At 38.0% G+C, this 72089-nt stretch overlaps 1 long non-coding RNA gene across 1 annotated transcript; it reads right to left on the bottom strand.

The window, feature by feature from the left end:
• Window positions 1–59600: 59600 nt before the first annotated feature.
• On the bottom strand, window positions 59601–65291 carry LOC129639094 (uncharacterized). Its single transcript, XR_008708169.1, has 2 exons — window positions 65204–65291; window positions 59601–63860 (listed from the first exon to the last, which is right to left on the bottom strand). It is a non-coding gene; the product is annotated as an uncharacterized LOC129639094 (long non-coding RNA).
• Between the last annotated feature and the right edge of the window lie 6798 nt (window positions 65292–72089).

Genomic DNA, 72089 nt, shown 5'->3' with positions numbered 1-72089 from the left:
CAACAACCTAGATAGCAAATGTTTTGTTTGACTACTGCATTACTAAAAGATCTATGAAAAATATTAAGAACAAGTACTTCTTTATACTCATAAAAGGGCAGTGAAAAAAACTGCAAAATCCCTTTTTATTTCTTGCCAAGGGCAAGAAAACATAAGTATAAAGAGCAAACCAACCACAAACAGCATGGCTATCACTACACATTCTTCAAGTTTATGCATTATGTAATGAAAAAGGCTTTCCAGAAAAACAAACTGTAAATACATCTCAGAGAAAAATGGAAATGAGGGGGGGAAAAACTAAGGTATTCTTTTATGTAGGAATCTCTTTTCCTTCTTGCCTTCCTATCAAAGGAGATAACCCATACAAGGGAAAGTAAATCTTTTTGAAGGGTTCTAGTTAATCTAAAGAGATGATATTTCTTAATGAAAATGTTGAACCAAAGATAACAAGCCAGGCAGCATGATGTACCAAAGCTCAGGGCTAGGTTCAACATTCCCAAGGCAAAAGAAATTCAGTGATAGGAGGGATATCATGACCTGACTGTGGCTCAGATCATGAACTCCTTATTGCCAAATTCAGACTTAAATTGAAGAAAGTAGGGGAAAACCATTAGACTATTCAGGTATGACCTAAATCAAATCCCTTATGATTATACAGTGGAAATGAGAAATAGATGTAAGGGACTAGATCTGATGAAAGAGTGCCTGATAAACTATGGACGGAGTTTCGTGACATTGTACAGGAGACAGGAATCAAGACCATCCCCAAGAAAAAGGAATGCAAAAAAGCAAAATGGCTGTCTGAGGAGACCTTACAAATAGCTATGAAAAGAAGAGAAGTGAAAAGCAAAGGAAAAAAGGAAAGATATACCCATTTGAATGCAGAGTTCCAAAGAATAGCAAGGAGAGATAAGAAAGCCTTCCTCAGTGATCAATGCAAAGAAATAGAGGAAAACGATAGAATAAGAAAGACTAGAGACATCTTCAGGAAAATTAGAGATGTCAACAGAATATTTCATGCAAAGACGGGCTCGATAAAGGACAGAAATGGTATGGACCTAACAAAAGCAGAAGATATTAAGAAGAGGTGGCAAGAAGACACAGAAGAACTGTACAAAAAAGATCTTCATGACCCAGATAATCACGATGGTGTGATCACTGACCTAGAGCCAGACATCCTGGGATGTGAAGTCCAGTGGGCCTTAGGAAGTATCACTACGAACAGAGCTAGTGGAGGTGATGGCATTCCAGTTGAGCTATTTCAAATCCTAAAAGATGATGCTGTGAAAGTGCTCTACTCGATATGCCAGCAAATTTGGAAAACTCAGCAATGGCCACAGGACTGGAAAAGGTCAGTTTTCATTCCAATCCCAAAGAAAGGCAATGCCAAAGAATGCTCATACTCCCGCACAATTGCACTAATCTCACATGCTAGTAAAGTAACGCTCAAAATTCTCCAAGCCAGGCTTCAGCAATACGTGAACCGTGAACTTCTAGATGTTCAAGCTGGTTTTAGAACAGGAAGATGAACCAGAGATCAAATTGCCAACATTCACTGGATCATGGAAAAAGCAAGAGAGTTACAGAAAACATCTATTTCTGTTTTATTGACTATGCCAAAGCCTTTGACTGTGTGGATCACAATAAACTGTGAAAAATTCTGAAAGTGATGGGAATACCAGACCACCTGACCTGCCTCTTGAGAAACTTATATGCAGGTCAGGAAGCAACATACAGAACTGGACATGGAACAACAGACTGGTTCCAAATAGGAAAAGGAGTATGTCAAGACTGTATATTGTCACCCTGCTTAATTAACTTATACGCAGAATACATCATGAGAAATGCTGTGCTGGATGAAGCACAAGCTGGAATCAAGACTGCCAGGAGAAACATCAATAACCTCAGATATGCAGATGACATCACCCTTATGGCAGAAATTGAAGAAGAACTAAAGAGCCTCTTTAAAGAGGAGAGTGAAAAAGTTGGCTTAAAGCTCAACATTCAGAAAACTAAGATCATGGCATCCAGTCCCATCACTTCATGGCAAATAGATGGGGAAACAGTGGAAACAGTGGCTGAATTTATTTTGGGGGGCTCCAAAATCACTGCATATGGTGGTTGCAGCCATGAAATTAAAATATGCTTACTCCTTGCAAGGAAAGTTATAACCAACATAGACAGCAGAATAAAAAGCAGAGACATTACTTTGTCAACAAAGGTCCATCTATCAAGGCTATGGTTTTTCCAGTAGTCATGTATGGATGTGAGAGTTGGATTATAAAGAAAACTGAGTGCCAAAGAATTGACGCTTTTCAACTTTGGTGTTGGAGAAGACTCTTGAGAGTCCCTTGGACTGCAAGGAGATCCAACCAGTCCATCCTAAAGGAGATCAGTCCTGGGTGTTCATTGGAAGGATTGATGTTGAAGCTGAAACTCTAATATTTTGGCCACCTGATGTGAAGAGCGGGCTCATTTGAAAAGATCCTGATGTTGGGAAAGATGGAAGGCCGGAGAAGAAGGGGACGACAGAGGATGAGATGGTTAGATGGCATCACCAACTCAATGGACATGAGTTTGGGTAAACTCTGGGAGTTGGTGATGGACAGGGAGGCCTGGAGTGCTGCGGTTCATGGGGTTGCAAAGACTGAGCAGCTGAACTGAACTGAATTTGTAAACCATGAAAGTAAGCATTCTGTCTCCTTTGAAGTGTAAGTACTACCAACTTTTATAAATTTAAAGTATGCCTTAATGAGCTAAGAAGCTTATTAAATCAAGAATAACATAATCCTTCTCCTAGATTCTGATACATTTGTGGAAGAAGGGAAAACATGCCTTTAAAATATCTGAATATTTTCTTAACCAAAGAAGCTGCCACTGAGTAGGAAAGTCCAAAATTGTGCTTGCTGTTGACATGCTACTCTTCACATTATCATGGCTATTTACACAAATTTTTATATTGATTTTGAGGAAAAAAAATGTGTTTTTTTTAAGTTTTGACATTTTAAAATTATTTTTTAAAATGTATTTATTTTTTCACTTTACAATATTGAATTAGTTTTGTCATACATCAACATGCATCCACCACGGGTGTACACGTGTTCCCCATCCTGTACCCCGCTCCCACCTCCCTCCCCATACCATCCCTCTGGGTCATCCAAGTGCACCAGCCCCAAGCTTCCTGTATCCTACCTTGAACCTGGACTGGCGATTCATTTCTTATATGATATTATACATGTTTTAATGACATTCTCCTAAATCATCCCCCCCCCACAGAGTCCAAAAGACTGTTCTATACATCTGTGTCTCTTTGCTGTCTCGCATACAAGGTTATCGTTACCATCTTTCTAAATTCCATATATATGTGTTAGTATACTGTATTGGTGTTTTTCTTTCTGGCTTACTTCACTCTGTATAATAGGCTCCAGTTTCATCCACCTCATTAGAACTGATTCAAATGTATTCTTCTTAACGGCTGAGTAATACTCCATTGTGTATATGTACCATGGCTTTCTTATCCATTCATCGGCTGATGGACATCTAGGTTGCTTCCATGTCCTGGCTATTATAAACAGTGCTGCGATGAACATTGGGGTACATGGGTCTCTTTCAATTCTGGTTTCCTCGGTGTGTATGCCCAGAAGTGGGATTGCTGGGTTGTATGGCAGTTCTATTTCCATTTTTTTAAGGAATCTCTACACTGTTCTCCATAGTGGCTGTACTCGTTTGCATTCCCACCAACAGTGTAAGAGGGTTCCCTTTTCTCCACACCCTCTCCAGCATTTATTGCTTGTAGACTTTTGGATTGCGGCCATTCTGACTGGCGTGAAATGGTACCTCATTGTGGTTTTGATTTGCATTTCTCTGATAATGAGTGATGTTGAGCATTTTTTTCGTGTGTTTGTTAGCCATCTGTATGTCTTCTTTGGAGAAATGTCTATTTAGTTCTTTGGCCCACTTTTTGATTGGGTCGTTTATTTTTCTGGAATTGAGCTGCAGGAGTTGCTTGTATATTTTTGAGATTAGCTGTTTGTCAGTTGCTTCATTTTATAAAATGTAGCTTTATTTCAAAATAGTCTCTTATCGTACTTTCTCCAACTCTTAAATGATAAATAAATGTAAAAAAGTATTTCAAAGATGGTTAGCTCTGCTATCTTCCCATTGCTTAACTCTTATCACCCTCCAGAGTGGAAGGGTAGAAAGTGGGAAAACAAGTGAAAATGAACTGACTCTCTAGAGACCAATATTGGACACTGGTGATACTGCTTTCTGTACTTCCCTTTATTCTACTGTAGCAATACTTCTATTTTCCTGTTCCACTTTAAAATGTCAGTTATTTATTATTATTATTTTGGTGACTGAGACTATCAAAATCCAAATGTGTTCACTGTAAAAAATACATACAGCTTTATATAGCTAAATCTTATTAACCACTTATCATGTGGTAGTCACTGACCTAAACTATGTACTCACTCACTTCTCATTTAACCCTTACAACAAATTTAAGAGGTATGGGCCCTTTTCCATTTTTTTTAATTTTATTTTTATTTTTTATTTGTGTGTTAATTTTATTTATTATTATTATTATTTACTTTACAATATTGTATTGGTTTTGCCATACATCAACATGCATCTGTCACGGGTGTACACGTGTTCCCCATTCTGAACCCCCCATAGGATAATTACTTTACAGTAAATATAGTGATGGTTTCTGCCATACATCAACATGAATCAGCCACAGGCATACACATGACCCCTTCCTCTTGAACCTCCTTACCGAACCCAAAGCTGGTGCCCTTTTCCATTTTATAGATGATAAAATTGAGGCAAAGGAAGATTAGGAAATTTATGGAAATAAAATTGGAAGAAAAAAGACCTTGGGCTATGTGCTGTGAAGGATTGACAAATGTTATAATCTATCAGATAAACCATGACAGGCTAAGTCAGGCTAAGTTGCTCCAGTCATGTCCAACTCTTTGCAACCCCATGGACTATGCAGTCCATGGAATTCTCCAGACAAGAATACTGGAGTGTGTTGCCATTTCCTTCTTCAGGGGATCTTCCCGACCCAGGGATTGAACCTGGGTCTCCTGCATTGCAGGCAGATTCTTTACTGTCTGAGCCACTAGGGAAGCCCAATCATGACAATTATATACAAGTCATGACACAAAAACCTATGTATAAAAGAATGAAATATAGCCATAGAGATATAAACTGAAAAATTCCAGTCCAACTTAAGCAACTGCTTAGTCAATCAGGTGCCTGCACAAACATATACAGCAACACACTCAGATCCTTTATATAAGGAGCTGGGGAAACAAATAATTGTGAATGAGGAGGAAAGGGGAATGGGAAAATATTACAGCAAGGAGACAGATTGGCACACATATTGTCAAATGACAAAAATAGTGCTAATGAGTAATAGATGTGATGTCCTTTATTCAAGGGAAAACAATCCCAGGATTGGGGGAGTAAAGTACCTCACAAGCAGTAGAATACTGTTTCAGGGGGGTTTGGGGCAAGAGCCATTTTCCCCTCCTAAAGTTTTGGCCACACTGTGTGGCATGTGAAATCCTGGTTCCCCGACCAGGCTTAAAACTTATGTCCCCTGCAGTGAAATCACAGAATCTTAACCACTGGACTGCCAGGGAATCATTTTAATTTTTTTTTAATACTTTGTTTTAAAGAACATTAGAAGATGCAATGGGCTTCCCAGGTGGCACTAGTTGTAATCAATCCACCCACGAGTGCAAGAGACATAAGAGATACAGGTTCAATTCCTGGATCAGGAAGATCCCCTGGAGAAGGAAATGGTAACCCACTCCAGTATTCTTGCCTGGAGAATCACATGGACAGAGGAGCCTGAGGGGCTACAGTCGATGAGGTTGTAAATAATCGGACACAACTGAAGCAGCCAAGCAAAGAAGTCACAATATGGAAACAGTGTGATTGGCTAGGAGGTTGGGATTTCCTTATAAGGCTAGCAAGTTGTATTTTCTAGGGTTAAAGTGAACTAGCTAATACTGAGTTGGAAGATTGGGATTGATATATGTTAGGTTTCCCTAGACAGGTGTTTCTAGTAAGTGCAGGTTGACTCGGCTTTAGATTTGTGGTGTGGACAGGACCACCTGGGTGGTGTCCATTTTGAGGTACTGATATATAAATTAACCTTATCACTATTTATAGATTATATGGCCCAGTGCAATTGCTAGAGCTGGGCTAAGATTTATCACTAACAATACAGAGACCAAAATGGGGTGCAAGCTAAACAGCAGAACTACTGACATTTTTGACATGACATTTTTGATATGACAGATCTGTGTTTTTCAAGACTATTCTGTGCACTTGCAGGACATTTAGCCACTGTCCTCTAAATCATAGACTGGTTGACTGTAGCAGACCCCAGCCTTTGTGACAACCACGATGTGTTGACACATTTCAAAATTCTCCCAGTTGAGGATCTCCAAATTACAGAATTTATGTCATTCACCATCTTCTATTTAGAAAACAGTAATCAATTACTACAGAGTAGATCTGATTCTCAGTGCTTTTTTCATTGGAATGTTACTTAAATGTATATAAATAAAACTAAGTACAAATTTATTTTGTTAATTCTCACAGTACTGTAAAACAAAGTAAACTTTATAATTAAATGATAAAATCATAATACTTATGAGAGCACTGTGTGAAACACATATAATGATATTGACTGCCATGGCCCACGACTTAGGGCTTTCTAAATACCTATAATACCAAGAATTGTGTTATGTCAAAATTCTTCCCATCATTTTTCTATTGTCAACCCATTTTCAACATCATTTTTCTATTGTCAAGTCATTTTAAACTTTTCATTTGTACAGTATTCCATTGCATAATTTGGTCTACATTGGTGAAAATGCATAACTTAGATACGAAAACCACACCTAGTGTCTCCTCAATAGTTCAAGTACTAAGTAGTAGTACTTGGTGCCAACACAATTACAAAACTGAACACAAGTACTGACATTATGTGGCAATATTCAATTAAAAGATGGTTCGTCAGGAAATTTGGAGGTCTCCAAAGGAAAAAAACTTTCACAGATTCACTTGCTTCATTAATGGAATTTTTCTAAGCGATTGTTAACTCTTTCTGTTATTTGTCCCTCATATGTGCAGCCTAAGATAAATTACACAGTTCTTTGTGGAGGTGTACACCAACTTTCCAATTTAAAGAATAAGGGATACTAATAAATACTAAAAACTTAAGTGAGCTATCATCAGTGTCACCAATCACACCATGTGGTAAGCATCCTTTGTATCTTTGCATATATACTGAAAACAGCCCTAAACATAAAAATTGGGTTTATGTTGTCATCTCCTCCTTGCATACAGAGTGACCTTATTCCTGCATTATTTTTATTTAAAGGATTCCAGTTGGCAAGAACATTCTTGATTCTAGAAGAGTTTAGACTCCAGCATATTTTATACATAATCCTCTGAGACTTTAGTAAAGTCTACACAAAGCTTACTTTGTGCTTTATTTCTATAGACTAGTAAGCACTTCCCAAAGTGTATTCCTCAGAATCCTAGCTTTGCTGTGAATCAGTTGGTATTTGCAATATTATGATTTATAAGAAGTACATACTTTGATCATATATTTCTCATGCATAGCTAGTCTTTGTCTACATTTCTTTTCTCACAGCTCCCTAAACCCTTGGAATTTCCTGAGTGATAAGAACAATGGCACCATCTTTTGTTATAATATCTAGTCTCTTGTTCTCCATTCCTGAAAATGCTTCAGGGCCATGAAAGTGAAATGCCTATCTTGTTATTTACAAGAAGCTCCTTCCCACCACTACTGGCTTTATGTTAATGAGGTGACTTCTGGAAAACACCTGAAGATGGGGGCTGCTTGCCAAGGGAAACTAACCAATGAATAGAGGGTGGAACTTTAAGTCCTACCCCCTGATTTTCAAGGAGGAGAGAGGGGCTGGAGGTTGAATCAGTCACCGATGGTCAATGATTTAATCAATTGTGCATAGATAAGGCAGTTGCTATTTAGCTGTTAAGTCCTGTCCAACTTTTTGCAACCCCATAGACTGTAGCCCACAGGCTCCTCTGTCCATGGGATTTCCCAGTCAAGAATACTGGAGTGGGTTGCCATTTCCTTCTAAAAACCCAAAAGGAGCTTATAGGTTTGTGCACATATAGAGGTGTGGGAGGGGGGTGCACCTAGGGAAGGCCAGCAAGCCCCACACCCCTTCCCCATGCCTTATCCCACACATCTCTTCTATCTGGCTGTTCCTGAGTTACATCTTTTTATAATCAACTGGTGATCTAGTAAGTAAAATTTTTCTGCGTTCTGTGAGCCACTGTAGGAAATTAATTTAAACCAAATAATGAACCTCTGATTTATAGCCAGTTGTTCAGAAACACAGATGATAACCTATACTTTCCACTGGCATCTGAAAGGGAGGTCAGTTTTGTAGGACTGAGCCCTTGAGGAATGTGAGAGAAAGTGATGCTATCTTTAGGTAGTGTCAGAATTAAGTTAAATTGTAAGACATCCCACTGGGGTCATAGAATGGGTTGTTGGATGTGTGGGTGATCCTCCTGTGGACTTGGTGACCAGAACCCCTTTTTAGTGTTCTCATGAAAAAAAATGTCATCAATTGAAACTGTGTAAGAAAGCAATATCAACAACCTCAGATATGCAGATGACAGCACTCTAAGGGCAGAAAGGGAAGAACTAAATGAGCCTTTTGGTCAGGGTGAAAGAGGAAAGTGAAAAAGTTGGCTAGAAACTCAGCATTAAAAAAACTAAGATCATGAATTCAGTCCTGGCACTTCATGGCAAATAGAAGGAGAAAAGTGGTAGCAGTGATATATTTTCTTTTCCTGGGCTCCAAAATCACTGTGGATGTTGACTGCAGACATGAAATTAAAAGACACTTGCTCCTTGAAAGGAAAGCTATGACCAACCAAGACAGAATGTTAAAAAGCAGACATCACCTTGCCAACAAAGGTCTGAATAGTCAAAGCCATGGTTTATCCAATAATCATGTGTGAATGTGAGAGTTGGATCATAAAGAAGACTGAGTACCAAAAAACTAATTCTTTTGAATTGTGGTGCTGGAGAAGACTCTTGAGAGTCCCTTGGACGGCAAGGAGATCAAACCAATTGATCCTAAAGGAAATCAGCCCTTAGTATTCATTGGAAGGACAGATGTTGAAGCTCTAATACTTTGACCATTTGATGCAAAGAACTAACTCATTGGAAAAGACCCTGATACTAGGAAAGATTGAAGGCAAAAGGAGAAGGGGACAGCAGAGTTAAGATGGTTAGATAGCATCACCAACTCAATGGACGTGAATTTAAGAATTCATGAATTTTCTATCTCCAGGAGATAGCAATGGACAGAGGACCCTGGCATGCTGCTGTCCATGAGTTCACAAATAGTCAGACAAACTTGGCAAATGAACAAGAAAACAATTAAGTCCTTTATTACAGGACATTTTAGAATTTTGAACGTGCTACAGTACATTGTACATCTCAAAATGAATATGTATTCTCCACTTTATTTGACCATAAAAACTTTAGTATTTCTATCATATTATCATAATACATTTCAAATATCATGATTCTAAAACAATGTTACTGTAGCTAGCTAAAGCTCAAATAGTGTAATAAAGCAAGAAATAATTTGGGAGCAATGTTTGGCTTGACCACTTACTGGCTTACTATCCAGAACAAAAGCTTAACTTCTTCAAGCCTCATTTTCCACTTCTGAAAACATGGATCATAATCAAAATTATCTAATAGGGTTGTTAAGCAGATTAAACATAGTATGTACAAGAAGCTAGCAATCAGCATTAGCTACTACTATTTCTCATAGGCAATTTGATTGCCTCCTTCTCTCTTTACTACAGTACTAATTCACCCACTCATCTGTGTAATTGCTGAAAGTTAACCAAAAACAGTTATGAAAAATACTAATTAAAATATCAATTTATTCACTCATTCATTCAACAGATAATTATTGAAAACCTATTATGCATTGTGAAGTAAAAGTCGCTAAGTTATTTCTGACTCTTTGAGACCCCCATGGATGGTAGCCACCAGGCTCCTCTGTCCATGGGATTCTCCAGGCAAGAATACTGGAGTGGGTAGCCATTTCCTTCTTCAGGGGATCTTCCAGATCCAGGGACCAAACCTTCATCTCCTGAATCTGACAGGCAGATTCTTTACTGTCTGAGCTACCACTATGCATTACTCACTGTGTTAAATTGTGAAGCTGGAGAGATGAGTGTGACATCGAGTTACCATCATTGAGATGCTTGTGACTTCATATGAGACAGGGCCATGGAAACAGATCAGAACACAGTGCTGGTTCACAGAATTCCACTCTCTGTAATGTGCAGATCTTATACAGAAGAAGGTGTAATTGACTACATAGAGGGAAAGAGAGGCAGATATGGCTTCCTGGAGAGGTACTAGATGAACCTGAATTTGAAAGAAAACTCATGGGGTTGAAGGTAAGACAAATGGGGCAAGGAAGTCACTCTAGGCTCAGGAAATACCACAGAGGCTTGAAACAGCATTGTGTGTCCTAGACATTTTAGTTCATTATTCTATAGAAAAAAGCATGAGGAAAATGGTAAACAGGACTGCAGAAACCACCATCCTTATACAATAAACACATGCAGCCTCTCTCAAATTTTGCCTTGCTTTGCATTTCATTGTACAATTTCCTTCTTGGTGATTCATATAATCAAATCTCAATTATAATAAGTAAAGCTGAGTTACTGGATACTTACTATGTGCCAGGCAGCATCTTAAGCTCTTTATATTTGGAAACATTTAATTCTCATGAATCTGTGGGACTTCCCTGATGGCTCAGCACTAAAGAATCTGCCTTCCAAACAGGAGATGTCAGTTAGATCCCTGGGTCAGGAAGATCCCCTATAGAAGGAAATGGCAACCCACTCAAGTATTCTTGCCTGGAAAATCCCATGGACAGAGGAACCTGGCACGCTACAGTCCATGGGGTCGCAAAGAGTCAGACAGAACTGAGCATGCATGCAAGAGTCTCTGAGGTATACACTGGTAATACTACTTTACAAATAAGAGAATCAGCCAGGAAGCTGTTAAAGCTTGTTCAAGTTCATGAAGCCAGTCAATGATGTCAGTCAGAATTGACATGGGCTCCAGAGCCTATGCTGGGAAAGACTGAAGGCAAAAGGAGAAGACAGCGACAGAGGATGAGATAATTGGATGGCATCACCAAATAAATGGACACAAACTTGAGCAAACTCTGGGATATACTGAAGGACAAGAAAGCCTGGATTACTGTAGTCCATGTGACTTCAGAGAGTTGGACACAACTTAGTGACTGAACAACCACCACCAGAACTTATGTTCTTATTCCAAGCCATTCTCTGTCTTCCTGGCATTTTATGTGCTCTGCCTATCTTCCCTAGCAAATGTGGCACGCTAACTTTTCAATGTTGTTTCTCAATGTTTTGCCTATTTCCTTCATGACACCTATTCCAACTTGTAATTACTTTTATTCTCTTGTTGTGATTTTTTTTTTAATGTCTCCCTCTAGATATACCCTGATCCCTGGGTCAGGAAGATCCCCTGGAGAAGGAAATGGCAATCCACTCCTGTACTATTGCCTGGAAAATCCCATGGACAGAGGAGCTTGGTAGGCTACAGTCCATGGGGTGGCAAAGAGTCGGACACGACTGAGCGACTTTCCTTTCCTTTCCTTTTTCTATATATACACTGGCTTCCCAGGTGGCACTGGTGGTAAAGAATCCACCTGCCAATGGAGGAGACATAAGAAATGAGAGTTTGATCCATGGGTCGGGAAGATCCTCTGGAGAAGGGCATGGCAACCCACTATAGTAGTCTTGCCTGGAGAACCCCATGGACACAGGAGCCTGGTGGGCTATAGTCCATGGGGTTGCAAAGAGTTGGACATGACTGAAGCAACTTAGCATGCATTCTATATACAGGGTCTTTGCCTCTAGTTCACCACTGAACTCCAAGTCTTGGCACAGTATTTAATATATAGTAAGCATTCAGTGAGTGTGGTAAGTGACTTTCCATTTTAAAAAGACAATCGGGAGGGTTAGCAGAAAAGCTCTGTTTCTAGCACAGAATTTTCTAATCCAAGACTGCTCATGGCATAATTTGAATGCCTTTAAACAAAGCATCTGTTCTACCATAACATGTATCTGCTTCATAGATTTGGAAGAAAACTTTTTTTAAAATAAAATACTGGTTGTTCATAAGATCAACACTCTCCAATCTCTAATCCTGCCCCAAATAAAAACCAGCATCACAAGTAACTGTGTGAATCATTCTTGCTCTCCCTTGTTGTGAAATAGGAAAAGTCTCCATTCACTTGGCTAGGCAGTTTTTTGTTCCATGATAAATATTCCTTTTAAACCAGGGAAGTCAGCTCTAGCTGCTATAGATGTTTTATTTGGCCAACATAGTAGCCTTTTAAGGACTGAACTTCAAGATCTTTATATTGAGCGTGCATTCCCCAATCTAACAAAGGTTAGGAAATTCCCTGCTGCCTTATACCTGACTCTGTGAAACAGTTAACTGAAATACTGGCAGCAGAGCAAGATAATGCAAGCCACATACCTGTTTGAGAAACCAATCTGGCATCATCTTTTAAATACAAAGACACTTACTCTTTGACCCAGCAATCTTCCATAATTTGGGGTCATTTAAAAAAAAAAACTGGCTTCCAGCCAATTGACTATTGACTAATTGGCCTCCTAGCATTCAGTAAATGTTAAGCATTATTTGAGTTTTTAATTATTGGCCATAGGAAATGCTGTGGTGCCCTGCCTATATAACCTTACAGGACAAAGGCACTATGTTCCCAGCTTCCAGGAGCATTAGCTGTGGATGGCTCACAGCTGCAGTCCCTTCTGAGCATTGGTCTTGGTCTAAAAGGATTGCCTCCCTGAAGGTTATGTCTCTCCCCCAAGGGCAGTCAACATCCAATAACAGATCAGTACAGGACTACAAAGGCCCAGGTCCCCAGCCTCACTTCTGGACCACTGTGAAAGGCCAGCCCAGCAACAGAGCTGCTTGTTGGGTCAGAAGAGAATCTGGTATAACTCCATCATGACTTGCCTTCTCCCTCTGCTCAGTCCTGTCCCCCTACCCCCACCTCCCTCGCAGGTGTTGTTTTCTATTGTGTATCCTCCCCAGTCAATCTCCCAAAATGCAAATTTCCTTCCTGGAGTCTGTTTCTCAGGAACCCAATCTAACACACTAGTGATGCAGAGTAACATTTTAAAATAAAAACTTATCTTTTTAGGTGTTTTGCAAACTGCAAAAGAAATACATACTTGCATCTCCTGAAACAACAAAGATGTCTCTCACCATGTTCCATAGAAGTAAAGGTTCTATCGCCTAAAAACACAAAGCCATTTATTAGAACTATTCTCATGGGATCACAAACCTGGGAATGACCCTCCACTCTCTAAGTGAGAGAAAAAAATAAATGACTCTGCTGCACTAATACCATGGACCACTATGCATAATTTTGAAAACTTGACTTGGAGGGATTTTGTGAAGTTTTGCTAAGCAAGATAAAACAAAGATGGAAAGAAACATGTTATTTTATGATCCCATGTTTAAAGCAGAGAATGATAAACTAGATGTCTATGAGTGTTGTGGGTGTACAAGTACACGTGTGTATACCCATGTGAACATGGAGAAAAGTAGAGGAGCTACCATGGGTTTGTGGGTGGGACCATATAGATGGAGTACGTTGTTTCACATGTTATAAGAAGCACAATCATTTGTAATTTGAAAAACATCTGACCAAGAGAAATTATAATTGAAGTTTAAATTTCCACATCTCTAAATGCAAAGTTAAGCACAAATAGTTTACAGTCATTGAGTCCTGGGAGCAGGTCCATTTGTTCGAGAGCAATTTACTGAAATTCAGCCTACCAGATGGAAAATTTGCCAAATTATTGTTTAAGTTCTAGATGGATATTGTTTAATTTCTTTTTATTTTGTACCTGATTCCATGTGGCTCTTTTTTACAATTTTGGTTGTACAGGAGTCTGACAATTTCCAGTTGGTTTTCAGTGAAAAGTATTCTACATATAGATATATTTTTAATGTCTTTGTGGGAGGAGGTGAGTTACATGCCCTGCTATTCTACCATCTTTGATGTTCTCCTCAAAATGTAATTTACATATTTAAAAAATGTACAGGTCTTACATGAAGTTTTATATCTTTTGTCAATTATATCTGCCTACATAACCAACACCCAAGACAGGATACAGAGCATTCAATTACTCCCACAAATCCTTGGCACTCCTTTCAGTTTGATTCTCATCTCTACTTAGTCAGGCAAAAAGTAGTCAGGCAACTACTTTTTGATTTCTTGTACTTCATACAGATAGAAACTTACAATATTATCTTGGCATGTTTAGATTCTCTAGTCAAGTTAAATTTCTGAGGTTTATCATCATTATTCCAGGTGTCAATTGTTAACTTTTTTTTTTTGGAAATAGCATACTTTTGTGTGAATTTACCAAAATGTATCCATTCTCCTGCTGAGGACCATTTTTTTTTGTATTATGAATAATGATATGAATATTGTGTACAAGTTTTTATGTGACTATATACATTTCCTTTTGATAAATACTTAGGAGAGGAATTCTGGGGTCATAGGTAGATGTAGGTTAACCTTATAAGAACTTGCCAATCTATTCTCCAAAACAGTTGCACAATTTTTTCCCTAAGATTGTTAACTTGAGCAAGCTCCTTTCTGGTGTTTTCAGTCTATCAACTTTAGACGTTCAAGTAGATGTGAAATTGCATCTCATGGCATTTATAAGTTTTGTTTCAATGGTGATATTCAGCATCCTTTCATGTGTTTATTTGCCATGCATATATATTCTTTTGTCAAGGATTTGTTAATGTTTTTGTCCTAATACCAACTTCTAATAATTATTTTTATATCTCTTACACAACTTCTAAACTATTAAAAGAAAAAAGCATTATACAGAAGTTAATCCCAAGTTAATAAGGCTTTACACAAAGCCTATACTTATAATTAAAATAGTAGTTGCCTGGCATACTACCTTACCACTCACAGGGCTTTATCAGCTCTTAGCTCCTTCTTGTATTATTTTCCTCATATATCTAAATGATATGCATATACTGTTATTGTTTCTCACCAAATGTAAACATTTTCTATTTTCTGTCCTATTAGGGAAAAAATGAGGATTTTTATTTCTTCTACCATGATCATACACTGAAATTTTCCTGTGATAAACATAAATATGTCACAATTTTATTAAATTGATATTCAGCATTTATATTACAACTATGTAAGTTGTTTATGACACACTCATATTCAGTACACTGATTGCTTTTTGTTATAGTTTTCTTTTAGAATTTATAACTGCTTTATTTTTTTTACTTTGCAATTTTCTATGAAACTATCCCTATCAACCCCCCTCCCTAGTTTTTAACTATACTATATAAATTCTTCAATGAGAGTAAATATATCAGGTAATCACTTTTTTATTATTTTTTTTGGACAGTACAACATGTGAGATCTTAGTTCCCCAACCAGGGATCAAACCATACCCCTTGCAGTCTAAGTGTGGGGTCTTAACCACTGGACCATCAGAGATGTTCTTATCAGATGATCAATTAACTCAACTTTGTGGGGGAGGGGAGCTGTCCCTCCCCTAGAGAATGACATTCATTTGCTCCACTCTGAGCTGCTTTTTCTGAGGCCTAATACACAGATCTCAACATACGATTCTCATTCAACATCACCCATACTCTCTCATGTTGTCTCTGATGTGTTATTCTTTTAAGCAATTTTTTGATATATTCTTTATTTTTGGTTTAATCTCTACTTTTGGTTTCCTTGGTGGCTCTACTTTCAGAGGAGTACGTTTCAGAAATTCCGGACAAAGAGGCTGTGAAAGGAAATTATTTGAGATGTGTACTTTTGAAAATATATTAATTCTATCTTCATATTTGTATGAGAGTTTGGCTAATATACAATTCTAAGTTAGAAGTATTTAACCTTGGGAAGTATTAGGGCATTTTCAGTTGTCTTGTATATCACAGTACTGTCACAGAAAATTCTGATGGCATTATGATCACAAGGTACAAGTACTTTAGAGAGCTATTTTTCATTATTGACTAAGGATAACCACTAAGTCCAGACAAATGCACACACTCTGACCCAGCAGTATACACCATAAAACATGTTAATGAAAATATATTTGTACATGGATATTCATAACAGTATTTTAAACAGCCAAAGATTTCAACTTACTCAAATGCATTTGAATAGTTCAACATATAAATTGTGCTATAATTATACAGTGGAACACTATACATCAAATTGCCAACATCCGCTGGATCATGGAAAAAGCAAGAGAGTTCCAGAAAAGCATCTACTTCTGCTTTACTGACTATGCCAAAGCCTTTGACTGTGGGAATCACAATAAACTGTGGAAAATTCTGAAAGAGATGGGAATACCAGACCACCTCACCTGCCTCTTGAGAAATTTGTATGCATGTCAGGAAGCAACAGTTAGAACTGGACATGGAACAACAGACTGGTTCCAAATAGGAAAAGGAGTACGTCAAGGCTGTATATTGTCACCTTGTTTATTTAACTTATATGCAGAGTACATCATGAGAAACGCTGGACTGGAAGAAGCACAACGTGGAATCAAGATTGCCAGGAGAAATATTAATAACCTCAGATATGCAGATGACACCACCCTTATGGCAGAAAGTGAAGAGGAACTCAAAAGCCTCTTGATGAAAGTGAAAGTGGAGAGTGAAAAAGTTGGCTTAAAGCTCAACATTCAGAAAACGAAGATCGTGGCATCCGGTCCCATCACTTCATGGGAAATAGATGGGGAAACAGTGTCAGACTTTATTTTTCTGGGCTCCAAAATCACTACAGATGGTTACTTCAGCCATGAAATTAAAAGACTCTTACTCCTTGGAAGGAAAGTTATGACCAACCTAGATAGCATATTCAAAAGCAGAGACATTACTTTGCCAACAAAGGTCCATCTAGTCAAGGCTATGGTTTTTCCTGTGGTCATGTATGGATGTGAGAGTTGGACTGCGAAGAAGGCTGAGCGCGGAAGAATTGATGCTTTTGAACTGTGTTGTTGGAGAAGACTCTTGAGAGTCCCTTGGACTGCAAGGAGATCCAACCAGTCCATGCTGGAGGAGATCAGCCCTGGGATTTCTTTGGAAGGAATGATGCTGAAGCTGAAACTCCAGTACTTTGGCCACCTCATGCGAAGGGTTGACTCATTGGAAAAGACTCTGATGCTGGGAGGGATTGGGGGCAAGAGGAGAAGGGGACGACAGAGGATGAGATGGCTGGATGGCATCACTGACTCGATGGACATGAGTCTGGGTGAGCTCCGGGAGTTGGCGATGGACAGGGAGGCCTGGCATACTGCGATTCATGGGGTCGCAAAGAGTCGGACACGACTGAGTGACTGATCTGATCTGATACAGCAATAAGAATGAACAAACTATAACACAATGACACAGAGAAGTTTCAAAATGTTAAGCAAAAGATTTCAGACATGAAAAGATATATGCTACCTGATGCCATTGTAAAAACTGCAAAAGCTTGTGAATTTGATATTTTCAGTTAAAAATAAGGATAGTGTTAGCATTAGCCATGGGCAGTGATTGGGAGGGCACCGTGGGGGGGCTTTTGTGAAACTGCTGAAGTTCCGCTTCTTGATCTGGGTGGTAGTTACATGCAAGTGTTAAATTTTTGAAAATCAAGCTATACATATATGATTTGTTCACTTTCTTATATAGAAGTTATACTTCATTCAAATTTCTCCCCAAGGTTGACAACTTTGACCAAGGTTTTTAAGTTTTATATTTTAGAGTAATTTTAGCTTTACAGATGAGTTTTTGAGATAGCACAGAGATCCTCTTCACCATGGTTCCTATAAAATTTACTTCTGATATAATCATATTTTTCAAACCTAAAAGATTATTAAAGGTACAGCACTATTAGCTAAATTATAGATTTTCTATTTCAGTTTTTCTGCTAATATCCATTTTTTAGGATGTGACTGAGGATACCACATTGCATTTGACTAAGTAATTTTTAATACATTTGATAAAAGTTTCCTATATAAAATTTTAAACACAGTTTGTAAAAAAACAAAGAAATCACTTCAATACCAAACACGAACAGAATTGTTACATTTTATGATGGAAGAGGATCCAGCAATTATACTTGAAGAGTGTCTCAGTTCAGTTCAGTCACTCAGTCATGTCCGACTCTTTGTGATCCCATGAATTGCAGCATGCCAGGTGTCCCTGTCCATCACCAAATCCCAGAGCTTATCCAAATTCATGACCATAGAGTTGGTGATGCCATTCAACCATCTGATCTTCTGTCGTCCTCTTCTCCTCCTGCCCCCAATCCCTCCCAGCATCAGGGTCTTTTCCAATGAGTTAATTCTTCACATCAGGTGGCCAAAGGATTGAAGTTTCAGCCTCAGCATCAGTCCTTCCAATGAACACCCAGGACTGGTCTCCTTTAGGATGGACTGGTTGAACTCGCAAGAGTTTTCTCCAGCACCACAGTTCAAAAGCATCAATTCTTCAGTGCTCAGCCTTCTTCACAGTCCAACTCTCACATCCGTACATGACCACTGGAAAAACCATAGTCCTGACTAGAGGGACCTTCATTAGCAAAGTAACGCCTCTGCTTTTGAATATGCTATCTAGGTTGGTCATAACTTTCCTTCAATCTTTTAATTTCATGGCTGCAAAAACCATCTGTAGTTATTTTGGAGCAAAAATAAATAAATAAATAAATAAATACAGTCTGACACTGTTTCCACTGTTTCCCCATTTATTTCCCATAAAGTGCTGGGACCAGATGCCATGATCTTAGTTTTCTGAATGTTGAGCTTTAAGCGAACATTTTCACTCTCCACTTTCACTTTCATCAAGAGGCTTTTTAGTTCCTCTTCACTTTCTGCCATAAGGGTGGTGTCATCTGCATATCTGAGGTTATTGATATTTCTCCCGGCAATCTTGATTCAGGCTTGTGCTTCTTCCAGCCCAGCATTTCTCATGATGTGCTCGGCATATAAGTTAAATAAGCAGGGTGACAATATACAGCCTTGATGTACTCCTTTCCCAATTTGGAACCAGTCTGTTATTCCATGTTCAGTTCTAACTGTTGCTTCCTGACCTGCATATAGGTTTCTCAAGAGGCAGGTGAGGTGGTCTGGTATTCCCATCTCTTTCAGAATTTTCCACAGTTTATTGTGATCCCCACAGTCAAAGGCTTTGGCATAGTCAATAAAGCAGAAATAGATGTTTTTCTGGAACTCGCTTTCCCTTTTGATGATCTAGCAGATGTTGGCAATTTGATCACCAGTTCCTCTGCCTTTTCTAAAACCAGCTTGAACATCTGCAAGTTCATGGTTCATGTATTGTTGAAGCCTGGCTTGGAGAATTTTGAGCATTACTTTACTAGCGTGTGAGATGAGTGCAATTGTGTGGTAGTTTGAGCATTCTTTGGCATTGCCTTTCTTTGGGATTGGAATGAAAACTGACCTTTTCCAGTCCTGTGGCCACTGCTGAGTTCTCCAAATTTGCTGGCATATTGAGTGCAGCACTGAGCGAACTAAAATGGACTGGAATGGGTGAATTTAACTCAGATGACCATTATACCTACTACTGTGGGCAGGAATCCCTTAGAAGAAATGGAGTAGCCATCATGGTCAACAAAAGAGTCCAAAATGCAGTACTTGGATGCAATCTCAAAAATGACAGAATGATCTCTGTTCATTTCCAAGGCAAACCATTCAATATCATGGTAATCCAAGCCTATGCCCCAAACTGTAATGCTGAAGAAGCTGAAGTTGAATGGTTCTATGAAGACCTACAAGACCTTTTAGAACTAACACACCAAAAAGATGTCCTTTTCATTATAGGGGACTGGAATGCAAAAGTAGGAAGTCAAGAAACACCTGGAGTAACAGAGAAATTTGGCCTTGGAATATGGAATGAGGCAGTGCAAAGGCTAATAGAGTTTTGCCAAGAAAACACACTGGTCGTAGCAAACACCCTCTTCCAACAACACAAGAGAAGACTCTACACATGGACATTACCAGATGGTCAACACTGAAATCATATTGATATTATTCTTTGCAGCCAAAAATGGAGAAGCTCTATACAGTCCGGAAAAACAAGACTGGAAGCTGACTGTGGCTCAGATCATGAACTCCTTATTGCCAAATTCAGACTGAAATTGAAGAAAGTAGGGAAAACCTTTAGACCATTCAGGTATGACCTCAATTAAATCCCTTATGATTATACAGTGGAAGTGAGAAATAGATTTAAGGGACTAGATCTGATAGAGTACTTGATGAACTATGGACAGAGGTTCATGACATTGTACAGGAGACAGGGATCAAGACCATCCCCATGGAAAAGAAATGAAAAAAAAAAAAAAGAAAAAAAAGAAAAGAAAGAAAAGATAAATGGCTGTCTGAGGAGGCCTTACAAATAGCTGTGAAAAGAAGAGAAGCCAAAAGCAAAGGAGAAAAGGAAAGATATTCCCATTTGAATGCAGAGTTCCAAAGAATAGCAAGGAGAGATAAGAAAACCTTCATCAGTGATCAATGCAAGAAATAGAGGGAAAAAAAAAAAAAAAACAGAATGGGAAAGACTAGAGATCTCTTCAAGAAAATTAGAGATACCAAGGGAACATTTCATGCAAAGATGGGCTCAATAAAGGACAGAAATTGTATGGACCTAACAGAAGCAGAAGCTATTAAGAAGAGGTGGGAAGAATACACAGAAGAGCTGTTCAAAAAAAGATCTTCAACGACCCAGATAATTACGATGGTGTGATCACTCACCTAGCACCATACATCCTGGAATGTGAAGTCAAGTGGGCCTTAGAAAGCATCACTATGAACAAAGCTAGTGGAGGTGATGGAATTCCAGTTGTACTATTTCAAGTCCTGAAGAATGTGTAATTACATAGTTATATGTGCTATGATTGCCAATGTTATATGATAAATATTATTTATTTGATAAAATTGGATGAATACTTTTATCTCAATGGTATTAATGTTACATATATGTAAGCATATAAAAACACTTTTGTGCAAGTGTATTAAGATGACAGTGGTGGTTATATTTGGGTTGCATGAATATGTGAGATTTTTATATTCCCTTTATGGTTTCTTGAGTGGTGACTCCTCTCAACAAGATCACTAAAGAGTATTCATATTTAATGTTCCAATGTGGGAGTTAGCCACCATTTTCTGTAAAGGGCCAGATAGTAATTATTGTAATAGATTTTGCAGACTGTATGGTCTCTGTCACAATGACTGCTCAACTCTGCCATTGTGTGAAAGCAGCCGCAAACAATGGCATAAAGACTCATAAAAGTAATGGGAATGACTTTGAAAGGTTGTTGCTGACCCACAAAAAGATGCCAGGATTCTTGGCCTCTAGAAGAATTTAATCTGGGGCCAGAGACGAGGCTTGATCACTCAGAGCTTTTGTGCAGTAGAATTTTATTAAAGTATAAAAAGGATAGAGAAAACTTCTGACATAGACATCAGAAGGGGGCAGAAAGAGTACCCCCTTGCTAGTGTTAGCAATGGAGTTATATACCTTTTAATTAGTTATTATAATGAATCAAAAGAATGTCTCAAGTTTGTGAAAAATTTACCAGACCTACTCTAGTAATTTACATTTTAGGATAACAAGATTAGAATTTAACAATACAAAGATCCTCCAGACCCACTCCCATAATATCAGTTCAGTTCAGTCACTCAGTCGTGTCCAACACTTTGCGACCCCATGAATCGCAGCACACCAGGCCTCCCTGTCCATCACCAACTCCCGGAGTTTACCCAAACTCATGGATATACATTCTCAGATATCAGGATTAGTCAGAAGGTTTTCAGGAAGGAGAAACTGTCCTCCAGCTGGATACATTGTTGTATAATCCCTAGTACAGAGTTTCAAGTGAGTTGTGTAATTGACTGAACCTAAGGAATGCAGAGAAAAAAAAAATTTGTCTTTTTCTCCTTGAGAATTCCAGACCCCCAATCTCCACTTCGATAGCCCCAGACCCCTTTCTCCTCCTTGGGGAACCTGAATTTATCAATCTGCCTAGGAACTGACTCTCTCAACTTGTTCTAACAAAACTTTATTTACAAATATTTGGCCTGCAGGCTGCAATTGCCCAGCTTTTTTCTAAAGCATTTCTCCCATTCACCCAGAATGATAATTACTATGTACTGTCCTTGGAAAACTGAGAAGTTATTCCAATAATTTGTATTGGGCTTATTTCTTTCATGGAACTCTGAGAAAGTTTGCTGCATTTTCCAAATTCTTAGAAACCAGCAGCTATTTCCTATATAATCAGTGTTTTAAGTAACATGCATTTTAAATGAAATTGATTATCATATAGAGGAGGGACAAGAAGAGTTCAAGATGAGAATGGATGCAAAAGCTGAACCGAAAATAATATCCAGAAGTAAGGAGGAATACTGGGTATGGAAAAACACAAATAGATCTTAGATATTAAGAAAGCTTGATGAAGTGATGACATTGATTGTGAAGGGAATGGAATTACTGCACTGATTCTGACTTGTGTATTTGGTAGATGGTAGAAGCATCTACTCTAAATGAGAAATATGGACATAGAGGAATAGAAGATAAGTACAAATTGAAGGATTTCTCTAAATGCCTGGTTTAGAGACTCCAGTGATGGTATTATCTAAGTGTTCTCTGGTAACAGCCCATTACTTGCGTCTTGATGAATTGATAGATGGCTATGAGCCAGGACCCCTTATATTATATCTCATATTAAATGAACACTTTAAAGACTTTTGAACAAGTATGAGATCAGGCTAATTAACTATAACATACATATGTTTGGGTAGTGGAAAGCAGAGTCATTTTAGTATCTACCAAGATAAGAAAAAAGCATCCCACCTATCTTTATTTCCTTGTAATATCACCTTTATAAAAATCCTCTATCATTCCCTCTATCAAGTGAAAAGAAAAGTTGGACAAGAGATGAATTACTTTTAACTGGAAAGTCTTATGTCTGTATTAATGACATTTCACATTTATTAAAATATATGTTAAATATTTTATGATTAAACTATGACATGTATACAATAAGCATACATAAATTCACTATATAATCTCTCAATGTATGACAATCTCCATGAAAATGGAAAGATACATTGATAAAAGAACTAACCCAAACAAGCAATATATATATATATATATATATATATATATATATATATATATATATAAAACCATGACAAAATTCACGGAAATAAATCAGCTTTGTCATCAACATTCTCTTTCAAAGGCATTCTGGATCCAATCAGTTGTCACAGATCCTTCTCCATGCCTTTGACATCTGCCCCTCATCCCCATTCCCAGAGCCCCTGTACCAGCACAGGCTCACATTTCTATTCTTTTGTGACTCACACTCTCCATACCTGTTAATCCCCCTGCTCTACTGCTGCCAGAATTCATGTTGAAGCTTTCAGTCATGATGTCACTCCCTCACTACAAAAGCTCATCTCCGCACCTGTGGCAGCCAAATTAGATCACTTGCACTTCCCAGAACCCTCCCTCACTCGTCAATATCTGGCAATGCTCCATTTCTTAATGCTATGCATTCTTTCCCATTGATCTCCTTCTCCCTTTGTCATTATCTGTACCTGTCAATGGAGAAGGCAATGGCACCCCACTCCAGTACTCTTGCCTGGAAAATCCCATGGATGGAGGAGCCTGGTAGGCTGCAGTCCATGGGGTCGCTAAGAGTCAGACACGACTGAGCGATTTCACTTTGACTTTTCACTTTCATGCATTGGAGAAGGAAATGGCAACCCACTCCAGTATTCTTGCCTGGAGAATCCCAGGGATGGGGGAGCCTAGTAGGCTGCCGTCTATGGGGTCACACAGAGTCGGACACGACTGAAGTGACTTAGCAGCAGCAGTACCTGTCAAAATCCTTCACAACCCTCAAGGCTTGTCTTAAAACTCTCTAAATTTGTTCTTTATTGGACCTTTGTAACTAGGTTGTCTAATCGTAACTTGTATTACTGATGAAACTGGAGAATGAGCCTGGACAGCATAGAAGTGGGCTTTCTCAACCTGGGGAAAGCGTTGAAAGTGGAAATGTTAGATGCTCAGTTGTGTCCACCTCTTAGCAACTCCATGGACTGTAGCCCACCAGGCTCCTCTGTCCATGGAACGCTCCAGGCAGGAATACTGGAGTGGATTGCCATTCCCTTCTCCAGGGGATCTTCCCAACCCAGAGATCGAATCTGGGTCTCCCACATTGCAGGTAGATTCTTACTGTCTGAGCCACCAGGGAAGCTTTAGATGGCACATAAGAGACATCAGTCAAATAAGCACAGAAGAAAAATGATATGACCTACATCAAAGCAACTTTCCCTGCGTCTATAGTTGTTTGATTCTTGCTGTATTGTAAGCCTCAAGAGAACCTAGACTGTGCTTTAAATCTCTTGGTGTACCTGAAAGAGCCTATAGGAATGCCTTTCTCATTGTCCACACTACACTGAATCAATTTCAGCATGACCATGTTTGGATAGTTAGCCACACATACTTCACATAGTTCTGACACTGGCATAACTGCTTCTTCTGGGTCACTGGACATCATACACATTGTTTTCTAAGTGTCCTTTCCTATTTCTAACCAGCATCCTTGGGTTGTACTACAACGGGCCACAGAAGGACTGAGGTCAATATAACACATGGCAAAAAGGCTAATTAGTGAGAAAATTTTCACATACATTTCTTTAAAATTAGCTGGCAGAATGAGACACCTGTATGCAAAATGAACACAGGCAGGAGCACCAACTACCTGACCAGAACAATACAGTAGCGGAAAAAGACACGGCAGAAATAGAAATGTGTTGAGATATATATATATATATATATATATATATATATATATATTACTTCAGCTAATGAAGCTGCGTTCCACAGAAGCTGAAAAGAGAAGCTAGTTTATCTACTAACTTATTATACTTTCTTTGTGAATAAAAACAAAATAAACTTGGAAATAACAAATAGGAAAGAAATGCTTTAATTAAGTAGAAATATAATATAGAAAAGCAGACTTTCATTACAGCCCAATGACTATATGGGCTATATATATGGGCTATATGCCTTTGGCCAAAAATAGCATATGCTAACACTGCTCAGGTCATGTTTAATATTACACGGTTGAACCTTCCATTCCCAAATGGTTTTTAAGTTTCTATAGTACTTACTTAGCTATCTGAAAACACATGATTTATCTATTTGGGCTTGATACTAGTGAGAACAGATAGAAAGCAATCACGGCTAAATGTAGTTATTGATAATGCCCATCCATAGCGTGGAAAGAGTTCTCTCTCCAAATGTCTTATTTCCCCTGTTTCAAGCCAACGTGAAAATTTTTTAGTTTTAGTGAGGACTGAGCCCCACCTCATTATAGAAAATTGTCTACTTTGTTGTACTAATCTTCACAAAAATCAAAATGAAAAGGATTTTAGGAATTCTGAGAAAACTTGACTCAGAATTTTAGAGTTAGGAGGAATCCTAGATATAAATATATCAATTCCTTTCTCATACATCACCTGAATCATGAGAATGTCTGAGCCAGGATAGGATACCAAGTTTGTGGCACTGAGGCCAGTGCTGTTTCCAATTAAATTTTCTTTTTTTTTTTAAATTTTATTTTATTTTTAAACCTGAAACACTGTATTAGTTTTGCCAAACATCAAAACGAATCCCAATTAAATTTTCTGCAGAGAGTGAACTTTGTCTCTTGGTTTCAGGACCATTATTTAAATAACCCAAGTAAAAATAAAGGGCTTCAAATTTAAAAGGACTTCCAAGGCACTCAATTTTTCTGTACAAATATATAAATTTTAAAAATCTTGGCCTCTGATATTCCTGTTATGAATCTTGGCTTTTATGTCTTTCTTGCACGTGATCACCTTTCAGTCCACAGGAATAGAAGCCAACACATAGCAAACCTATAACAGTTATCTGGATGTATTTTCCAAATGTTCTAATCCTTTTTCAGCTCAAAATGAAAGCTACCACAACTAGAAAGATTTTTCTGAGAAATTTATGCATAGTTCTTAATAATGCCACTCTAACCTATTGACTTGGGGAAAAAAGGCCTTATCATCACTCAGGTTCCTGACAGTGTTGTATTAATCAGTCATGTCTGACTCTTTGCCACCTCAGACTATAGCCCACCAGGCTCCTCTGTCCATGGGATTCTCCAGGCAAGAATACTGGAGTGGGTTGTCATTTTCTTCTCCATTGCATCTTCTTGAATGAGGGACTTAACCTGGGTTTCCTGCATTGCAGGCAGATTCTTTACCATCTGTGCTACCAGGGTAAGTCTGAACCAAAATTAATTATAGTCACAAGCCATTTCCCCACAAAATTACAGATTTAAGGCCTCCTCTATGTCCCACCACAAATGCCTTCCCTGGCATCTAGATCACTCAAAGAAACTCCTGGATGTCAAAGCAGTCCTAGTGGTTTCCTAGATGATAGCTGAAAACTCCATTGAAAATGTAGGGGTATTCTTTCTTAGAAACCTTCACAGCCAGCTGACAGAGCCTAAGAATGCCAGCATTTTGCCAGAGTTTAATGTATTTGAGGAGTTCTATAATACACGAAGAATATGGAAGGAGGAGAGCACTTAAAGTCACTTTTTTTGGGGCTGCACCGTGAGGCATGTGGGATCTTAGTTCCACAACCAGGGATTAAACCCATGCTCCCTGCAGTGGAAACACAGAGTCTTAACCACTGGGAAGTCCCTAAAGTACATTCTATAACAGGGATAACATGACCTTCAATTCTCTTAATAAAAAAATTAGTCACCTGTGCTTTTTAAGGTTTTCAAAATACTTTCCCTTATCAGTTTTATATGACTCATGCACTAAGTTAAGATAAGCCTGTTTTATTATCTCCACGTCTAGATAAGGAACTTAGGTTCAGAGAGATGAAATGACTTGCTAAAGGGCATGGCAGAAATGGGACTAAATAGTCTTATAATACTGCTGTCTCTTAAAAAATATTGAAAGGAAATACTGAGAAGACAAATGCATTTGATAATTGACAGGATCAGAGGACACTTCAAATATATGTTATTGATGAAGTCTGTTAATTCCACATCTGTTGAGGCCCTTTAATGGATCAGAACCTGGTGGTCCGGAGTCAACCAATAGGAAAGTAAAGGAGAGAGAAAGAGACTGATATTCCTTGGTTTACGCAGAAAGCCAATAAAGCCCCTGTACGGTGCTTGCTCTGTTCACAAAGGCCTCAGGCACCCTCTCAAGGGGGTGAAGGCGCAGAGCACCTTCTCTAGAGGGTCTTAGAAGCCTAGGCAGGAAAGTGAACCCAGAGGGCCTCTGAGCTCCAGGGGATCAGCCTGAAAAAGAGAGGGATAGAGAGGGGTGCGGGGAGAGAAAGAGACAGAGACAGAGAGAGAGAGAAAGCAAGACACAGGGACCAAAGCTCTGATGGAGCAGAGGTGTTTTAATCAACATGGTGTGGGCATATATACTGTAGATATTCTCAGCAAAGATAAAGATTAAAATTCCAGACTTACAAAACATAGGTGATCCATATTAGAGAGAGAGTTTTAAATAATCACTTTTACCATATGATTCATAAAAAGAAAGAGGGTACTTATCACCATACAGAAAAACTAAGGAAGGAAATTCCTGGATTCCTCAGCCCCGGGGAGAGGCTTTTGTCTCCTCTTAATTCCTGAATATTCAGGAATTAATAAGGAACAGAGAATTCCTGTCAGATCCAAAACAGTACACAGGAAGCCTCCTGTTAAATGCTTCCTGACACATATCCATTAGACATTTCCCAATGGTATTATCATCAGTAGCATTACTGTTAATATCATTATACCCACATAGCCAAACATTTTCATAAGTCTCCAGCCTGTAAGTCCTTATCACACTGAATGACTGACTACTCAGCTTGCCCATCAATCAATAAATGCTCAGCTTCTCTTTCTCCTACACCCATGACATTTGATCATTCACAAAACCCTGCCAATTCTGTCTCTTCAATAGCTCTCTCTATGTTCTGGTTTTCATTCTGACACTAAGAGACCTAGTTCAATCCCCATTACCTTTCACCAGAAATCGTATCACACCCTGAACTGCTCTCCTCAGCCCCTAGTTTTACCCTCTCTCAATGCCCTTTAAACTTCTGCCAGAATATTCTTTTTGAACTCAGACCTTCTCCCCTCACCCCAAAACAAACACAATAACACTTAATCACAATCACCTTTGATTACTTCCAGGACAAAGTACAAAATCTTGAGTGTGAACAAAACAAAACAAGTTCTTCATATCTCAATCCAAGCTAACTTCCCATTCTTCTCTCTGAAGATTTATTTTTTTTCTCTACAGTGCAGGAATAGATGATTTCTAAGATTCCCTTCCAGCCCTGACATGCTGTGATTTGCTAAAGGAAATGGCTCTTGAGACATCACAAAAAAACCTTGTTTCTGAACTTTCAGAAATATCTATGTTAGGGCAGAGTAGCAAATTTTAAACACAAATCAGGAAAGTGCTACCAGACAAGAGAGGAGGCCAGCTATTGACCCAAGTGGAGTAAACCAATCCAAAGATAACTTCATTTATTCTGCAAGCTGCAGCCCCAAATTAGCATTAATATGATTTCCTACCCAGGAGCCCTGTGTATTCAAGGGCCATTGGGTTGGGTTCTCTAAGGGGCTGAATTTAGAGGTGAAGCTATTACTTGCAGTAAAAATTAATTAGTTGTGGTAGGAAAAGGAAGAATGTGAAACAGTACATCTGCAGAAAGTAGCTTGAGAAGGCTATTCACTGATAGGGGCAGCCACGGAAAAAGACAGAAGACTCCCTCACTCTCCCCTCCCATCCATTCTTCACCCGGCAGCTTGAAGAACCTTTTTTTTCCAAATGCCATTTCCCTCATGATAACCTGCAGTTGGTCTGAATTAGATGCATTTAATAGTGACTTAATGAGATCTATTTCATAGCTAATGTGATTGGCCAGGCAAAAACTGATTATTATTTTAGATTAATCAGCTTTTCAGTAGGTTCTGTGACCACATGTAGACACAGTAGGCTAGTGTAACTGATCAAACTGGAACCCCATTTAAACTATAGGCTGATTCTCTTCCTTCTTGGCTTCTCTAGGTATTTCCTTTCAAAGGCAGCCTTGAGCCCGTAGCCCCTCAGGCACACTGCCAGACTGAAGTAGACATTGTTACCAAGCTCTGAGAACTCTGGGAATCTCTGCATTTTATGCTCAGAGAAATCCAGCAACATTTTCCCAAGCTTATGTATCATTCAGAGAGAAAACAAAGAGGAACAGACTACAGTTCAAGTTTGTGGGAAAAAAAGGTCATTCAAAATAGCCAAACCTTACTTGGATGGGAAATCATAGACTCTGTTTGCATGAGGCAAGAGAAGGAAATGGAGACATTTTGGAATAAGTTACTGAGGAAATTGTTAAACGTTAGAAAAAAAAAGGTAATCAACTTATTGGATTCAGAGAGTTGCATTTACTACTCTTCTCAAGAGAAAGGCAGAGCTGTAAGTTCCAGATTTGGGGGTTTTCCTCATTACTAAAAACAGACAATTTAGGCACATTTGATTATTGTTAAACATAAGTTTCTATTAGTTTTATTTAAATTGACTTTTTCAAAGATTGCTTACAACTAAAAATTTTAAACACAGCTTAATATTAAAGTGGAATACTGATATCAGAACATATTTTACTTGAATAGGACAAAGCAATTAGTGAAAAATTCTAGAAAAAAAGACTTAGAAGCTCATTCTTCTCTGAATTTTAGTGTTTAAATCTCAGAAAGAGTTAAAAGCTTTATTTTGTCTTAGGAAAAGCCTGATCAAGACTCATATATTGAATTATAAGCATGATAAGTGAGCAATGGTTACTCATGTAAAACCCCTTGAAGATTTAGGGGTAGTGCTAGAAATCATGCTTATCATAAAAAGTCTCTTCTTTTCATGGCACATTTTCTGACATAGGATAGCTGACAGAAAAAGAGGGTTTTAGATGTTATGACTGAATTTCAAGGATTTGATCCATTTCTTTTGAGCCATGAAATGAGTTTTCTTTTTGGCTTACTTTAAAAAAAAAAGAAAAGAAAATGAGTTTTCTTAGTTTCAAAAAGTTGGAGACATTTTTATATGTTAGCCTTTCTTTTCCTCTGGATTTTCAACTACTTACAAATAGTGTTCCAAATTTTGATATGATCACTCATCTCCATTCTAATTTTCCAAGTTAAAGTAAATAGTAATTAAAAAAACTTATTAGATTCTGTTCACAAAGGTATGAGGACTGGATGTAGAATAAATGAGAAAACTTAATATGTAAAACATGGAAAATAATTTCATAACATGAGATAACTCTAATCTCTAATCAGTTTATCTGATTAGATATACAGAGATAACTCTAATCAGTATATCAGATAAATGTCACTAGTTGACAATGATAACAAATAGAATAAATTCAGATATTACCCTTTTAAAACATATTTATTCAGATATAATTCCCCCTTTTAAAGTGCAATTCACTGCTTTTTATTGTATTGACAAAGTTGTGCAACTGTTACCAAAACCTAAGTTTAGAACATTTTCATTAACCCAAAAGGAAACCCTGTACACATTAGTAGTCACTTGAGAATTACCTGTCAAAACATCTTACAAAGACCCAAGTACAGAATTATTTTCTTAATGCATGTCATTCAAATAAATAGTTGCTCCTATTGGTTTGGTAGTTTGTAAAGTAATTTGGCTGGTTTAGGGAAAAGATCATAGCTAACCAAGATTACCTGTGAACTTTTGTCAAAATTTCTTTTTAATGAATAAACTAAACAGAAAAAAAAAACCCTTATATTTAGAGATACTTGAAAAAGTCTTAAGACTCATCTTACATTTAGCAACAGAAAGAACCACCAACCAATTGTAAAATATTGAATATAGTGAAAAAGTTCCTTCATCTCTACCTGAGTGTTATGGAGGTTTCTGTGTTCATCTGACCAAAAAATGTGTGGGGTCGGGGGGGAATCAATATGATTTTCTGTATAGGCATGGTATTGAAAACATAATAAAACAGAGGCAGCCAATGTTAAGGACTAAATTGTGTCCCCAAGAATTCATATGCTGAAGCCCCAATTCCCAGTGTGGTTGTTATTGGGAGATATGATCTTTAGAGAGATAACTAAGGTTAAGTGAGGTCATAAGAGTGGGGTTGTAATCCAATGTAACTGGTATCTATTGAAGAAGAGGAAGAGATATCAGGGTGTGGCTGTCCACAATCCAAGGAGAGAGGCCTCAAGAGAAATCAAACTTGCCAACACATGGGTCTTGGGATTTCCAGCCTCTAGAACTGAGAAATTTCTGTTGCCTAGACCACTGATTTGTGGTATTTTTATTTATAATTTTATTTTATTTTTAAACTTTACAATATTGTATTGGTTTTGCCAAATATAGAAATAAATCCACCACAGGTATAAACGTGTTCCCCATCCTGAACCCCTCTCCCTTCTCCCTCCCCATACCATCCCTCTGGGTCATCCCAGTGCACCAGCCCCAAGCATCCAGTATCGTGCATCGAACCTGGACTGGCGACTCGTTTCATACATGATATTATACGTATTTCAATGCCATTCTCCCAAATCATCCCACCCTCTCCCTCTCCCACAGAGTCCAAAAGACTGTTCTATACATCAGTGTCTCTTTTGCTGTCTCGTATACAGGGTTATTGTTACCATCTTTCTAAATTCCATATATATGCTTTAGTATACTGTATTGGTGTTTTTCTTTCTGGCTTACCTCATTCTGTATAATAGGCTCCAGTTTCATCCACCTCATTAGAACTGATTCAAATGTATTCTTTTTCATGGCTGAGTAATACTCCATTGTGTATATGTACCATAGCTTTCTTATCCATTCATCTGCTGATGGACATCTAGGTTGCTTCCATGTCCTGGCTATTATAAACTGCGATCAACATTTGTGGTATTTTTATATAGCCACCTTAATCAACTAATACAGCCATAAAAACAAAACATTTTATAGCTTTTGAATATGGTGTCTGTGACATGGATATAATGCTGTTCTTAGTTTTACAAAGATTCTAAAACTAAAGTAGTGGCAATTCTAAGGTCATGCGAGCTATGCCAAATAATATTTAGCTTTTTCACTAGGTAATGTAACAGTAGATATCAAGGATAAATGGGAATATAATACTACAAATGAAATGAAACCACTAGTTATGGAAACTGTTAAACTTAGAGTTATTTTCTTTAAATCACAATTTCACTCATTTAATAGTTTGAGTGAATTCCGGGAGTAGGTGATGGACAGGGAGGCCTGGCATGCTGTGATTCATGGGGTCGCAAAGAGTCAGACACAGCTGAGCGACTGAACTGAACTGAATAGATTTTCATTGAGAGCCTACTATGTGTTTATATACTATGCTAGTGGATGGAGATACATAAATGAATACACAGCCAATTCAGTAACTAATGTGTGCTCAGTTGCTAAGTCATGTCTGACTCTTTGCGACTCCATGGACTGTAGCCCATCCAAGGCTCAGACTCTGTCCATGGGATTTCCTAGGCAAGAATACTAGATTGGGTTGTCATTTCCTTCTCCAAATACATACTATAGTGAGAGAAACAAAAAGTAAACAAGCACATAAATTACAATTAAAATATTTGTTGAGGTCATAAAATAAAGTGAAAGTGAAAGTGAAGTCGCTCAGTCATGTCCGACTCTTTAGGGCCCCATGGGCTGTAGCCTACTAATATGAGTATGACGTCAAGGACTATTTCAAAGTGTAGGGTTCAAGAAATATTAATTTTAATGAACTTCAGGTGAAAAATGGATACAGTTTGTCCCCTACATATGAATGATTGCCATTCCGAGAGCATGTTTACATGTCTAATTTGTTAAGTCCAACAAAGTTAGCATAGGTACCCAACTAACGCACTTGGCTATATAGTACTGTACTATAATAGGTTTATAATACATTTCACACAAAAAATACATAAACACAAATATAAAAGAAACATTTTACAGCACAGTAGCTTGAAAAGTACAGTAGTTCAGTACAACAGCTGGCATACAGGGGCTGGCATCTCGTGAAAAGGCAAGAAAATTACTGACTGGAGGAGGGAGTAGGTGGGAGATGGTAGAGCTGAGCTTTCATCAATCAGCATAGGAGATGAAGGGCAAGCTGCAATTTCATGCATGACTGAAATTGATGGCACAGGTTCCGGTTCTTGCTGGAACCAGATGCACGTTTGTGTCTTTGCAAGTTTACAACTTGTAAGATTATATGTAGGGAACTTACTGTGTAATATTAGTCTTGCCAAAAATGGAGTAAAGTGTTACAGTTGTAATGAAGAAGCAAAAATGGGACAGGATTCCTTTTCTTTCTTTTTCTTCTCTGATTGCTAAGGCTAAAACTTCCAAAACTATGTTGAATAGTAGTGGTGAGAGTAGGCAACCTTGTCTTGTTCCTGACTTTAGGGGAAATGCTTTCAATTTTTCACCATTGAGGATAATGTTTGCTGTGGGTTTGTCATATACAGCTTTTATTATGTTGAGGTGTGTTCCTTCTATTTCTGCTTTCTGGAGGGTTTTTATCATAAATGGATGTTGAATTTTGTCAAAGGCTTTCTCTGCATCTATTGAGATAATCATATGGTTTTATCTTTCAATTTGTTATGTGGTGTGTTACATTGATTGATTTGTGAATATTGAATATCCTTGCATTCCTGGAGTAAAATCCACTTGGTCATGATGTATGATCTTTTTAACATGTTATTGGAATTCCATCACCTCCACTAGCTTTGTTCGTAATGATGCTTCCTAAGACCCACTTGACTTCGCATTCCAGAATGTGTGGCTCTAGGTAAGTGATCACACCATTGTGATTATCTGGGTCATGAATATCTCTTTTGTACAGTTCTGTGTATTCTTACCACCTCTTCTTAATATCTTCGTAATATTTATGTCCTCTATTGTGTCCATCTTTGCATGAAATGTTCGCTTGGTATCTCTAATTTTCTTGAAGAGATCTCTAGTCTTTCCCATTCTGTTGTTTTCCTCTTTGTCTTTGCACTGATCACTGAGGATGTGATCACAAATTTTAAGCGTTTTTTTTTTTTTTTTTTGCCTCTCAACTCTTTAATTTTTATTTTATTTTGCTATTATCTGAGTTTTCTTCTCTTGTTTCCCTTTCTCTTGTGTAAAATGACCTATAGGACTAGTTTTGGAGTACAAAATGACAACCCACTCTAACATTCCTACTTAGACAATTCCATGGACAGAGGAGCCTGTCAGGCTATAGTCCATGGGGTCGCAAAGAGTAGGACATGACTGAGCACACACAGGACTAGTTTTTACTCTTTAGGCATCTCCCACGGAATGTCTTCCTGTTAAAGTTTTCCACAGAATACTGCTTGGATTTTAACACACAAAATGCATGGAGTAAATTTATTTCTCAACTCAATGTTTTGTTTTGTTTTTTTTCTGGCTACTGCTTTTATAGGAAAACTTAATGTTACCAAAACTGAGTACCATATTTTAAACATCTTTTGAGTTGCATTCTAGACATAATTTGTAGAGTATTAGTCACATGTTGCAATCTTTAAAAGTATACCAATTGTCAACCAAGGGAATGTGAGTCATGAAAGTTCTTTGTACAAATAGAGGCCATGTAACAGCAGTTATTAACATTTAAAACCATTTTAATTCAGTGACCAGGAAGTCATGTTTTAAGCATTTCACATAGCACATAAGCTATTTATGTATTACCATTTTTAATCACTTTAAAGGAAGCTGGTTAGGAGCTTGGGCTTAATATGAAATACATTATATTGTTTCCTATTTAAATGATGGAAAATTAGTTCCTAGTTAGTGTTTTCAGGGCAAATTACTTTTAAGAGTAGATTACTGGTATAAAGTGAGAGCTGTCCGTACACCAAGCCTTTCTATAATCATAATCCCCCCTTGAACTGTGATTTAGTCTAATCAGTGCTGGATTTCCTTCTCCTTCCCTTTGCAAACTCATGAGTTATATCAGGATTTTGTGATTGAAGTGCCAGTAAGTCTAGGTCTTACTAGTGTAGATCTAGTATTATTTTGCCTGAAATTGTCTGTCTACATAATGTCCATAAAACCAGTTAAAGTGTGGCAAGTTCAGTGAAACTTCAGTGTGTTGGTGATTACTTGCCAAATAGTTGATTGACTTTATTTACCTGCTTTTCAGTCAAAACGGTATGTGTAAAATATCAGGTTGGCCAGAAACTTCATTCTGGTTTTTCTGTAACATCACACAGAAAAGCCTGAATGAACTTTTCAGCCAACCTAATACCTAAAATACTGACCATGCTACTAGTGAAGCCCATCTCTAATCTGGGGCATGGTATAGTGCAAGAAGTAACTTCTCATGGCCAAGACAGGAATGGAGGAGATGCTGCTAATATGTCTACTGTCTGAATACATGAAACACCACAGTATTTCTACACAAAAGCCTTGTTTGTTTGAATTACATGAGATAATGCTAGAAGTCGATTCAACTACCAGTGAATAAAATGAGAAAGTCTTTCTATTCAATTCCCAGTTCTCATTGTGTTGGATATCAGATATATGATAAACTATAATAAGTCTCCTATGGAGAAAATGGCCCTCAAAGTACTATTTTTTGTTGTAGTTTACAAAGTCTTTCACTTTCTGAGTTCCTTCACACTAGGATCAAATACAAAATAAGAATCCTGGTGTCTTAGGTGACTTTGAAGGCAAAAAGAAATTGTAGGTTCCTAAAAATAATTCGCAGAGATGCAAAAGCATAAAATCAGCAATTAATACAGTATTTAAAGATCATCCTGTCCCACTTTTATAAGTATAAGATGTAAGTTATCAGTTTTTGGCTCAGAGACTCTTTGGATCATTAGTTTAGTTCTGTAATTACTTGAACACTGTTTTAAAGCCCACCTCAGTGTGCATGCTACTCTAAAACATACAATTATATCATTAGAAAAATTCTTATCTGAGAGTCAGAAAATAATTTAAAACTCCCACATGGAAATCACACTGTACTTTAGATTTCGATGGCATTTTCATTTTTTCAGGTGAGATAAATATAACTTAATTTTCGTCTTTAAAGATGGTGGTGTTATTGAATATGAAATCACAGAAATTCTTTTTTATTGTGACATTTATGTTTTTTCCTAGGGGATAGAAAAATGTCCATGAAGTTTACATATACTTGCATTTATATTTTTATTTCTTTGAAAATCTGGTAATCTCCAAGGGAATCTTTAGAATGATAGAATGTTTAAAATTTTACTATAAAAGAGATCATTGTTATTGGGCTGGTACTGTCAACTGTCTACATAATATCACATCTTATCATTATAAGTATTTTTTCCTCAGATTCTTTGTTTTCTACTTTTTTAGGTTTAAAAATGGTAGGCCAAATAATTGAAAATATATTGGTCAGATTGGTGGACATCCTGAACATAAACAACCAGTGTCATGGAAGTATCCAAAGAGAACTTTAAGTCAGCCATGCAAATTTCTGATCAGGGAGTAAGTGACGTTGATTTTAAAATGTCCCTTCTCTATTTCATCATGAGATTTTTGGCATTACTCTCAGTTGCCTTAATACGAAAGGTTAGGGTCAAGGTTAAGAAAGTCAAGAAGCCCTAGATGACTTCTAGAATACCTCAAGATATTACTTAAGGGGGGAAAAAAATCACCAGAGGTTCTGCTCTGGCTGTGCACACCCTTGCCATTGTTAACAAAGACACTAATTGTGCTCTGCAGTCCATTTTGAATCAGTTTGATTATGTGGTGTGTGGTAGGGTTTGAGGTTCTTTTTTTTTCTATACAAATACCCAGAGACTCCACCACTCTTAATTGCAAAGGCTGCCTTTTCTCCATTGAATTACTTTGGCAAATTTATTAAAATATTTGAACATACATGGCTGGTTCTAATTTTGCAATCTCTATTCTGTTTCAATGATTTTTTTTTCTCTTTCTCTGGACATCATGACCACATTGTCTTGGTTACTGCAGCTTGATATTAAGTCTTCAAGCTATATGAGGCCTCCAACTCTATTCTTTTTCAAGAATTCTTGGTTATTTTACATGCATTTCATGTTCATAGAATTGTAGAACCAAGTTGTCAATTTCTATAAAACTTTTGGGTTTTTTGGGGGGAGTAGTGTCAGTATTGAATCTATAGATCAGTTTGGGAACAACTGATTATTTTGTTTCCCAACACATGGACACATTGTACTTTTCCCAATTATTTAAGTCTTATTTCCATCTAATTTCAGTTTCAAGGGCTTTTAAAGTACTTTTTAGTACAAGTCTGCTTGTGGCCATTTTTTTCAGCTATTGCCTATCTGAAAATGTCTTTAGTCTCAAACATGTTTAAATGATAGCCTTTGTTATGTATACAATTATGGATGAATATATTTTTACTATTTTTTATTAAAATATAGTTGATTTACAATACTGTGTTAGTTTCATTTACAGCATAGTGATTCAGTGTTGACACTTTTGCAGACTATATTTTGTTATGGTTCATTACAATATAATGGGTATAATTGCTTGTGCTATAAAGCAAATCCTTGTTGATTATTTTACACATAGTAGCTTATATTAATTGTATACTTTGTATTTGTCCCTCTCCTCTTTGGTAACCATGAATCCACTTCCTATGCCTGTGAGTCATTTTCTGTTTTCTATATACTTCATTTGTATTTTTTTAGATTCCACATATATCAGTGATATCATACAGTGTTTGACTTATTTCACTAAACATAATATTCTCTAGGTCCATCCACATTGCTACTAATGGCAGTATTTCATTTTTTTCTGACTGAGTAATACTCCTAGACACTCATGGGCAAGTCTGGGTTAGTCTCCTGTGGGGTCACTGCTCCTTTTCTCTGGGTCCTGGTGCACACAAGGTTCTGTTTGTGCCCTCCAAGAGACTGTTTCCCCAGTCCTGTGTAAGTTCTGGTGGCTCTATGGTGGGGTTAATGGCGACCTCCTCCAAGACAGCTTACACCATACTGAGGCCTACTGAACCGAGAGACCCTGCCCCTGCAGTAGTCCACCTCCTCAGGAGACACTCAACACAGTTCTGTCTCAGTCTCTGTGGAGACTCAGGGTCCTGGTGTGCATAAGGTATGTTTGAGCCCTCTGAGCGTATCTGGTGGGTATGGGGTTTGATTTTAAATGTGATTTTGCCCATCCTACCAGCTTGCTGGGGCTTCTCCTTTGCCCTTGGATGTGGGGTATCTCCTCAAAGTGGGTGCAGCGGCACTTAGCCACAGCTCTACCAACTTGCTGGGGCTTCTCTGCCCTTGGATGTGGGGTATATCCTCACAGTCACTCCAGCACTGTGCAGCCACCACTGCAGCACAATGTAGCCAGCCCCCCCACCTTTGGTAGTTACCAGAAAAATTTTAATTATAAATGTGGATTGCTTTATATTTCCAGTGGATGGGGTATTATGTAAAACAGGGCTCCCCAACCCCTGTGTCACAGAAAAATGATTCAATTACTGCTAAACCATCTCTCTCACCTCCCATTCCTGTACATGGAAAAATTGTCTTCCATAAAGTCAGTCCCTGGTGTGAAGAAGGTGGGGACCATAGCTCTAAATAGTGAACTCCTGAATGCAGAGTTCCAAAGAATACCTAGGAGAGATAACAAAGCCTTCCTCAGTGATCAATGAAAAGAAATAGAGGAAAACAACAGAATGGGAAAGACTAGAGATCTCTTCAAGAAAATTAGAGATATCAAGTGAACATTTCTTGCAAAGATGGACACAATAAAGGACAGAAATGGTACGTACCTAACAGAAGCAGAAGATATGAAGAAGAGGTGGCAAGAATACACAGAAGAACTGTACAAAAGATATTCACGACCCAGATAATCACAATGGTGTGATCACTTACCTAGAGCCACACATTCTGGAATGCGAAGTCAAGTATGCCTTAGGAAGCATCATTACGAACAAAGCTAGTGGAGGTGATGGAATTCCAGTTGAGCTATTTCAAATCCTAAAAGATGATGCTGTGAAAGTGCTGCGCTCAATATGCCAGCAAATTTGGAAAACCCAGCAGTGGCCACAGGACAGGAAAAGGTCAGTTTTCATTCCAATCCCAAAGAAAAGCAATGCCAAAGAATACTCAAACTATTGCACAATTGCTCTCACCTCACACAGTAGTAAAGTAATGCTCAAAATTCTCCAAGACAGGCTTCAATGATACGTGAAGTTCCAGAAGTTCAAGCTGGTTTTAGGAAAGGCAGAGGAACCAGAGATCAAATTGCCAACATCTGCTGGATCATCAAAAAAGCAAGAGAGTTCCAGAAAAACGTCTATTTCTGCTTTATGGACTATGCCAAAACCTTTGCCTATGTGGATCACAACCAACTGTGGAAAATTCTGAAAGAGTTGGAATACCAGACCACCTGACATGCCTCTTGAGAAATCTGTATGCAGGTCAGGAAGCAACAGTTAGAACTGGACTTGGAACAACAGACTGGTTCCAAGTAGGAAAAGGAGTATGTCAAGGCTATATATTGTCACCATGCTTGTTTAATTTATATGCAGAGTACATCATGAGAAACACTGGGCTGGATGAAGCACAAGCTGGAATCAAGATTTCTGGGAGAAATATCAATAGCCTCAGATATGCAGATGCCACCACTCTTATGGCTGAAAGTGAAGAAGAACTAAAGAGCCTCTTGAAAGTGAAAGGGGAGAGTGAAAAATTTGGCTCAAAGCGCATCTTTCAGAAAACTAAGATCATGGCATCTGGTCCCATCACTTCATGGCAAGTAGATGGGGAATGGTGGAAACAGTAACAGACTTTACTTTTTTGGGCTCCAAAATCACTGCAGATGGTGACTGCAGCCATGAAACTAAAAGATGCTTACTCCTTGGAAAGAAAGTTATGACCAACCTAGACAGCATATTAAAAAGCACAGACATTACTTTGCCAACAAGGTCCATCTAGTCAAGGCTATGGTTTTTCCAGTGGTCATGTATGGATGTGAGAGTTGGACTGTGAAGAAAGCTGAGCACCGAAGAATTGATGCTTTTCAACTGCGGTGTTGGAGAAGACTCCTGAGAGTCCCTTGGACTGCAAGGAGATCCAACCAGTGCATCCTAAAGGAGATCAGTCCTGAGTATTCATTGGAAGGACTGATGTGGAAGCTGAAACTCCAATCTTTTGGCCACTTGATGTGAAGAGCTGACTCATTTGAAAAGACCCTGATTCTAGGAAAGATTGAAGACAGGAGGAGAAGGGGGCGACAGAGGATGAGATGGTTGGACGGCATCATTGACTCAGTGGACATGAATTTGAGTAAACTCCAGGAGTTGGTGATGGACAGGGAGGCCTGTCATGCTATGGTCCATGGGGTCATGAAGAGTCAGACACAACTGAGTGACTGAACTGAAAATTTGTGAAGTACAAAATGTAAGAAAAATTCTGACTTCCTACTGTGCATGTGCACATGCGCATGTGTGTGCCCACACACACATATACACAGATATCCTCTTTAACTCCCTTGTCCTGTTATACTCTTGATGCACCTGCTATACACATGGCAAGCCTTGGATCAAGCCAGCTATTTACCCTCCATATTTATTTTGCATTATACTGAATATTATGAGATAATGCATTTATAATGAATAGTTGTTGATTTTGTTTGGCTTAGATTCAGCTTCAGGTGACCCAGACAACAACAACAAAAATGTCTTATGCCAGTTTATCTCATATAAATGATTCAATAGGTAGTTATTCTCCAAATCTAAACCCATGAATTCAAAGTCTTGATTCAGGTCAGCTACTTAAGTTCTAGTCATTACATCCACATTGCAGCTTGCAGGAAGAAGGTTGGGTAAATAAGGTTGTGCCCTCCCCATTTGAGGACATGTCTAGAAAATTTCTGATTACATTTCTATGTACATTCAGTTATCAAAAAGTCATGTGTTCACATTTAGGTTTAAAATAGTCTAAAATGTAGTACTTATTCTGGATAGCTACATAGCCAAATAAAAATCAAGTTTTCTACCAGTAAATGAAGTGAAGAGGCACATTTAGGGACAACTAGGATTTTCTCTAATATCACTGTAAGTTCACTATCTTAGAGTTTGGCAAACTATAGTCCATGGTCAAATTCAACCTGGGTTTAAAGTTTTATTCCCACAGCCATACCTATTGTTCCTGTATCATACATGACTGTGATTGGGCTACAATGGCAGAGTTGAATAGCTGTGGCAGAGACCATATGGGCCTGTTAAGGGTAAAGTATTTACTGCCTGGCCTTTAAAGCCAAAAATATTCTGACTCCTTATGACGAAAAGTCAGCTTTTTCAGTCCCTGTTACTTCCTTTTCATCTCTACATCTTTTATGTGGAATTTTCGTAATTCTTAAACAATGGTGTTCCCAAGGAATTGGCCTTTGTTTTAATCTTGCTGTGTATAATCTACCAGGGCAATCTCATTTGCCAAACAAGGAAAATGCCTTTGCTTGGAGCTGATGGTATTGTTCTGATGGGAGGCAAGCAGAAGTAGAAACACATCACTTCCTATTTTAATTTGGCATTCTCTATTAAGCAAAGTGTTGCTTATACTGAAAGAAAAAACCTTAAAGATGGTTAAAAAGATTGTAAGATGGTACAGAGCTCTTCTTAAGGCATCTCTTGGACTATTCAAATCATATCTCAAGGGATTGAAAGAATATATACATGAGTTTGCCTAATTATTATAGGTGATATTTGAATAATCAAGGAGAATGAGATTTTGAAATGTTTGAGACTTATGATATTCTAATTTTCCAGAAGAAAAATGTGCTTTCTACCAAGGTTATCCAAGCAATATTTACACTATTTCCATAAAGATTCTGGAATGATGTATTAAAGAGATGGCATGTGAGCACCAAAATGTTAAAAGTGAATAAAAATCTAAATATGAGCATTAGATTTAATATTTTACTCTGCCATTAAGCACTGTCTATATAATATCTAATACTGCCAATAAAGTCAAAATAAAAATTAATAATTAAGATACATTAAAGTATATTTTCCTTTTCAGTAGGCTTTTGAAATATACCTATTATGATATCAGTTTAAGGTAAGTTTTTTTATTGGGTTGGCCAAAGACTTTATTCAGGTTTTTCCATAAACTGGTATGAAAAAACTGAACAAAGCTTTTGGCCAACCCAACAGTACTGACAACTGAAAATCTTTTTTGATATTATTTAACTGTTTTATAGTGTCAAGCAGCACTTATTTTCATCTGTGAAAATTGAGGAAATAAATTTTGTAGGAAAGTTATAATCCAAATATGCAAAGTCACATGAGTAAATAAAATACGGTTATAATAAAAAAAAAAATGAGGGTATGTCAAGGTGGCTCAGATGGTAAAGAATTTGACTGCAATGCAGGAGATGTGTGTTCAATCCTTGGGTTGGGAAGATTCCCTAAAGAAGGGAACAGCTAGTCATTCCAGTATTCTTACCTGGAGAATTCCATGGACAGAGAAGCCTGATAAGCTATAGTCCATGGAGTCAAAAAGAGTAGGACACAACTGAGAAACTAACACTTTCACTACCCTTTCACTTTCATGTAAAAATAAAGCACTTTTTATGGATCATTTCTAATTGATTATCTCCCGTCATTTAGTTGAGATTGGATTTGATGCATGAATTATCAAAATATAAGTCCTAGCAACTGTATTTAATTCTTCAATTTTGGCAGCTCTCAGTAGCATAGCACATTATCACTAGCATTTGTATTGAGGCCAACTAGAATTGATGTATCAAACATGTCAAAAATAGTGCACCTAGAATGTTATGGCAATGACCATCATAAAAAAATTTTTTTTAGTCAGAACAGAGTTTTTTCATTGGTGATCCAGATTTCCTCAATTTTATTGATGTAGTTACAACTCCAGTTAAAAATACTACACTTTGAGAGAACATGACTCATAAACAAACTGAGAATTAAATGAATAACTTCAGATATTCGGTCCCATTTATTTTGTGTAATTGCAGAATGGCAACTTGGCTTTACTGGTCTTTAGGTAGTAATATCATCTTTTTAAAATCAATAACATGGTGATTCCCACTGAAATAAAGTCACCTAAGGAGTCCACACTGAAGCTAAGCATGTGATTGATGTGTTTACTGCTCTTGAAGTATAGGTGTTGGACATAGTAAGAACCATTTATATCATTTCCTATGGGCCAGGAAATGCCTCAGGCTTTATATGCATAATCCCCCTAATTCCTCAAAAGTCTGTAATGTAGGTTCTAACTGGAACTATAATTTTTCTCATTTTGCAGATGAGAAAATACAGAGACTCACTGCTCTCACAGGTAGTGATAGACCTTAGATTCAACCCATATTTATCATCTGATCTCAAGACTCATAATATGCTATGAAATAACACGATACTTACCAGAAAAAAAAAGTGCTGAATTCCAAAGATAACATTACAAATAGAAATGTGTGTTATTTCAGTGATGAGTTTTGTTGAAAGACAAACAGGGGTGTCTTTTTTAAACTTCTGAAAATGTCTAGTTCTCTATATGTTGTGACCTTGCCTATTCTTATAGTTGTGTCTCCTGCCACTTTCCCATCCATACTAATTGCTTCAAGCATTTCAGAGATTGTATTTCCTCCAAAACATGATGTTCATTCCTGTCTCCATATCTTTCCACAGGGCTTTTGTCTAGGATATTCTTTCCACGATTTCTCAAGATGGTAAATTCCTAATCATCAATTAGAATGCAGTCAAACTGCCTCATCCTCCAGCAACTAGCAGAGTTCAGAGGGTTACAAATGGGTGTGACCTTCTTCCTGCCCATCTTAGATATTTGGTACCTTCAAATATCTTTGTTTATAAAATCCTTCCTCTGCTAGCACACTATACTACATCTTTCCTTGCTTACTCAAGAACCTCACTTGCCACAATTTTTCTTCACTCTCCACACCTATGTTTCTTCTCCACTGGAGCTTTCCCATCAGTGTGAGAAATTTCAATTATTTCTTCTACAATTACTTAAAGTTCTTTTGACCTAACTTCACTCACCGTTCATTGCTTTCTCTGCCCCCTTTTATGATAAACTCATGAAAAGTTGTCTATACTTGGTACTCTATTCTCACCTGCTAAGATACCTGAATCCCTTGCTTGGTCCACTCCAAGACCATCAGTCATTGCATTCCTCCAAGGTTCCAGAGTATTCTCAACTCAGAGCCTTTGCACTTGTTCCTTCTAACTAGAGGGCTCTTCCCCAGGCATAAACCTCCTCACTCCCTTTTGGACTCTGCTCAAATTTCACCTTCCTAGTGAGGCATGGACTTAGTGCAATTAAAAAACAGCACCCAGCCCCAAACATTCTATAACTTCCCTTTATCTGCTTAAATTTTTTCTCTAGTAATTCCCATCTTATTAACTGTATGTTTATTTTTTTTTTAATTTGGTCATATCCCATTACTAGAATTCAAGTTATTTGAAAAGGGGGACTTGTTTTATCTACTTCTCTATCTCCAGTGGCTAAAGTCATCCATGGCACATAGTAGATCCTCAAAACTTGAACTAAATATTTTACTGACTAATTGAATGATGGCTTTTTAATTTTTATCAAGTGCAAATTGAATTTTATATAATTTTATTCCTTGTTAAGTTATTCATCCTTTTTCCCATAGTTTTCTCATAATTAATAAAATTTTGTATTGAATAGACAGAAAAGGAAATGTAAGTCTTGAAATAGTGAGCCTTTGCTTGATCATCATCTTCAACACAAAACTTTTCTCCCTCTTAATCCAAATGTAAAAGAAATTAATAACATTTATGAAGCACTTACTATGACTAAGGTATTGAATCAGTTTGCCTGCATGATATCAAGACATAAAACAACTCTACTGTAAGTCTTATTTTACAAATGAAAAGCTGAGGTTCAAGGTGGGTGCAATAACTTCCCCAAGGTTACAAAGATGAGAAATGCTGAGCTAGAACTTGAACATGTTGCTCCTGGAATCTAGAGACTGAACTCACAACCATCAAGACAAGTGCTTGATTAGCAACTCATACTACACCACTACATTCTAAATAAGATGATATCAATATAATTTATAAATATAGGGGTATAAGTGGAACCTACTTGTATTATAAAACAATGTTATGATGAAAAAACTTGATAAGACTTCTTTCAAAAATATCTTTGATTTGGAGGAGTTAAAGGTATCTTATTACCATTTAATTTTTAAATAGTGACATATCACATTTTCATAGCACTTTAGAGCTTAAGTTATTCTTGATACTTATTTTCCTCTCAAAAATCTTGTGATATAAATAGCCCCATTTTTCAGCTAGGAAAATAATGACTAGATGAGTCAGTATCAGCCAACTACAAATCCACTGATTTTTATTTATTTCAAACTCAAACATTACAAATCCAGAGTAAGGTAGGAGAATCATTCAATATAATGCTGGAACTTCTAGGCTGAGTATAGGGTGAGGCTGGGTATAGAGTGACAGGTTATCTCAAGCATATATTATATAGTGATAACCCATCAACAGTAAATTAATTTTTAATTTGCCTTGATTCAATAGCTTTAACACTATCATTTATTAGGAGTGTTTGGCACAAAATGGAATAGATACAAAAAAGGTAATATAGTGTGGAAGGATTTAGCATCTCTCATATGCAATAGCAGATATGGAAAGCAAGGGTGGCAATGGTCACCCTCACAGATTTCATTCTGGGCTTCTCTGGTGCCTCAGAGGGTAAGGAATCTGCCTACAAAGCAGGACACCAGGATTCAATCCCAGGGTTGGGAAGATCCCCTAGAGTAGGGAATGGCAACCCAGTCCAGTATTCTTGCCTGTAAAATCCCATGACTGTGGAGCCTGGTGGACTGCACTCCACGGGGTAGCAAAGAGTCGGACATAAGTAGTAACTAAAAATGAAGAAATTAGACATTTTCATTTCCTAATCTTTTATCTAAGGGCTTCCCTGGTGGCTCAGATAGTAAAGAATCTGCCTGCAATGCGGGAAACCTGTGTTCTACCCCTGGGTTGGAAAGATCCCATGCAGAAGGGAACGACTACCCCTCCAGTATTCTGGCCTGGAGAATTTCATGGACAGAGGAGCTCTCAGGCTACAGTCCATGGGGTCACATAGGGTCAGATAATACTGAGCAACTTTCACTAAAGGTAAAGAATTTCCTCATGATTTACATATAATCAAGGATAATATTTCATTGAGAAATTTATATCTAAATCACATGTACCTGTAGCTTGAGTTTCATCTCAAGAAAGCTCTTGGAATTTAGATTCAAATCTCCTTTGGCCCTTGCCTAAATTGCCAGTAATACAGAACTTTTTGAAATCCTGGCATTTTCTATGAAGTATACTTTTGTGTTACATTTTGAGCTAACTGAAAGCATTCTTCACAGATTACTATTAACCAGTTATGGTCAGAAGCACACTCTGCCAGCAGTTATACCTTGTATTCTGTTGAAGTGCTATACAAATTCCTGAGAACACTGGGCATAATTTCTAACCTTATTTTATTTTATTATTTTTAATATAAATTTATTTATTTTAATTGGAGGCCAATTATTTTAGGTGCACCAGCCCCGAGCATCCTGTATCATGCATTGAACCTGGACTGGTGATTCGTTTCACATATGATATTATACATGCTTCAATGCCATTCTCCCAAATCATCCCACTCTCACCCTCTTCCACAGAATCCAAAAGACTGTTCTATACATCTGTGTCTCTTTTGCTGTCTCGCATACAGGGTTATCATTACCATCTTTCTAAATTCCATATATATGCATCTAACCTTATTTTAGTGGGATCATATACAGTAATAAAAAGGTCATCCAGATCATTTGATTAGATGGTGTACAAATGACAGTGTCATTGACATTTTGTGATACTATCAGTTCAGTTCAGTTCAGTCGCTCACTCGTGTCCGAATCTGCGACCCCATGAATCGCAGCACGCCAGGCCTTCCTGTCCATCAACAACTCCCGGAGTTTACTCAGACTCACGTCCATCGAGTCAGTAATGCCATCCAGCCATCTCATCCTCTGTCATCCCCTTCTCCTCTTGCCAACAATCCCTCCCAGCATCAGAGTCTTTTCCAATGAGTCAACTCTTCACATGAGGTGGCCAAAGTACTGGAGTTTCAGCCTTAGCATCATTCCTTCCAAAGAAATCCCAGGGCTGATCTCCTTCAGAATGGACTGGTTGGATCTTCATGCAGTCCAAGGGACTCTCAAGAGTCTTCTCCAACACCACAGTTCAAAAGCATCAATTCTTCGGAGCTCAGCCTTCTTCACAGTCCAACTCTCACATCCATACATGACCACTGGAAAAACCATAGCCTTGACTAGATGGACCTCTGTTGGCAAAGTAATGTCTCTGCTTTTGAATATGCTATCTAGCTTGGTCATAACTTTCCTTCCAAGGAGTAAGTGTCTTTTAGTTTCATGGCTGCAGTCACCATCTGCAGTGATTTTGGAGCCCCCAAAAAATGAAGTCTGACACTGTTTCCACTGTTTCCCCATCTATTTCCCATGAAGTGATGGGACCAGATGCCATGATGTTCATTTTCTGAATGTTGAGTTTTAAGCCAACTTTTTCACTCTCCTCTTTCACTTTCATCAAGAGGCTTTTTAGTTCCTCTTCACTTTCTGCCATAAGGGTGGTGGCATCTGCATATCTGAGGTTATTGGTATTTCTCCCGGCAATCTTGATTCCAGCTTGTGCTTCTTCCAGCCCAGCATTTCTCATGATGTACTCTGCATATACGTTAAATAAACAGGGTGACAATATACAGCCTTGACGTACTCCTTTTCCTATTTGGAACCAGTCTGTTGTTCCATGTCCAGTTCTAACTGTTGCTTCCTGACCTGCATACAGATTTCTCAAGAGGCAGGTCAGGTGGTCTGGTATTCCCATCTCTTTCAGAATTTTCCACAGTTTATTGTGATCCACACAGTCAAAGGCTTTGGCATAGTCAATAAAGCAGAAATAGACGTTTTTCTGGAACTCTCTTGCTTTTTTGATGATCCAGTGGATGTTGGCACTATAGATATATCTAAATATTGCATACTTCAATTTTTAATTTTTTACTATAAATTTATTTTAATTGGAGGTTAATTACTTTACAATATATTATTGGTTTTAGCATATGTCAACATGAATCCACCACAGGTATACAGAGCAATTTGGATAGAAGAAACAAAGGTAATTCCAAAACTTGCAAACAACTGAGGTAGCTGACCAAAAGCTTGAGTGAACACTTCAAGAAGTGATAGTGATTTGAGTTCCTTCAATACTTCGCACTAGCTGAAAAGCATGCATGGTAACAACTTGAACTGCCATTCATTGATACATCAAGTCATTCACTCATTCATGTATTTCAGGATCATTACCCACACTCAAGGCACTTTGACCTGTGGCCAAATAATATGCTGTAAATAAAATGGACTTTAAAACATAAAATTAATAAATCAAACATTGAAGTATATCTCCTACATGATTACTTAAATATTAATACACAAAGTAAACAAGGCTATGCCATTCCATTTCATGATAGAAGAGGTGAAAAGGAAAGCTGTGAAAAGACAGCCAGCCAGTTATTGTGGAAAGGATATTGCACAAGGATATGCCAAGTGAAATTAGTCCAACTCTTAATTCAAATGCTAACCCATTGTCTTCTCCTGAAAAGACATCACAGCTGCCTGACCGTCTATCAGTGTTGTTATAAAGAACAAAAATGTAAAATGAAAGCACTATATAAACCATGTCACTATATAAATCTCTTTATTAATGTGATGCCATGATATTACAGTAAAAACAGTATATGTTAGTTTAATATCAGAAGCAAGAATATTAAAAAGGGATATTGAAACAAGATCCATTAAAGTGGGATCAAGAAAGAAGACATATCCAGTGTCAATATCTTGAGTGCTGTGGAGTCAGTGTTACGGATCATGGTTTTCTACTGAGATCAGATTCTCTATATTATTATATAGATAGTAATACCTATTATTTTGTGATGTTTAGTAAATAAATGTGCAAGTAATATAAAAAGGTAGCACAAAAACTAAATCCAATTTGTTTAATTAATGATAAAGTAACAAGATTTAACAATGATTTATATCAACAGCTCAGTTTTGATTTCAGGAGGTACCAAAATGTCATGGTTAAGTACAGTCAAGCCAGAGTGCCTCGGTTCAAATCTCACAGTCACTACTGAATTTCTCTGCCTTGATTTTCTTACCCTTATGTAACAGGTAAAATAGCCCCTATCCTACTGGGTTAATATAAAGATTAAATGAGTTAGGGTTTGCAAATTGCTTAGAATAGTGCCATGCATGCATGCTAAGTGGCTTCAGTCATCTCTGACTCTGTGACCCTATGGACTGCAGCCTGCCAGGCTCCTCTGTCCATGGAATTTTCCAGGCAAGACTACTGAAGTGGGTTGCCATGCCCTCCTCCAAGGGATCTTCCTGACCCAGAGATCAAACCTGTGTTTCTTATTGGCAGGTGCATTCTTTAACACTAGTACCACCTGGAAAGCCATAGAATAGTGCCAAATAATACTAAATATTATGGAAATTTTTGTTATTATAACTCTATTTTCCAAAATCTTAAATTTGATCTACATCTGTGATGATAGATGATATGCTTATTTAACTTAAATGAAGAGTACATCATGCGAAATGCTGGGCTAGATGAATCACAAGCTGAAATCAAGATTGCTGGGAGAAATATCAACAACCTCAGATATGCAGATGATACCGCTCTAATGGCAGAAAGTAAAGAGAAACTCGGAGAAGACAATGGCACCCCACTCCAGTACTCTTGCCTGGAAAATCCCATGGATGGAGGAGCCTGGTAGGCTGCAGTACATGGGGTCGCTAAGAGTCGGACACGACTGAGCGACTTCACTTTCACTTTTCACTTTCATGCATTGGAGAAGGAAATGGCAACCCACTCCAGTGTTCTTGCCTGGAGAATTCCAGGGACGGGGGAGCCTGGTGGGCTGCCATCTATGGGGTCGCACAGAGTTGGACACAACTGAAGCGACTTAGCAGCAGCAGCAGCAGCAGCAGCAGCAAAGAGAAACTAAATAGCCTCGTAATGATGGTGAGAGGAGAGTGAAAAAATTGACTTGAAACTCAACATTCAAAAAATCTCCCACTTTCCATCTTTCCTAGCATCAGGGTCTTTTCCAATGAGTCAGTTCATCACATCAGGTGGCCAAAGTATTGGAGTTTCAGCTTTAGCATCAGTCCTTCCAACGAATATTCAGGACTGATTTCCTTTAGGATGGACTGGTTGGATCTCCTTGAAGTACAGGAGACTCTCAAGAGTCTTCTCCAACACCACAGTTCAAAAGCATCAATTCTTCTGTGCTCAGCTTTCTTTATAGTCCAACTCTCACATCCATACATGACTACTGGAAAAACCATAGCTTTGACTAGATGGCCTCTAAGATCATGGCATCTGGTCCCATTACTTCATGGCAAATAATAAAGGGAGAAAAGTGGAAGCAGTGGCAGATTTTATTTTCTTTGGCTCCAAAATCACTGCAGCAGATGGTGACTGCAGCCATGAAATTAAAGGATCCTTGCTCCTTGGAAGGAAAGCTATAAGAAAACTAGACTGCATATTAAAAAGCAGAGACATCACTTGGCCAACAAAGGACCATATAGTCAAAACTATGTTTTTTCCAGTAGTCATGTATGCATGTGAGAATTGGAGTGTAAAGAAGTTTGAGTACCAAAGAACTGATGCTTTCAAATTTTTGGTGCAGGAAAAGGCACTTGAGAATCCCTTTGACTACAAGGAGCTCAAACCAGTCAATCCTAAAGGAAATCAACCCTGAATATTTGTTGGAAGGACTGATGAGCCAACAAGTTTCATGACCTGATGCCAAGAGCTGACTCACTGAAAAAGACCCTGAAGCTGGGAAAGATTCAAGGCAAAAGGAGAAGGGGGCAGCAGAGGATGAAACGGGCTACATAGCATCACTGACTCAATGGACACGAATTAAGCAAGTCCGGGAGATGTGGAAGACAGAGGAGCCTGGAATGCTACTATCTATGGGGCCACAGAGAGTCAGAAAGGATTTAGTGACCAAACAACGACAACAATTTAGTATTATTGCAGAGAAAATATTTCACCTTCCAAGAATAAAAATTAAAAATTACTTATTAGTTGAGATGTGCAGAGAACATCTGATACCAACCAGCTGTTAAAAACAAAAACAAAAACACTTCCATATTTCCAAGTACAGGCCAGGAGAAAATAGTGGCATTACCAAAGTCTTTGATGCTTAGATAGAATATAGTTAGACTGACTTTTGGTATACATACCACTGATTACTCTGTATGCAGTTATGCAAACTATTCTCTAATGTCAGCACCTGCAGTTTAACAAGTGGCCATCTGCTTCTAAAGGACTTGGTTGCTGCTGCTGCTAAGTCGCTTCAGTTGTGTCTGACGCTGTGCGACCCCATAGATGGCAGCCCACCAGCCTCCCCCGTCCCTGTGATTCTCCAGGCAAGAACACTGGAGTGGTTTGCCTTTTCCTTCTCCAATGCATGAAAGTGAAAAGTGAAAGTGAAGCCGCTCATTCGTGTCTGACTCTAAGTGACTCCATGGACTGTAGCCTACCAGGCTCTTCCATAGGATTTTCCAGGCAAGAATACTGGAGTGGGTTGCCATTGCCTTCTCCAAAAGGACTTGGTTAGGTTTAAGAAATTGGTTAGGTTTTGCCCTGCTGCAGATTTTGAAAATGTTTTCAGAGTGGGTCCCCTTTAGTAGATAGAATTTATAAAACCCTAATGTAAGATTAGAACATAGACAGCATATTAAAAAGCAGAGACATTGCTTTACCAACAAAGGTCTGCCTCGTCAAAGCTATGGTTTTTCCAGTAGTTATGTATGGATGTGAGAGTTGGACTATAAAGAAAGCTGAGAGCCAAAGAAAAGATGCTTTTGGACTGTGGTGTTGGAGAAGACTCTTGAGAGTCTCCTGAACTTAAAGGGGATACAACCAGTCCATCCTAGAGGAAATCAGTCCTGAATATTCATTGGCAGGACTGAAGCTAAAGCTGAAGATTCAATACTTTGGCCACCTGATGCGATGAACTGACTCATTGGAAAAGACCCTAATGCTGGGAAGATTGAAAGCATGAGGAGAATGTGATGACAGAGGATGAGATGGTTGGATTGCATCACCAACTTGATGGACATGAGCTTGAATAAGCTCTGGTAGTTGGTGATGGACAGGGAAACTTGGTGTGCCCCAGTCCATGGGGTCCCAAAGAGTCGGACATGACTGAGCGACTGAACGGAACTGAATGTAAGATTGAACCCACCTATAAACCCAAGATATGTTTCTTTATTGCCATGTCCTGAATGAAATAGAGGACTTGATATATACTGTAATTATAAATAAAATGTTGTGGCTGTCTAAAATATAGTTAGTATGCAGAATAACTAAACTCATTTTTTTAGTTTTCAAAGTTGTTTGAGAATTCACATATACTCTGATAGTTAATTTTTAGTAGCACCATTCTCTAAGGAGAACTCCAAAATCAGGAACTAAAGATATATCTTAACCCTCTACCACAGACAGTAAATGTTCTCAAAGCAAACAGGAGACTCAGGTCAGCCTAGCCTAGACAAAAAATTGCGCCTGTGACAAAGATACAATGATACGAAGGAAGCTACTTCTTTTGTGTGTGCAGGTCATCCAAGCCTCTATTTAAGCAGAACTTCTGCAATCTTAAGAAACAAAAATTTTACAGACCAAATTTTTTTTTATAAGCGCAGTATTTCAGTTTATGTTGAAAAACAATTTTTAGACCAACCAGGACTTCACTTTGAGATGGCTTGCAAATTGTTTAACCAACATACAGATTATATTTTTCATGAGCAGATTCTTTATCTGAAGAATGGCAATAAAAAAGATAACCTGACTGACTAATGGCTATAAGCTGTAATATCCTGATATATCAATAAAAAGAGATAGCCCAGAATGGACACCACATGAATGGATCTTAGATGGGACCCAAGGAAACTGGTCTATCCTTTTTCCAAGTTCCAGAAAATATCTTTAGATATCCTAATATCATAGGTAAGGCTCTAATCATAAACTTGTTTCACCATAAACTTGCTTTCTCTGCTTCTGGTCCAGAAAACATTTTATAACAATGGTGATATTTACGTTGACTTCATGCATTATGTGTTGACCATAAAATCATTTCCTTTGACTTTTATATAAAAGATGACAGTCGAGTAAGTCTCCAATTCTCAAATGAAATATTTATAGAATCCCATAAATATATCAAAAGTTATATTACAAATGCAAGTCAAGAATGTTAATTCAGGTCCTGACAATCCCAGAAAAAAAATTACACAAAATAGGCATGGGGAACTCATACATAATACAAGACAACAGGTAAGACGATAGGAAGAGATTCCCAGTTATATTCCATAAAGTACACATTCCATTGTCTCAGGACATCAGAACTGATTTCTAAAGAGGCATAAAAGGCTCTTTTTCCTCTTCGCCTCCATCATGACCATTAATATTTCCCCCCTTTTTGTTCTTGAAATGCAGTGAAATAAGCAGCAGAACATATAGGATATGTCTCACAGTATTCTCAAGCTTCTCCTGCAAACGTATCGACAGGATAAATCCTGGGAAAAGGGCCATCTGTACTGTAGTTTGTCTTTCATGACTTTCTTCAAGGGAAAAATTATAGACTCTAAATATTCAGACATTAATATTCCTGTGTAGAATCAGATAGCTGGCCCCCAAAAGTTAATATCCCTTTATAGAATCAGATAACCAGGCAATAGAGGGAAATAAGATACCTCCCCCTCAGTCTAGCAATACCAGGCCATTAAAGTATACCAGACTTCAGAAATAATGGTAAACAGTTAGGTATCTCAAGCAAAAAATCAATGTAATATCAAAGAGAAAGAATGCTAGGAGCACTCGTGGAACCTGAGGGTAATCAAAGAGAGATAATCTGTATTGTTTAATGGAAAACCATAGATGTGAATGAAACTCATTATTTCAAAACTAATGAAAGAGAAACGACAAATAATGAGCCTTTCAAAAAATTTCATAGTCAAGGGATAAAGAAAACAAACCTATGCTTGAGAAAAACTTCATCTAATAAGGAAACTTTAGTGACCATCTGCTTTATATAATCACTTTAAATCAAGAAAAAAGCAACTTAGATAAGCAAGTGAAAAAATGAAATAAAATGTGTAAGAGACTAATGGGAAAAAAGTCACTTCAAGGTACAGAATATTAAAGAAAAATGGGTATCAGAAGAGTTCAACCAAGCCAAATAAAAATGCTGGAATAAAAGTTTGCATCCAAAACCAGAAACAACAAAAGTGACTCAATAGATTGTTAGATCAATGATGCAACATTCAAACCCTAGATAGTAACATTATTAATAAAGTACTTTGATCCAAAAACTGTTGATAAGAGTTTAAAGTATTATAGCATTTTGGAAGGCTATATCCATTCAAGTCTTCTGCTCTTTTTTGTGATGTTTGTTTTTTAATATTGAGTTGTATGAGTTGTTTATGTATTTTGCATATTAATCCCTTGTTGGTCATATCATTTATAAATGAAAGATTTACACATCATGCCCAAGATTCCAAAAAATTATATGATGGTAGATGCCAAACCAGAGCCTTGTTTCCTGACTACCAGTGTTTTATCCTATAGCAGTGTGGTACATTCTTAAATGCTTTGCATCTAGACAGAAATAAGTCTAAATTCCGAGATTCTCTTTTATAGCTGTATGGCTGTGGCCATATGAAATGAATTGCAGTTAACTCATTTTAAAACAGGAAAGAAATAATTACTTCAGAGTATTATGGTGAAGATAACATATGAAGTACCACCCACAGTTGTTATAATCTTGTAAGTACTCAAATATTTATTGTTTTAAGTCAACAACTGTTCAGTTAACACTTACTTATGATCCAGGCACAATGCTAAATGTTGAGGTTTTAATGCTTAGCGAGACACATGTAGATTCTATCCATACCAAACTGAAAACCCAGTGGGAGAGATAATAAAAACAATTACTATGAAGAAAACAGATGGATTGCAGTGGTAGAGAATAATGACAGGGGGAGATAGGTAGTGATAAAGAATGGTTAAAAGGAGTAACTGAAGAAGTTAATGATGGTACACCAGCATGAGCAGATTGACCAGTCTAGATTTGAATCATTACAGCTTGAACTAGTATGTTGACAATGAGGAGCGAGTTGACAGAAGGTGAGGTTGGGAAATAGAGTAAACATGATTTCTTGATAAGACAATAAGAGAATGAAAATAGTGGATGAGTCAGATTTCTGGCTTTATTAACTGGGTAGATTTCTGAGATCCCTATTAAAAAGTCCAAGTGGAGACCTCTGAGGAGCCTTTTGGATTTAAATCTGTAACTCAGTGAAGAGATAAAGCACAAGATATAACTTTACGTATTCATTAGTATATAGATGGTAGCTGAAGCAAAGGAGATACATAGATCACTTAAGGATAGAAAGCACAAAGTATGAAGAGGGCTCAAGGTGTAGCCCTGGAGCATTTGAATAGTGAGTTTTAAAAAAAAAACAAAACAGTGCAAGACAGATAAATGTTTTATGAAGTTCAAAAATCTTGAGTATGACATCACTTTAGTCAAGAGAAGATCATTTCTAGAGGAAGTGGTTCATTGTTTAATAATCAATGAATATTTTTTAATCATAGTGAAAACAATGTTTAAAATTCATGTTTCTTTTCTTTTTGCCAGTGAAGTTGGCTACCTCCCTTTCTTATGGGCTCCATTTGTCTATCTGGCCATTAATTAAAGAAACAAAAACCCACCAATGAATTCAAAATTAATTATATGGGGGAAAGTTTCCATTCCTCCATAAAAATGTCTTCACTGCATTCTTTTTTATTGTGGTAAAAACACAAATTTACACTTTTAACAACTTCTACTTGTACATTAAATTGTTAAATATGCTCATTATTGTACAATAGATCAAGAATTTTAATCTTGCAAGATGGATACTCTATATCCATTGAACAACAATTCCCTATATCCCTCTCTCCCCAGTTCCTGGCAACCACCATCCTACTTCATTTCCATAATTTTACTACTTTAGATGCCTTCTAGGTGGATTCATACAGTATTTGTCCTTTTGTGATTGTCCTTTTATACCACTTAGCATAATGTTCTAAAGGTTCATCCATATTGTCACATGAAAAGATTTAAGACTAACATCCCAGTGTTTGTATATACTACATTTTCTTTATCCATTTATCCATTAATGTCTGGTGTGTCCGAGGTCATCTCATTGTGATTTTGATTCTATTTCCCTGATGCTTAATAATGTTGAGCATATTTTTATGTGCTTGTTATCCATTTGCATATCTTCTTTGGAGATATGTCTATTTAATCCCTTTGCCAAACCTTTAATTGGGTTATTTGATTTCTTAGAGTTGTAGGGGTTCTTTATAGATTCTGAATATTAGTCTCTTATCAGACATGGTTTGCAAACATTTTTTCCCATTTCATAGGTTACCTTTTCACTCTATTTTTTTCCCCTTATGCTCAGCAGTTTATAAGGCTGATGTGCTCATAATTTACTTTACTTTTGTTACCTGTGCTATTGATGTCATGTTGAAGTTTCATTATGCAGTTTTTAATCTATTAACATTTCACTAAGCTTTTGTTTTTACTATTTTGAAATCGAGGGTACTTAAATGTTAAACTGACATGTCCAGTGTACTTTTCATCTCTACTGAAAAATCACAGTAAGATTTTAGATTTTATGTGCAGTACAGGCTTTCAGAAATCCTTGGCCATAAACCCAGGCCTGTCTGGCCTACTCTAGCACAACTATGGCCTGCTTAATTAATGGCCACTCTGTGGTGACATCAATAATGTGTTCTACAATTCAGTGACTTGAGCAATCAACAGGATTTTACTGAGATCAAGGGATCAAGGACTGATTAAATTTAAAGTATGAAAAATTAGGAAAAAAACTGAATTAATATAACTTACAGATAGTTTATTCTTTGAATGCGCTGAAAGACAAGTCCTAAGTCTACTACAACAAAAGTGTTCATCAAGGTCACTGTCCTAACCAATACACAGAAATCAATAGTCTTTCAACTGATAAATGATAGCTAGCTTAAAAATTAAATAAACCTCTAATTTCTAAAGAAACAGATGTGAAACATACAGAAGTAAACTCAATATGAAATGCATAAACTGTACTGAAGAAAGCTATAAAACTTAATTAAGACAGAAGAGAAGACATGAGTAAATAGAGAAGCATATTTTGCTTTTGGATTGGGAGATACAACATAGTAATAGTGCCAATTATTCCAAATTAAACTATAAATTTTATGCAATAGCACTTGAAATTTAAACAATTTTGGAACTTGACAAAATGAGAGTAAAATTTATGTGGAAACAAACATTAGAGCTTACACAGCAAAATTTTGAGAAAGGAGACTGACTGGGCCCATCAACTCTACTAGATATTAAAATTTATTACAAAGCTGCAATAATTAAGGCAGTATGTTAGTGGCTCAAGAATAGACTGACAGATTGTTCTAACTGAAGAGTACAGAAAAAGGTTTTCCTTTAAATATAGAAATATTTAAAAATAGAAACTTGAGTTTTACCTGAAGTTAAACCTCTTAGAGGCTCAATGAAGACTGAACTAAAAATCTCACTTCTTAGTTGGCCAACAGCCCAAAATTTAATTACAGTAACTATTAATATTAAGTGGCAATCCCTACCAAAGTACTGATAATCCCTTCTACCCAATACAATTTTTATTTCCACGGCCATACATCTAGACTTTACTCATATGCTATTTTTCTCTCTCGCTTGAGATATATATATATAGAGAGACACATACATATATGTGTATATATATGGTTGCAAGAATATAAAAAGATAAATATGCTCAATATTAATAGCATTTCATGAACATTTTCCCATTTTTCCATATAACCCTAATAATGAGTAATTTAACAGTTCTATATCATTCTAGAGTGAAAATGTTTTAAAAATTTAATTTCTTCTATATTCAATTTTTTCAGTTCATTAAATAAACAGCATAAAGCTGTTTATCTTTTCCAATTATTCTCTTGTAATGTATTTTGGAAGCTACATTTCTATAACAAATGTTTAAGTAAATTACCATCTGAAACTATGGTATGAATGTACATTAAGGTGTTTAACTACATTTTCATCATGTATTTACTTTTTCCATTTCCATAGTGAAAAGATCTTGATTGTATCTTAATCCAAGTTGCACAAATTGATAGTGATGCTGACCAATTTTATATTATATATGTAGATAATTTTGTTTTAATTATTATCCACATAGGCATTTGTTTCTATATATATCTGAGGTTAAGTACAGATCATTCACTGTTAAAAACCAGAAAACTTAGTCATGTTATATCTGATAGAAAACTTTTCAATTAACCAGTGATAAGCCCAATAAAATTTAACACAATCCAAAAGGATACATGTACTCCAACGTACATTGCAGCATTGTTTACAATTGCCAAGACATGGAAGTAATGTAAAAGTCCATCAACTGCAGAATAGATAAAGAAGATGTGGTACAACTATACAATGGAATATTACTTAACCATTAACAAAGAATGAAATAATGCCATCTGCAGCAACATGGATGGACCTGGAGACTGTCATAATGAGTGAAGTCAAACAGAAGAAGAAATATCATATGGCATCCCTTAAATGTGGGATCTAAAAAATGATACAAATGAATTTATTTACAAAACAGAAAGACTCAGAGTATGAACTTATCATTGAGGTAGTGGGAGGGAGCAGTGGGAAGGACAGAGGGAAGGGATAGTTAAGGAGTTTGGCTGAACATGTACACACTACTATATTTAAACTGGAAAACCAACAAGGACCTATACCATATAGCACATGGGACTCTGCTCAATGTTATATGGCAGCCTGGATGGGAGGGGAGTTTGGGGGAGAATGGATACATGTATATGTATGGCTGAGTCCCTTCACTGTTCATCTGAAACTATCACAACATTGTTAATCTGCAATGCATGTGTGCATGCTGTCACTTCAGCCATGTCCAACTCTTTGTGATCCTGTGAACCATAGCCCACCAGGCTCCTCTGTCCATGAGATTCTCCAAACAAGAATACTGGAGTGGGTTGCCATGCCCTCCTCAAGGGGATCTTCCGAATCTGTGTCTCTTACATCTCCTGCATTGGCAGATAAGTTCTTTACCACTAGTGCCACTTGGGAAGCCCTAATTAGCAATACTCCAACAAAATATAAAGTTTTTAAAAACTTAGCTTTATAAAAAATATTAATGGATATTACAGATTTCCAATAAATATATACAAAGACTTTTTTTAAAAGATCAAACAGCAAAAAACTAAAAATACCTAAGTGATGAAAATGTAAAAGGGAAATGGGAAGACAAAAAGTTACTTAGGTAAAGGGTTCTCAGGAGTAGCCCTGATAGTTTGTCCTTATAATAAAGGGACATCTAGGAAAAAGCAGCAAGAGAACAACAAACTGCTTTCTAGAAAAAGATGAATTACTAACACTGACTCAAGGACAAACAGAAAATCCGGAGACCTATAATCATTTTAAAATTTCATTAGTATTCAAAAATCACTAATAAAGCACCATACTATTGTTACCAAACATTCTAAGGATAAATAATGTATGTAGGATAGAGTTTAAGAGCAGAGATACTGAAGAGCTTCTAGATTCATTTTATGAAGCCAATTCAACCTCCATACAAAGCCAGATAAGGATAATCTATGGAAGGAAAATAATTGGCAAATTTCATAGTAATTGAACATTTTTGCAAAAAATCTAGTGTGCAGAACACCCAGTAACACATTTATGTAAATTTTGGCCATAAACCAAATATAGGATTATTTGTTTTATGTATAACTGCCAATATAATATATAATACATGTATTTAAAAATATGGATATGAAAGCTCATCTTAGCTTCAGTAGAGTGGTTAATTTGGATAGAGATAAAGAAAGGGATCAGGGAAGGTAATAAAGTAGGTTTCAAATGTGTATCTACTTTTTTAAATAAATGAAATTCCAATGCAAATACTGCAAATGTTAACATTTGTCCAACACGACTTAGGTCACATATGTTTATTATTCTTTGAGCTTTTCTACAAGTTTGAAAACTTTCATAATGAGAATTGTGAATACAGACTGTTGATCTCCATAACAAGAGAAACCTCAAATGATTTCTCTCCTGATCCCACTCCAGTCAGTTTAAGAGGAAGAGACATTGGAAACTGCAAGTATAAATAACCATTTCAAAAGGTTTTACTTAAAGGGGGAACAGAACAATATTGAAATAGGTGGAGGGAGATAAAGGGTCCAAAGAAAGGCTATGGAAATATGGCAGGAATAGTATATTTTATGCTGAAGGAAATATGCAGTAGTGCAAAAGCTAATTCAAGAGAGGGAAGAATTTCTGGAAGTATGTCCTCAATTAGGTGAAGGGGAATGAGATTTACTATGGTAGACAGGTCAACTGTAGACACAGATGCAGGTAGTTGATAATGATGTTGGGGGCTTGTAGAAGTTGTCTTCTGATTGCTTGGCTTTTCTTGGTTAGGTAGGAATACATAGAGGAAGTGGAATATGGAAAGCTGGTAGTACTTCCAGGCAGTATTAAATAATCATCTGAGGAGAGGTGTTATGAATTTTAAGTGAAAACTATTGTATGCTTAAGTGTTTTCCAACAGTCACGTTCAGCTGCAGGAGTATAGGTGGGGAAGAATTTAAGTTAAAATGAGGGTTTTGCTTTTTTCTTGGATGACTAGAGAGGGCAAGAGGAACAAGAAAGCTGAGTATAAGCAAGTGATTACAATGACAGACCTTGGAACTGAAGCTGAGTATTCAGAAGATAAGGACATGGGGCAGGTGACGGACAAGATAAAGGTGGCAGGATCAATGGGTTTGAGGTCCCAATGAGGGTTAAATATGGTTGGAAGTGTGTAGGAGAGAAGGTGACCTGAAAATACAGGTGTTCTTGGTCACAGACTGAGATTTATGAAATGGAATTTATAGAGGGCTCTAGTTTATTGGTAATGACACTCTCTACAAGAGCAACATGGGAGTGAGTGGCTAAGGCAGAGTGGAGGACAAGATCCTTTGGTGAAGAAGAAAGTAAATCATGGATATTGGGAAGATCACCCATGGGGATATTAAAATCAAGGATTATGACAGGAGTTATGACAAGCTGGTTTTAGCCAAGATGAAAAATCCCCATATTCCAGGTCTCCCCTTAGACAACTAAAAAAATCCAAGAAAAGGAAAATGGAAAGCTGCATAGGGACCTTGCAACTTGAGGAATGACACAGTAGTGTGTTCTCTGTTTTGTAATTGTTTTCATGTATCCTGAACAGGGCACCTAAGAAGCCTTCAACCCAAGCCATCAACAGGCACAGATAAAAATGATTTAAAAAAAGCCTGTTTCCCCAAGCCAAAGGACTTGAAAAACAATGGCCTCAGAACAGAAAGCCTTTTAGACAATACCCATCTGGCTCCAGTCAAAACACTAATGGCAAATGCACAGCCCCTTTTCCGGTTTCAGCTGGCCTGAGAAGGAAATCCATATTCTCAACATTTCCCCCCCAAATGCACAAAAATGCTGGTGAGTGTCCCTGTTCCCCTAGTGGTGTCGTGTTGGTAAAACCATGAGGAGATCACATCACCCAGCCCACACTTAGAGGCAGGTGATGGTCTGATTGATCGCCTAAGTTAGAGTAGGTGCAGCTGAGCAAGGAGCTGCTCTTTCATCCCCTACCCAATAGAATTAGGTGACACTGTTAGCACAGATAAGCAAGCTGAGCTTCAACTCCCACATAGCCACAAGCAGACTTCACAATGATGCATGAGTCACAGCGAATCAGCACTCTTCTTCCCTCCCACCCATCCCAAGTTTCAGCAGATCTAGCATGTAGCTGACCCTCCACCCTCAATTGGCAGCAACAAGACTCAAGGAGGTGGTAAGGGGAGTGGACACAATTTCCCCTTCCCCACCACTGGTGTCAGTGAGGCCCAATGGGGAACTTACTATCCACACCCAACTGGAAGCAACAGACACACTGAATATGGTGTGAGGCAGTGTGATTCAGCATGACCGTGATTCTCCCTGCCCTTGTGTCAGTGGGTAGGACACTGAACACCCACAGCCAAACAGCATCAGTAAGGTATAAGGAAGTGCTGCCAGGTGAGGCTAACAACTTTACATCCCCCTCCCTCAGTGGCATGAGCCCAGGGTGTAACTGAGCTTACACCACAAAGAAGGACCAAGGAACGAGACACTGTAAATTGGGCCCCAATTTCTGTGAAGATGTCAGTAATCTTGGTGGGCAAGCTGAACTTCCACTCTATGCATGCATCACGAGGCTGTTTGTCAGGACTCCACATTTGCTGGAGAGGTGTTGGTGAGACACAGGGAAGTTGAACCCCTGCATCCACCAGAATCTTGCACTACATCTTGACAGGGGAAGTCCCTGCTAAGAGGCAGTATTAAATATGATCCACAGTATTGGAATTCAACATCTTAGTCTGTTCAGACTGCTGTGACAGGATATCATAGATTAGATGGCTTCAGTTCAGTCACTCAGTCATGTCTGACTCTTTGCGACCCCACTGACTCCAGCATGCCAGGCCTACCTGTCCATCACCAATTCCTGGAGTTCACTCAGACTCATGTCCATTGAGTTGGTGATGCCATCCAACCATGTCATCCTCTGTCATCCCCTTCTCCACCTGCCTTCAATCTTTTCCAGCATCAGGGTCTTTTCAGATGACTCAGTTCTTCCAATTAGGGGGCCAAAGTATTGGAGTTTAAGCTTTAGCATCAGTCTGTCCAATGAATATTCAGTACTGATTTCCTTTAGGATGGACTGGTTGGATCTCCTTGCAGTCCAAGGGATTCTCAAGAGTCTCCGCCAACACCACAGTTCAAAAGCATCAATTCTTTGGCCCTCAGCCTTCTTTATAGTCCAACTCTCACATCCATACATGACTACTGGCAAAACCATAGCTTTGACTAGACAGACCTTTGTTTGCAAAGTAGTGTCTCTGCTTTTGAACATGCTGTCTAGGTTGACCATAACTTTTCTTCCAAGGAGCAAGCATCTTTTAATTTCATGTCTGCAGTCACCATCTCCAGTGACTTTGGAGCCCCCCAAAAATAAAGTCTGTCAGTGTTTCCATTGTTTCCCCATCTATTTGCCATGAAGAATTACTCACAGTTCTGGAGGCCAGAAGTCCAAGATCAAGGCGCCAGCAGATCTCGTACCTGGGTCATAGATGGCAGTCTTTTCACTGTGTCTCACATGGAGGAAGGGGTAAGTAATCTCTCTGGGGCCTCTTTAATGAAGGCATAGATCTTGTTCATCAAGGTTCTGCCCTTGTGTCCTAATCCCCGACTCCCCAAAGATCTCACCTCCAGATAACAGCATGATGGGAATTTGGTTTCAACATATTAACTTCCAGGTAACACAAACATTCAGTTTATAGCAACATTCCCCCAAAGCTAGGATATAAAAATAAAAATTAATCAAGAACCAGGAAAAAATAAACTCAACACAAATCAGAAAAAGCAACCAACAAATCCCAAAGACATACAGTGTATGTTCCCCAACCACAGAGGAATCTAACTGGAAGTCAACAATGTCAAAAAAATTCTTTAAGGACTTGAAAATTAAACACTTATAAATAATCCCTGAGTCAAAGAATAATTCTTAAGGAAAATAGAAATACATAGAGCTTAATGACAACAAAAATACCATATGTCAAATTACATAGGACACAGCTAAATCAGTGCAGAGTTAAATTTTTAATATTAAATCCTTAGATTAGAAAGGAATAATCAAAAATCAATAATTTCCCACATCAAGAAATTAGCAAAGGGCAAAATTCTACGCAAGAAGAAAGTAAACAAAAGGAGCAGAAATTAATAAACTGAAAATAAAGAGCTATAGAGAAGAATCAACAGAAAAGCTGTTTTTTTAATATCAGTAAAACTGACAGACCTCTAAAGAGACCAATAATTTAAAATTTTAAAACATAGAATTCCAACATCAAGAATGGAAAAAGTAATATCACTATGGATCTTGCAGTCATAATAAGGATAGTAAGGGAATGTCATGAACAGCTGTAGGTACACACATAAATTGGAAACTGAGGAGAAATGGACAAATTCCTTGCAAACCACAAAGTCAAACTACTGAAGTTTAACTAAAATTAAGCAGACAATCCGAGTCGTCCTCTAACCATTAAAGAAGTTGAATTGGCAGTTAAAGAACTCCTGCAAAGGAGATCTCCAGGCCCAGATGGTTCACAGAATTCCACCAAATATTTAAAAGGGAATTGACTCCAAATTTACATAATTTCTTCTAGAAAGCTGAAGAGGAGTCACTCCTCAACTCACCTTATGAATTTAGTGTTACCCTGTTACTAATATCAGGCTGAAGTAGAAAGGAAAAAAAAAATAAATGAAAACGGAAAAATCTAGGTCAATATCTCAAACAAAGCTGCCAAATTCATCAAAAAAATATTTGAAAATCAAACCTGGCAAAGATAATTACCATGAGCAAGTTGTTTTTATTCTAAGTGTGTAAAACTAGTTCAACATTTGAAAAGTCAGTTAATGTAATCCACCATATCAAGAAGATTAAGAAGAAAAACCACATAACTTTAGTAACTGTAGAACAAACATTTGATAAAATCCAATGCCTATGACGATTAAAAAAAAAAAAAAAAAACTCAGACAACCAGGAGAAGAGCACTTTTTTTCATTCTCACAAATAGCCCACATCTCAGAACCAACAATTGTACATCAAATACTTTCTTGTTTTTGGAATATTTTTGACTTACCATTTGCTGCACCCCCCTACCTCTATGTCTGATGCATCGCTGACATTCTTTAGCCACCCTCTCCTATTTATAAGGTACATGATTACATTGTGCCCACCTGGATAAGGTAGGCTCCACTCCTAATTTAAGGTCACCTGATGACTAACCTAATTATATCTGCAAGTTGCTTTACAGCAGTACCTAGTTTAGTACTTGATTGAATAACGAGGTATAGCAATCTTGGAAATTTAAAGTTATGCCTAAATTCAGAAAAATCTCCATATGGACAGGGACTGCTGCTGCTGCTGCTAAGTCGCATCAGTCGTGTCCAACTCTGTGCAACCCCATAGATGGCAGCTCACCAGGCTCCCCTGTCCCTGGGGTTCTCCAGGCAAGAACACTGGAGTGGGTTGCCATTTCCTTCTCCAATGCATGAAAGTGAAAAGTGAAAGTGAAGTCGCTCAGTCGTGTCTGACTCTTAGTGACCCCATGGACTGCAGCCTACCAGCCTCCTCCGTCCATGGGATTTTCCAGGCAGGAGTACTGGAGTGGGATGCCATTGCCTTCTCCGATGGTCAGGGACAGGAAGTCTTAAAGGATGAATTCTATTTAACTATTTTCCTTTTTCTATTCCTATATTTATTAAATACTTACTGAATATATGTACTCAGATTGTGCCAGATGAAAAGGATAAAGAGGTGAATAAAATCCAGTCCCTGCCTTTGTGGATCTGGTAATCTTGCAGCAAATACCTAGAGGTAAAATTTGTGGTGGATCCCAAGACATGAAAAGACATGATGCAGGAAGAAGAATGCACTGGGGCAAGTGCTGTGACAGCTAAAAAGAGGGCCACCTGAACCAGATTAAAGAAGAACAACGTTTACAATATATAGTTTTCCAGACTTAAGGTTATATCTAAGAAATGGGAGGCAGGTGAAGAAATCTTAAGGCAGGGTATGTGAAGCCTGGATAGAGATAACAGGGATTTCCAAAAAAAGAGTATAGCTCAATGGGAGTGGTTTTGCTGGGAGGTTGGAGAAGGACAGTAATACTCTAGGTTTCTGGTCCATAGTAACCATCCTTGCTGTGTTTCTTATTTGAAATATATAAGATAAATGTTTCTATTTTTTAAATTAATTTATTTTTATTGAAGGATAACTGGTTTACAGAATTTTGCTGTTTTCTGTCAAGCTGAAGAATTTATTTACAGGGCAACAATGGAGAAACAGACATAGAGAATAGACTTATGAACACGGGGGAGGGGAGGAGGGGATGAGATGTATGGAAATGTTTGTATTTTATAAGCAATAACTTTTAAAATTATAATTGTTGATAGTATATTTTCTTTCTGTCATTCTTTTAACTATTGAAGGGAAAGAGGGATGTTGAAAGTTAGGTAAAATTGAGTTATACAAACAAAACAAATATTACCCTATGACCTCTGGGCACATATTTAAGTCCGTCATTTACAGGAACCACTGCAGCGCCCAGTTTGTACAGTTCATACTACTGGGATCCTATTTTTCCTCCCCAAATAAAATTTCCCTCCATAAGGACTTTTCTTTTTCTTTTTAACTTCTCTTAGGAGGAACATCTTGGGGTGAGGAGACATTTCACTGTGGGGCAAGTGAAAGACTCCTGAAGAAAACAGTAGGAGTGACTATTTTGACATTGACCATACTGTCTTAAAATGTTTTGGATGAAAAAAAAAAATGGCCCATGAAAACAAAATCCAGTCTAGCACCAAATATCCTGGTTCCAGGTCAGGAAAACATTGTACTTAGTGCACATGTAATCTAACTGGCTATATTCAAAATGTTCTACAGATATTATTTTAGGTATAATGTGTGTCATGATCTTCCATTTAAGTCTGAATTTGGCAATAAGGAGTTCATGATTTGAGCCACAGTCAGCTCTCAGTCTTGTTTTTGCTTACTGTATAGAGGTTCTCCATCTGCGGCCGCAAAGAATATAATAAATCTGACTTCGGGATGTGTAATGGCAACCATTCGAGAAGGCAATGGCAACCCACTCCAGTACTCTTGCCTGGAAAATCCCATGGACAGAGGAGCCTGGTAGGCTGCAGTCCATGGGGTCGCTAAGAGTCAGACATGACTGAGCAACTTCACTTTCACTCTTCACTTTCATGCATTGGAGAAGGAAATGGTAACCCACTCCAGTGTTCTTGCCTGGAGAATCCCAGGGACAGGGGAGCCATAGGCTGCCGTCTATGGGGTTGCATAGAGTCACACACGACTTAAGCGACGCAGCAGCAGCAGCAGCAGCAGCAGCAGCAGCAGAGTCTTCTATTGTGTTGTTGGAAGAGGGTGTGTGCTATGACCAGTGCATTCTCATAGCAAAAATCTATTAGCTTTTGTTCTGCTTCATTCTGTACTCCAAGGCCAAATTTGCCTGTTACTCCAGGTATTTCTTGACTACCTACGTTTAGCATGCCAATCCCCAATAATGAAAAGGTCATATTTTTGGGGTGTTAGTTCTAGAAGGTCTTGTAGGTCTTCATAGAACTGTTCAAATTTAGCTTCCTCAGCATTACTAGTTGGGGCATAGACTTGGATTACTGTGATATTGAATGGTTTACCTTGAAAATGAACAGAGATCATTCTGTCATTTTTGAGATTGCATCCAAGTACTGCATTTCAGACTCTTTTCTTGACTATGATGGCTACTCCATTTCTTCTAAGAAATTCTTGCCCACAGTGGTAGATATAATGGTCATCTGAGTTAAATTCACCGATTCCAGTCCATTATAGTTCACTGATTCCTAAAATGTCGACGTTCACTCTTGCCGTCTCCTGTTTGACCACTTCCAATTTGCCTTGATTCATGGACCTAACATTCCAGGTTCCTATGCAATATTGCTCTTTACAGCATCGGGCTTTACGTCCATCACCAGTCACAGGTGGGTGTTGTTTTTTCTTTGGCTGCATCTCTTCATTCTATCTGGAGTTATTTCTCCACTGATCTCCAGTAGCATATTGGAAACCTACCGACCTGGGGAGTTCATCTTTCAGTGTCCTATCTTTTTGCCTTTTCATACTGTTCATGGGGTTCTCAAGGCAAGAATAAAGAAGTGGTTTGCCATTCCCTCTCTGGTGGGCCATCTTTTGTCAGAACTCTCTACCATGCCTGTCTGTCTTAGGTGGCCCTACAAGGCATGGCTCATAGTTTCATTGAGTTAGACAAGGCTGTGGTCCATGTGATCAGCTTGGTTAGTTTTTTATGATCATGATTTTCCATCTGTCTGCCCTCTGATGGAGAAGGATAAGAGGATTATGGAAGCTTTTTGGTGGGAAAGATTGACTGAGGGAAAAGTGGGTCTTGTTCTGATGGGTGAGGCCATGCTCAGTAAATCTGGAAAAAATTGAAGAAAGTAGGGAAAACCACTAGACCATTCAGGTATGACCTAAATAAAATCCCTTAAAATTATACAGTTAAAGTGAGAAATAGATTAAAGGGATTAGATCTGATAGACAGAGTGCCTGAAGAACTATGGATGGAGGTTCATAACATTGTACAGGAGGCAGGGATCAAGACCATCCCCAAGAGAAAGATGTGCAAAAGGCAAAATGGTTGTCTGAGGAGGCCTTACAAATAGCTGAGAAAAGAAGAGAAGTGAAAGGCAAAGGAGAAAAGGAAAGATATACCCATTTGAATGCAGAGTTCCAAAGAATAGCAAGGAGAGATAAGAAAGCCTTCCTCAGTGATCAGTTCAAAGAAATAGAGGAAAACAATAGAATGGGAAAGAATAGAGATCTCTTCAAAAACATTAGAGATGCCAAGGAAATATTTCATTCAAAGATGGGCACAATAAAGGACAGAAATGGTATGGGCCTAACAGAAGCAGACGATATTAAGAAGTGGCAAGAATACAGAGAAGAACTATACAAAAAAGATCTTCATGACCCAAATAACCATGATGTTGTGATCCCTCACATAGAGCCAGACATCCTGGAATGTGAAGTCAAGTGGGCCTTAGGACACATCACTACAAATAAATCTAGTGGAGGTGATGGAATTCCAAATGAGCTACTTCAAATCCTAAAAGATGATGCTGTGAAAGTGCTGCACTCAATATGCCCGCAAATTTGGAAAACTCAGCCATGGCCACAGGAGTGGAAAAGTCAGTTTTCACTGCAATCCTTAAGAAAGGCAATGCCCAAAAATGCTCAAACTACCACACAATTGCACTCATCTCACACACTAGCAAAGTAATGCTCAAAATTCTCCAAGCCAGGCTTCAGTACAACATGAACCATGAACTTCCAGATGTGCACGCTGGATTTAGAAAAACAGAGGAACCAGAGATCAAATTGATAACATCTGTTGCATCATCAAAAAAGCAAGTGAGTTCCAGAAAAACATCTACTTCTACTTTATTGACTATACAAAAGCCTTTGACTGTTGTGGATCACAATAAACTGTAGAAAATTCTGAAATTCTTTGCCAACAAACGTCCATCTAGTTAAAGCTATGATTTTTCCAGTAGTCATGTATGGATGTGAGAGTTGGACTATAAAGAAAGCTGAGCACCAAAGAATTGATGCTTTTGAACTGTGGTGTTGGAGAAGGCTCTTGCGAGTCCCTTGAACTGCAAGGAGACCCAACCAGTCCATCCTAAAGGGAATCAGTCCTGAATATTCATTGGAAGGACTGATACTGAAGCTGAAGCTCCAATACTTTGACCATCCGACATGAAGAACTGACTCATTTGAAAAGACCCTGATGCTGGGAAAGATTGAAGGCGGCAGGAGAAGGGAACGACAGAGGATGAGATGTGTGAATGGCATCATCGACTCAATGGGCATGAAGTTGAGAAAGCTCCAGGAGTTGGTGATGGACAGGGAAGCCTGTCCTGCTTCCATCTATGGGGTCGCAAAGAGTCAGACACAACTCTGCAACTGAACTGAACTGAACTATGTGTCATGAATAGTTTCAAAATGATTTAAGGCTTCAGTTTCAGTTCAGTTTAGTTGCAACTGAACTGAACTGAACTATGTGTCATGAATACTTTCAAAATGATTTAAGGCTTCGTCACTCTTAAATGGACTTCCCAGGTGACACTAGTGGTATAGAACCCATCATCCAATGCAGGAGATATGAGATGCGGGTTTGATCCCTGGGTCAGGAAAATCCCTGAAGGGCATGGCAATCCACCCCAGTATTCTTGCCTGGAGAAGCCCATGGATACAGCAGCCTGACAGGCTACAGTCTATAGGGTCACACAGAAGCTACTTAGCATGCCCACACACTTAAATAGTGCAAAATGAGAGATGATTAGACAAAGGCCATCTTAACATTCAGTTCCAGTTCTAGTTCTTCCAGGAAGTCTTCCCTGACCCTGCTCTCTTTCAGCTATTAATGCTGAGCCAGGGGCCTCCTCTTTTTCTGTCTGACCATAAGGCCCAGTGCTTCTTTCTGTTGTAGCATATGTCTCCTGAAGGTGGGGGAGTGTTGGTATTTTAAGATGGACCTTAGTCCCCACATGAACAATTGAAATGAATATACTTGAAAGTGAAAGTCGCTCAGTTGTGTCTGACCCTTCGCTGTCACGGTCTTCATAGACTGGGACCTGGGGACTAGAGTCGATGAGAAAAGGACGCAGGGGACCCAAGTCTCGAATGAAACAAGGGTACTGTATTTGCAGAAATGCATGCTGATATATATTCAATAAAATGATTACTTGGCCATTAAAAAGAATGAAATTCCACTAGTTGCAACAAAATGGATAGTCTTAAAAGGTCACCGAAGGGAGTCACTGAAGGGAATCCAAGCAGGTACTCTTTCCCATGATCTCAGTCCTGAGAAGTGCATGCAGCTCTGTTTGTTCCTGTTTTCCAGGAATTGATAAGGAACAGAGAGTCCTTGAGAAACAGCACACAAAGGAAGAAAACAACATATTGGATTCCTTAAAGTTGAACATCCCCTGACACTTCGTGACTCTATGGACTGTCTAGTCCATAAAACTCTCTAGGCCAGAATACTGGAGTGGGTAGGCTTTCCCTTCTCAAGGGGATCTTCCCAACCCAGGGATAGAATTGAGGTCTCTGGATTGTGGGAGGATTATTTACCAGCTGAGCCACAAGGGAAGCCCCAAAATACTGGACTGGGTAGCCTATCCCTTCTCCAGCAGATCTTCTCGACCCAGGAATTGAACCAGGGTCTCCTGCATTGCAGGTGGATTCATTACCAACTGACCTATCAGGGAAGCCCTGAGTACACTTGAAAATTGAGATAAACCCCACATTGGGCCCCTGGTCTGGGAAGTAGGAACTGTCATGTTAGGGAAGACCATACAGAAACCCCTGAAATCACCTGAAAATGAGTCTAAATCAAAACAATACCTTATAATCATGAGGGAGGATATGGTTAAGATTAGTGACATCATCAAACATCTGAAGGATACAGGAGTCATAGCCTTTATATTTCTATTTAATTTTCCAATCTGGACCCTGCAGAAAATGGTCGGATCCTGAAAAATGACTGAATACTACCAAAAGTAGTAATCTTGATTGTAGAAACCGTGTCAGACATGGTATCTTTGTTGCATGTTCAATCGTGTCCAAATCTTTGTGACTCTATGGACTGTAGCCACGAGACTCCTCTGTCCATGGGATTCTCCAGGAAAGAATAGTGGAGTGGGTTGTCAATTCCTTCTCCAGGGGATCTTCCTGACCCAGGAATCAGACCCATGTCTTTTGCCCATGTTGCCTGCATTGCAGGCAGATTCTTTACTGCTGAGCCACCAGGGAAGCCCTTTGCCAGAGCATATTAATAAACCCTCTGATGCATCCCATGCCACCACTGATTCAAGGGAAATACTCTTTTACATTCTAATTAGCAAAGTGTATCAGAAATAATTTTCATTTATATAGAATCAATAGCATGC

Source organism: Bubalus kerabau, chromosome X, assembly GCF_029407905.1.
Source record: "Bubalus kerabau isolate K-KA32 ecotype Philippines breed swamp buffalo chromosome X, PCC_UOA_SB_1v2, whole genome shotgun sequence".
Taxonomy (NCBI): Eukaryota; Metazoa; Chordata; class Mammalia; order Artiodactyla; family Bovidae; genus Bubalus; species Bubalus kerabau.
This window is presented reverse-complemented; position numbering and strand designations above follow the sequence as displayed.